This window comes from Cornus florida, unplaced genomic scaffold, assembly GCF_030987335.1.
Source record: "Cornus florida cultivar Cherokee Brave unplaced genomic scaffold, ASM3098733v1 CherokeeBrave_3.0.0_Hap2_Chr02, whole genome shotgun sequence".
Classification (NCBI taxonomy): domain Eukaryota; kingdom Viridiplantae; phylum Streptophyta; class Magnoliopsida; order Cornales; family Cornaceae; genus Cornus; species Cornus florida.
This window is the reverse complement of record NW_026775572.1, coordinates 75,103,796-75,175,884: the sequence shown is the minus strand read 5'-3', so window position 1 is coordinate 75,175,884 and position 72,089 is coordinate 75,103,796. Positions and strand designations below refer to the sequence as shown.

The 72,089-nt window shown below is 36.0% G+C and overlaps 2 protein-coding genes, 1 long non-coding RNA gene and 3 pseudogenes across 5 annotated transcripts; 2 read left to right on the top strand and 4 right to left on the bottom strand.

The window, feature by feature from the left end:
* Nucleotides 1–32,597: 32,597 nt before the first annotated feature.
* LOC132296433 (putative late blight resistance protein homolog R1A-3) lies at nt 32,598–34,431 on the bottom strand. The gene is made up of 5 exons (XM_059794637.1): nt 34,239–34,431; nt 33,933–34,142; nt 33,694–33,884; nt 33,289–33,588; nt 32,598–33,002 (listed from the first exon to the last, which is right to left on the bottom strand). Exons 1-5 carry the CDS (start codon nt 34,429–34,431, stop codon nt 32,598–32,600), a joined length of 1,299 nt encoding a protein of 432 aa, XP_059650620.1.
* Nucleotides 34,432–36,286: 1,855 nt separating this feature from the next.
* On the bottom strand, nt 36,287–37,705 carry LOC132296432 (LEAF RUST 10 DISEASE-RESISTANCE LOCUS RECEPTOR-LIKE PROTEIN KINASE-like 2.4; annotated as a pseudogene).
* A 4,257-nt stretch (nt 37,706–41,962) lies between these two features.
* Nucleotides 41,963–46,625, bottom strand: LOC132295324 (PR5-like receptor kinase). Of its 3 annotated transcripts, none has more exons than XM_059793536.1 (3): nt 45,614–46,625; nt 43,418–43,456; nt 41,963–43,230 (listed from the first exon to the last, which is right to left on the bottom strand). In XM_059793536.1, exon 3 carries the CDS (start codon nt 43,151–43,153, stop codon nt 42,122–42,124), a length of 1,032 nt encoding a protein of 343 aa, XP_059649519.1. In that variant the 5' UTR covers nt 43,154–43,230; nt 43,418–43,456; nt 45,614–46,625; the 3' UTR covers nt 41,963–42,121. The 3 variants fall into 3 exon arrangements, with proteins under 3 accessions (XP_059649519.1, XP_059649520.1, XP_059649521.1); XM_059793537.1 differs by having other exon boundaries at nt 41,963–43,221; XM_059793538.1 differs by having other exon boundaries at nt 46,401–46,625.
* On the bottom strand, nt 46,594–49,601 carry LOC132296431 (DNA-directed RNA polymerase subunit beta'-like; annotated as a pseudogene).
* Nucleotides 49,602–57,008: 7,407 nt separating this feature from the next.
* On the top strand, nt 57,009–59,208 carry LOC132287718 (uncharacterized). Its single transcript, XR_009473121.1, has 3 exons — nt 57,009–57,411; nt 57,479–57,603; nt 57,675–59,208. It is a non-coding gene; the product is annotated as an uncharacterized LOC132287718 (long non-coding RNA).
* A 9,517-nt stretch (nt 59,209–68,725) lies between these two features.
* On the top strand, nt 68,726–68,823 carry LOC132298088 (small nucleolar RNA R71; annotated as a pseudogene).
* Nucleotides 68,824–72,089: the final 3,266 nt, after the last annotated feature.

Genomic DNA, 72,089 nt, shown 5'->3' with positions numbered 1-72,089 from the left:
CGATTAATCAATCTCCTCTCTAAGTTGATTTCATGTTTTAGCAGATATGTATTAGTGTTTATGCATAACTTTATCTTTCAGGTTTTGTAAAAAGGTTGTATTATTGTTTATCTATCTGTTGTTCTAAGTTTCTTGTTTTCTATTAAACCCCTTGTCATACATAACTAGTTAACTACACACATACACATATATTCATGTGCAAGATCCACAAAACATATATTAGTTGGATTAATAACACTTGGTATTTTGTAATGAAATTTAACCACTTTCTCATCGTCATCAATATCATTCTTATTGAGAAATAGTTTAGCGACAACAAAGTAAACAATGGGCTTTTGTGATGACCTTGGATTTTTTAACCCAGTGTGTCCTGTGATGACCCGAACTGGATCTAAGATGCGGAAGCAAAAGATCAAAAATATGACAAATAAGCCCCCAGGGGCAAAATAGTTATTTTTGAAAAATATGGATTCGGGTGCCACCGAGCATACCGCTAGAAAGACAACAAAAAAATAATTAGGATGGACTTAAGAATCGCATGATTCGGAGTCTGAACGAAGGAGAAACGGCCTGACGAAGAAAAAACGAGCACTTAAGGCTAAAAGGGTAAAATGGTAATTATCTAAAAAGATCCGGGTGCAACCGAGCACACCGTTGGAAAGACAGCGAAAAGTTAGTCAAGTTCAAAAAAAAGTTCACTCGATTTGGAGTCTGGACGAGGGAGAAACGAGAGTTTGAAATTGAGATGTTGTGGTGGCCCGACGAAGGTCATGGCGCACACGGTGCCCATGCACGAGCCCACTGGCGCCCAATGGCATGCATATGCTGACAGCAAGGGTCCAAAGCAGATTTCCAGAACTGAGGCTTGAAACGGAGGTCGAAACGAGTTTTTCTGGAAAAACACGAAGAAGAAACCCCCCCTAAAATCGAGTTTTCTACCTAACTTCATGAACGGAAACGAAAAAACTCACTGTAAAATGCCCCTCCAAGAAATCTGGTCATGAGAGTCATAAAGCTGCTAAATGAAAACTGGAAGCTGAAACTTCACGAGGGATTTCCGGTACCAAAACGACATTTTCTGGAAAAACACGAAAAAGAAACCCCCACTAAAATTACATTTTCTAAGCGACTATGTTGAAATAAGAAAATAAAACTGAAGTGAAAGGTCTAGAATGCCCCTAGATCAGATTATGCAATAAAATTTCAAAATGAATCCCTAGGAGGCTCAATTCATAAAGGAAGAGGTTTTTCTTGAAAACGATCTTGCACGTAAACGTAACTTACCTATTAGGACGTGCTACAATAGTCCACGACTTAAAAATACCACCGATGCAAAATTTGACCCCCTAACGGCCGAAAAGGCAAAAATGGACTTGAAATGGAAAATATGGAAACCAAAATTAGGAAATGGTTTCAAATGACCGTTTGGCCCTTGGCCACACTTCATACAAGATAAATGAGACCTAGTGGAAGTGCCGAAACACACTTTGCACCACCTGATTTGAAAATGAACCATTAAATGCTAGAATTCTACTATTTTAACCCAAAATGCAATATGTGAACTAAAATACAAAAATGAAAACTAAATGGTGTTTGGCCCTTGGCCACACCTCACATATGGAAAATGAATGCTAAAGGATGAATTACATGCACAATGCACACACCGGTGCGAAAATCACATAACAAAACCTTAATTTTCATACTTTACTCATTAAAGGCAAAATTCAACATTCATGAATATTCATGGATTTCAAATAAAGTTTGGCCCTTGGCCACAAATTATATAAATAGAATGAATACCAAAAAATGTGCTTAAGCACATAATACAAGTCAAAGGCGAAAAATGACATTTTGGCCTAATTACACAATACAATTTAAAAACTGAACTCAAGCATGCTAACACTTGCATGTGATCACGAATGCATTTAAAAGGACTTCAAGTCTCCAAACCACCCAAGGAATGCTAAACATCACAAACCAAGTCTTCGCACCTGAAATATGCCCCAGCAACTTTAGGGTGAGCAACATAAAGCTACTCGTAGGAAATGAGCATGCATCGACCTAACATTTTACAAATTTATCACCTTAAGGTGAAATATGTTAAAGGGGCTCATGCCACCTAACGTCTATGTCAAAGTGAGACTCAGGGAGCATCCTAAGCTACCTTAGAGTCTAAGCAACAAGAATCATGATATACATACGTATATGAAATGAATCGTGGTTGGGATAATCCAAAGAACACGACAAGAAAACAATGGAATATAAGGATCATATTATCAATGCAATTTACATGATTGGAATTAAACCAATTAACACGATGAGAATTATACACAGAATCAAGAACAAGGCATAATATCTATGCAAGTATACAAGGATGGAACATTCCATATAACATGACAATAAGAATGCTCGGACATATGTTAACAAGAATTACATTATCGATGCGATTAACATAACAAGGAGTATACTTGAAATCACGAATGAGGCATACTATCTATGCAATGAAACCAGATTGGAGCATTTCACATAACACGACAAGTTTAAATCTTCAAGGAATAGCAACTTGAAATTTAAAGAGTGAAATCAACCAATGTGGAAACTCGGTTATCGCCCGGATTAAAACCGTACTCTTGAGATCACTTTAGGGCTACTAACCCATGGGTACCTTTCCCCTAGTGCGCACTATAGTTGTAGGAGGACATTCCCCCATACTAGAACCAAGTCCTAGCCATGTCAATTCTTGATTGATATCCTAAGTCCTAAAATCAACAAGTTGTGCAAGTCAAGATTGTATCAAATACAATAAATACATTAACCACGTTTCATACACAACCAAGATTTTGGAACATACAAGTCATGCCCTAAGTTCATCAACTATAATGGCATGTGAAATGTTAAGAAATCATAGTATGCATCTATATACATTATAACCAAGGTGCATAGTATAAGGATTCCATTGAAGTAGATATGCCACAAGTATAAGATACATGATTCAAGTAATTACTAAGCAACACATACGTAATTAAAATCATTTTAAGACAAACGTACTAGTTCATTAAATATATTAATGAAGTCATGATACTAGGGGTTATGATTAAACTGATAGGAGTATAAAAAGGGAACTTAATCTACTCAAGGGATCAAGTTATCAAGATTACAAGGTAAGTCCAAGTGTTCGACAACAAGGCATGTCAAGGATCATGTCAAGGACAAGTCTAAGATCAAGTTACTAGTTCATTTCATATAAGATTCAACTATGTGAATTAAGTTCCATACAAAGGAATTAATAAAATATAAGTTTTAAAACTTATCCGGTTATTCTCGATTTGACACACGTGAAGGAATTTGTCAAGGAGATCATGAATACCAAGTTAGAAACTTAATCAAGTTCAAAGAATCATTAAGTAGGTTTTAATTAATCCTTTTTAATTAAAAACTCTAGATTTTGGAATTCATCCAATTGCTCTCAAGTTAATATATAATATACAACATGTCAAGACTTGATTTAAAAACAAGATACAAGTGAATTACATGTAAGATATGGCCATGAGTATTAAACTTTAATACTAGAAAATTAATAAATGAAAGGTTTCAAAACCTAATTAAATATTCTGGATTAAATATATGTGAAACTATATGGCATGAACATCATGAATATCAAGTCAGAAATCAAAAGGAGTGAATAGTATACTCGGAATAAATTAATTAATCAATTAATTAAATATTTTCTAGATTTTAAAACATCTCTGATTACTCTCGAATTTACCTATGTTGAAGAGCATGCTAGGGCCTAATATAATATACTAACACACATCAATTTTAAGCTAGTTAAGGCTACATGAATTAATATTTTTTTCTAGTAAAATATTAAATAAAATTTTCATTACTTGTCCAATTTCTCTCAATTTAATATATGTTAATCTACATACCAAGGGGTAATATTCTATCATGCCACATGTTTAAACAAGGCTATGGGCAACCGGGGAAATCAAATCACATGCTAGAAAATAAATAATTAAAATCTCTAGATTTAATATCGAAGCATGTAAACAAGTATCATAAGCATCACAAGCATGCTATATAACAAGAAAACAACCTAGAACACCCTTACCTCAATTTGAGATGAAAACCTCAAATCCCCACTGAAAAAAAAGTGTCCCGAATTCGTCGAAACCGAAGGGTTTTGTCGGGGACAACACGATCTACATGAATCTGAAGGAAGCCCCATGAAAATCACAACTTGACCTCAAACCCAAACTCAAGAAATGGTCAGAAATGAATTCTAATAAGGGGGAATAATAGAACACGTCGAGGGGAACAAAAAACGTGAAAGCCGAAGACTTTTCACTTAGGAAAAGTAAATCAAAGGAGGAGAGAGAAGGTGGCAGTTCCATGGACATCCATAGCTGCTTCAGGTCATGTATGGAGAGTGGGGAAGATGAAAAATGAAATATCTCATCCCCCTTTTATTGAAATCTCAAGAAGTGCCCCGAACGGGCCCCACCGGGTCCGGAAAAGTGGATTTTGAGTAAACGCGCTCGAATGGAAAAACTCCATGAACAAAAAAGATTCAAAATGAAAAAAATATGAACAACGGAAAAAACGGCGTTAAAAACCGAATCCCGAGCAAAAAGTTATGCCCCGAACAAGTTCGGCGGCAACCGGGTCCAGAAACTCTGAAACTGGAGAAAAACGACCAGAACGGAATTCTATGAATTTATGAGTCAACAAAAAGTGAAAATGAATCCTGTACGAGGATCCAGGCTCCAGACGAGATATTTTGCAATAACTTTCGTTAATTGCACAATGGCCCCCACAAAAAGGGTTAACTGCGAAATTGCCCCAGAATGAAAATATCCTCCAAAAGATATTTTCTTAAATACCCCTGAAATAAAATATCTTCAAAAGATATTTATGAAAAACACCCCAAGAAATGAAAAAGATTTTGAAGAATTGTGCATCTATGCCCCTGTGGACACCGGGAGCAACCAGAGTACTTTCTTGCAAAAGTAAAGATACGTATTTCGAGGAAACCACTCAAGATGAAGACACGTGAAGTCAAAAACTAACTTCGAGCATGAAAAGTGAGGTTTTTCCAAACAAGTGATAAATGGGGAAAAGACAGAATAGGAAAAAAGACGAAACAAGGAAAAGGACGAAAGACGCATAGTGTCCAAAAAGTGAAAATGCAGAAATGACTCGGTCCTCAAAGGAAGTTGTCAATCCACAGAAAAGAGTCTCGGAAACCATTTCCGAGCACTCGAGATGACACTAAGCAACAAGAAACAGAGCTCAGAAAAGAAAATTATACGAAAAAAAATTTATCCGTAAAATTTCAGGAAAAAGGAAAGGGAGGTAATTGAACGGGTCGTTACAGCCTTATTCCTTGTAAATTAACCTAGAAACTACTAGCTAGAGGCTCTCTGTGTGTTTAAAAGAGAGAGAGCATTGGCATCCTATATTTCTCTTTGGCTTCCTTGTCAAAATTGTCCTCTCCCAAATATATGTAGATATAGGCCCTGCGCAGTAGTTCACTTTCAACCTTGCTCACTGATGTGTGTCAGTTTATTACCACTCATAATAGCATGAATCTTTATAGGATAGTACTATATAGTAGGTGTAGATCCCATAGGGAGAGGAGTTTTCTTTACTTTGTTTTAAACTAAAATCTTAGTTTATAGGTAACTAGTTGAATTGATTGATTGTTTGGTTTTCACGAGTATAAAATAAAATTAAATTGAAATTAAACTAAAGTGATCAGAGAAAAAGAGGTCTTAGGGATACTATGGTTAACTATTTCAACTCTAGGGATTTAATAAGTTATATTTCAAATGAATTGAACTCAATAATATTTGTTCAATTTGGGTTTTAAAAAAAGACGTTTTATAAATTGCAGTTAGCTATAACCTATATATTTGCGGCTAGCATGGACTATCCACCTACCTACTTTAACTACTTTTGTAAATAATCCATCTTTCATAAGCATATACTATGAAAACATTCATTTATAAAAAAACATTAGAACACCATTACATGATCTCGATTCTTATGTCTGGCAGGGCTCCGCTAGATATCGTCCAATAATAATAGGTTGAATATAGTTAATGAACAGTTATATCTAAGACAAGGTAAAAACAATTCAGAAACTATTAAAACTTTAAAAGATCCAATTGAGTTGTCTTAATTGCTCATAATCATGTAATCAAAAATATAATATATATTAAAATTATCTAAGAGTTAAAACAATCAAACCATAGTAATCAGATGGGTTACATAAGTACCTTATGAGAGGAATTAACTACTTATGATGATGCAAAATATCATTTGTGTTGTTGTCATCTTCATCGTTACGGACGACACTTCTCTTCTCAGGATCTTCACCTTCTAAGGTTATAGAAACCCTAAGAGCTGCCACCATAATAACAACCTTCTGAATAATACGAGAACAAGGAACTCCTTCTATCAAGGTATGTGCCTTCTTTTATAGAAGAAAATAAAGGCCTGGTGGGCTTTTAGGTCTTCTGCCATCTGGAGTGAGATACTGTAATACCCCTAGTGCTCAAAAGGGTATAAATGGGAATTTAAATTTATTTTCGTATGAGTTTTAGTTGTTTACGTGGCTATGTGGTTATGTGGTTTCGTGTTAATTGTTTAAATGAATTAATGGTCTAATTTTGTTTAATTTTAAAGTGTGTGCTTATGTGGTTTTATGTATATGTTTTAAATTTTGTATTTGTTTACTTGGCTGGTGGTTAATTGTTTAATTGATTTATTTATTTTAATTGAAGTATATGCTTATGTGGTAATTAAATGTTAAATTAAGTGTATTCTTTTTAGTTTAAACGGAGTTTGGACTTGGATAGGATTAGTGGACTTTTTGAATCGTATAAATGGGTATAGGCTTACCCATGGATGTATATACATGTATATATGGGTATATGTGTATATGTGGATTAATTTAGTTATTATTAATTATTAATAATTGAATTTGTAATTTTAGTCATCATTTAATGTATAAAATAATTCTAGGATTTTATTTATATTTATAATATCACGGGATTTAGTTTAGCCGACTTAGGATGATTGGGGAATTAGAATTAGGTTTCCATTGAGGCCTATATATATACCTTTATACGTTTGCCATGGGTTTGTTAACCCTATTCATGTATATGGAGAAACAGAGAGCATTAACAGGGAGGTTTGAGAGAGAACAGAGAGAGCAGAGTTAGGGTTTGGTTAGGGTCAAGGGTTGAACCAAGGAGGAATAATTGACGCATGCTCGTGGGTTGAACTAGGAGCAACGGAGGTCAGCAAAAGCAATTAAGGTCGTTGGAGTTGCTAGAGAAGACGGTTTAAGATTTCTAAACTGAAATTGAAGGTAAGTCTTTGTTCTAACTCTTTCTCCTAAACCTGTGTTCTGTGCATGCCTAGGTAGAATCCAAGGGTTTAATTAATGCTAAAACAAATCTTTTATGCATGTTTAAACTATATTTAAACTCGTTGAATTAAACTGGTTTGCAAATTCTTAAAGTTCTATTAACTGGTTTTTTCTGTCTTTGGGTTTAAGTTTTATTTAATTGGGATCGTTGATGCATGTTGATGTCTTATAATTAATCTAGGATGTTGAATGAACACTAGAACAAGTATTAAATATATTACAGAGGCCTTAGGAATCGCTGGAGGCGAGGAAGACGAAGCAGAACTGAGAAACGGCTTCAGGGAGTGAGATAGCAGGCTCCCAAAAGGAGGGAGCCAGTTCCCTCATTGATGGAGCCAGCTCCAAGGAGTATGGAGCTTGCTTCCAACTCCTTAGAGCAGGCTCCCAAGTTAATGGAGCAGGCTCTCAACTTATGAGAGCCTGCTCTAGCTCGAAACGCACAGTTTTGGTCTTTTTAGGGGTTGTTTGGGCTGTCCGAAGTATTTTTAATCCGTTTAAGTTGCACTAATGGATGTAATTAATTGAGATGGACCTATGAAAATATTAGGAAGCATTATCACATTAGTGTATTAAAGAATGAAGCAACATTAAGATAAAGAAAAGCCTACATATTGAGCACTATTTTGTTAAGTTGTTTGCTTGTTGAAACTTACCAAATCTTTCGCATATGATTTAACAATATTTAATCATATTTCAACAATGTTATAAGGGTGACGGAATACCGGTAATTAACTAGGCTTGGTTTGGATTTAATTGATATTTAATTTATTAAAAACGGTATCAATTTTTGGGCTGTTTGGAGGATTTAATTGCTTACTATAATTCTAGCATTTTGTGTATGTATGATTAAATAGTATTAATCATATTTAAGCACTGAAATAAGCATAATCGATTAACTGAAACTGTAGTATGCTTATATGGAGTTAATTGATGTTTTAACGGTTTAGATTGCATCAATTGTTGGATTTATGGATTGTTATGAAATTTATTTTTCAAAATTTCACTATAATGGGTTCAGTAATGATTTTGATTATTATTATATTGTTATGGATTATAATTGATGAACTGCTTGTACTGTTTTGTCAATTGTTGGATTGGTTGTGTGTGTATGCATTGGTATGGGACGGTGGCATACTAGGGATGGATTAGTTCAAACACTAAGTCCTACCTAATTGGAAATAAATTGGATTCACTATAAATGCACCGGTATGGGACGGTGGCATATTAGGGACGACTTAGTTCAAAACACTAAGACTTACCTATTCTAGGGACGGATTAGTTCCAAACACTAAGTCCTACCTATTTGGAAATAAGATGGATTAACTATAAATGTTAAGTCCTACTTATATATATGTTAGGTCAATAAACATTTGAATGACATACCTTAAACGGACTTTATATATATATCTTTATGGTGCCGTGATATGAGCTTGAGTCTCAGGATCATGGTTAGGGTGCGTATATCGCCTAGGATGGATAACTTGACATAGTTGTTATTTCCTGGTAGGTCTAGGTATACATGGCCATGTTACGTGCGATTTGCATGTTACCTTCTATTCAGGCTGGGACTACACTATAGTCTAGTGAACGTCCTATAGTATGTATATATATACATATATGGACTACTTTCGTTATTATTAAGTTATCTAGGATGTATCTGTGTATCGAGTTTCTGTATGGATTATAGTAGGATAGGACTTGCATGTGGGCCTGACCCACTCCCTTATTTTTTAGGTGTTCGCAATTTCTAAGCTTAGAGCTTGGTCATGCCGAGCAGATACATACACTTACTCCTCCGACTATGTAGGACTGTTGTCCATGTTTAGCTTTGTATTTTTATTTTGGTTATATTAATTTTTAGTTTGGGATTGAATAGGGGTCCACTAGATGGATTCCCGAGTTGTATTAGAAATGAAGAAGTTTGATGTATCAGAATAGTTTCTTATTTACAAAATTTTATTCTGAGGATTAAGTTTTGGTTTATCATTTTAGTTTTCATTCAGTAAATTTTATTTATTCCCTTTTATCATAATTGTATTATGTGTTCGTTTATTGCTAATTGGTTTGATATCCTTGGCTAATCGGGCGTAGGCTTGGCCAACCTGTATTCGGGAATCCGGGGGTATCACAGTTGGTATCCGAGCACAGATCCGAGGGATACTAAACAATTAATATGTAAATGAGCAAGAATACAAAAGAATTAAGAAATAAACTTAAAGCTGAAAAGAATTCTGAATATGAATATCCTTAATAAAAATTATAAATTAATATAATTTAACTTTCCAATCCGTACAACTCGGGAATCCATCTAGTAGACCCCTAACAATCCCAAATGAAAAATAAAATACAGAACCAAAATCCAAAACTATAATAAGAACGGAAGTCCTACGTGGTCGGAGGAGTGAGTGACTATATCTGCTCAGCACAATCAAGCTCTAAGCCTAAAACTGACGAACACCTGAAAAAAATAAAAGTGGGTCAGGCCCACATGCAAGTTCTATCCTACTACAATCCATATAGAAACCCGATACGCAGATACATCCTAGATAGCTCAGCAATAACTAATATAATCCATATAGATATAAATACACACTATAGGATGCTCACTAGCCTATTGTGTAGTTCAGTCTGAATAGAAGGTAACATGTAAATCATACATTACGGTGTGCATGTGCACTTAGACCTACCAGGGAACATCAGCTATATCTAGTTACTCATCCCTTGCGATATACGCACCCTAACTATGATCCTGAGACTCAAACTCGTATCACGGTACCATTAATATACATATAAATCCTTCTTAATACAAAAAAATGAAACAAACATCCGATATGTCATTTAACTATTTTAAACTATGTGTAATTGGTATATCTAGATGATTTGGTTTTAAACTAATGCTATGCGTATGATATGTATGCTATGACTATGTATGATTTAGTTTATTGTTAAGTTTAAAAATCGGTACATGGTTGAATGGTAGGCATAGTTTATTTGCCAAAGTATAACTAAATATACTTACAGAGGCGTGGTTGATTTGCCAAAGACATGGTTGAATTGTCGGCATGGTTAATTTGCCAAAGTATGAATAAATATACTTAAGGAGGCATGGTTGAATTGCTCAAGTAAAAAATGAATATATTCTTAACGGCATGGTTGATTTGCTAAAGTATAATTAAAAATTGCTTGGTTAAATTCGTTATTGGCTTTTGGTATTGCATATAGATTAGTGTTACCAAATTTGTTAGCCCTGGATGTATAGGAATTTTGTGTGATAGTTCTATGGAATTTGGAGGAATAGAGATTGTTACCTTAACTACATATTAGGTACGATAGAGTCGTTGTTAGATACAACCTAAGAGTTGTACAATTACGAAGTTTCTTAAATATAGGAACTTTGTTTATTGTTGGATGCATTGGAATTCAGTGGCGCCTATACACAGAGGCTGAGTCCACATGAGAACGGAAATGAATTTTAAAAGCAAATAGTTCATAGTTTCGTGAATTCTGAGAACGGAATTCCTTTTGTTAGGGGGGAAGAATATAATACCCCTAGTGTTCAAAAGGGTATAAAGGGAATTTAAATTTATTTTCGTGTGAGTTTTAGTTGTTTACGTGGCTATGTGGTTATGTGGTTTCGTGTTAATTGTTCAAATGAATTAATGGTCTAATTTTTTTTAATTTTAAAGTGTGTGCTTATGTGGTTTTATGTATATGTTTTAAATTTTGTATTTGTTTACTTGGCTGGTGGTTAATTGTTTAATTGATTTATTTATTTTAATTGAAGTATATGCTTATGTGGTAATTAAATGTTAAATTAAATGTATTCTTTTTAGTGTAAACGGAGTTTGGACTTGGATAGGATCAGTGGACTTTTTAGATCGTATAAATGGGTATAGCTTTACCCATGGATGTATATACATGTATATATGGGTATATGTGTATATGTGGATTAATTTAGTTATTATTAATTTTTAATAATTGAATTTGTAATTTTAGTCATCATTTAATGTATAAAATAATTCTAGGATTTTATTTATATTTATAATATCACGAGATTTAGTTTAGCCGACTTAGGATGATTGGGGAATTAGAATTAGGTTTTCATTGAGGCCTATATATATACCTTTATACGTCTGCCAAGGGTTTGTTAACCCTACTCACGTATACGGAGAAACAGAGAGCATTAACAGGGAGGTTTGAGAGAGAACGGAGAGAGCGAAGTTAGGGTTTGGTTAGGGTCATGGGCTGAACCAAGGAGGAGTAATTAACACATGCTCGTGGGTTAAACTAGGAGTAATGGAGGTCAGTAAAAGCAATTAAGGTCGCCGGAGTTGCTAGAGAAGACGGTTTAAAATTTCTAAACTGAAATCGGAGGCAAGTCTCTGTTCTAACTCTTTCTCCTAAACCTGTGTTATGTGCATGCCTAGGTAGAATCCAGGGGTTTAATTAATGCTAAAACAAATCTTTTATGTATGTTTAAACTATATTTAAACTCGTTGAATTAAATTGGTTTGCAAATTCTTAAAGTTCTGTTAATTGTTTTTTGCTGTCTTTGGGTTTAAGCTTTGTTTAATTAGGATCGTTGATGCATGTTGATGTCTTATAATTAATTTGAGATGTTGAATGAAAACTAGAACAAGTATTAAATATATTACAGAGGCCCTGGGAATCGCTGGAGGCGAGGAAGACGAAGCAGAACCGAGAAACGGCTTTAGGGAATGAGAGAGCAGGCTCCTAAAAGGAGGAAGCCAGCTCCCTCATTGATGGAGCCACTCCAAGGAGTATGGAGCCCGCTCCCAACTCCTTAAAGCAGGCTCCCAAGTTAATAGAGCAGGCTCTCAACTTATGAGAGCCTGCTCTCACCCCGGAACACGCAGTTTTGGTCTTTTTTAGGGCTGTTTGGGCTGTCCGAAGTATTTTTAATCCGTTTAAATTGCACTGAAGGATGTAATTAGTTGTGATGGACCTATGAAAATATTAGGAAGCATTATCACATTAGTGTATTAAAGAATGAAGCAACATGAAGATAAAGAAAAGCCTATATGTTGAGCACTATTTTGTTAAGTTATTTGCTTATTGAAACTTACCAAATATTTCACATGTGATTTAATAATATTTAATCATATTTCAATAGTGTTATAAGGGTGATGGAATACTGGCAATTAACTAGGCTTGGTTTGGATTTAATTAATATTTAATTTATTAAAAACGGTATCAATTTCTGGGCTGTTTGGAGGATTTAATTGCTTACTATAATTCTAGCATTTTGTGTATGTATGATTAATCATTTAAATATCATGTTTAAGCACTAAAATAATTTTAATTGATTAACTGAAACTGTAGTATGCTTATATGGAGTTAATTGATGTTTTAACGGTTTATACTGCATCAATTGTTGGCTTTATGGATTGTTATGAAATTTATGTTTTAGAAATTCACTATAATGGGTTCAGTAACGATTCTGATTATTATTATATTGTTTTGGATTATAATTGATGAACTGCTTATACTGTTTTGTCAATTATTGGATTGGTTGTGTGTGTATGCACTGGTATGGGATGGTGGCATATTAGGAATGAATTAGTTCAAACACTAAATCCTACCTATTTGGAAATAAGTTGGATTAACTATAAAAGTTAAGTCATATTTATATATGTGTAATATGCACCGGTATAGGACGGTGGCATATTAGAGACGGCTTAGTTCAAAACACTAAGACCTATCTATTCTAGGGATGGATTAGTTTGAAACACTAAGTCCTACCTATTCGAAAATAAGATGGATTAACTATAAATGTTAAGTCCTACTTATATATATGTTAGGTCAATAAACATTTGAATGACATAGAACGAACTTTATATACATATCTTTATGGTGCCGTGATATAAGCTTGAGTCTTAGGATCATGGTTAGGGTGCGTATATCGCCTAGGATGGATAACTGGACATAGTTGCTGTTCCCTAGTAGGTCTAGGTATACATGACCACGTTGCGTACGATTTTCATGTTACCTTCTATTAAGGCTGAGACTACACTATAGTCTAGTGAACGTCCTATAGTGTGTATATATATACATATATGGACTACTTTAGTTATTGTTGAGCTATCTAGGATGTATCTGCGTATCGAGTTTCTGTATGGATTGTAGTAGGATAGGACTTGTATGTGGGCTTGACCCACTCCCTTATTTTTCAAGTGTTCGCAAGTTCCAGGCTTTGAGCTTTATCATGTCGAGCGGATACAAACACTCACTCCTCCGACTATGTAGGATTGCTGTCCATGTTTAGCTTTGTATTTTTATTTTAGTTGTATTACTTTTCAGTTTGGGATTGAATAGGGGTCCACTAGATGGATTCCCGAGTTATAGTAGAAATGAAGAAGTTGGATGTATCAGAATAGTTTCTTATTTATAAAATTTTATTCTGAGGATTAAGTTTTGGTTTTTCATTTTAGTTTTCTTTCAGCAAATTTTATTTATTCCTTTTTATCATAATTGTATTCTGTGTTCATTTATTGTTAATTGGTTTGATATCCTCGGGTAATCGGGCGGGGCCTGGCCAACTCGCATTCGGGAATCTGGGGGTATCATAGATACGACTTAGAAAAGAATAATCTCGTAACTTTAAATCTGATTTGCCCTGGAAGGCTCGAGCTTAAGAAGTAAAGCTCGAGTGTTGGAGCTCAGGCTTGAGCTTTAGGAGCAAAGCTCAAGCTTTCTTGAATTATTGTTTAAGCTCCAAAAGATGGTGCTCAATCTTTAATTCTGTATTTAGTCAAATTTCTTTAACTATTTTCTGGAGTGTCTTTTCCTTCAACACTGAGAATATTTTGGGATTCTCTTCTTGTAACATTGTTCGATCTTCATAGGGCTCGAGCTTTTGGTCTTGAGTTCAAGCTTTTGGTGCTCAAAGCTCGAGCTTTGAATGATGGTGCTCGATCCTTGAGGTCTGGCACGAGGCCCTGGGAGCTTGGTTTTTCTTTAAAATCAACTCTTCAAATTTTGATGCCTTAGGCTTGAGCTTGAGGGCCAATGCTCGAGCACCTTGAGGTAAGGCTCGAGCACCATTGAATAGGGCTCGAGCTCTGAAGGTACAAGACTCGAGCTTTAATGCCTTGTTGATTTTCTTCTTTTTCTTGTAAAACTCGAGCCTCAGGACTTAGGCTCGAGCTTTAATACTTGAATTCTTCCAAACTTTACCATTTAAGCTTTTGACTTGCTTTGAATGATCGGCAACGACTTTGTAAGCTTTGATATCAGTCTTTTCATCATAAGGTTCTGGTTTGAACCGGTTATCTGGGAAAGTACCTATAAACATAAATCAGTCTAACAATGGATAGAAGGATCACTTTAGGCCTTAATGTAAGTATATTTAGGGGCTCAAATATGCAACATTCAGCACTCATCACACCCCAAACTTACATATTGCTTATCCTTAAGCAATACAGAACTAAAGAGTCACATTTTAGTGGGAATCATGGTTGTATTTAGCTTATGCAATAAGCCTTTAATCCCCTAGATTACCCTTAGCGGATGAGTTTTCGTCTCGTGAGGGTTTCCAATGATGGTACCCATAAACATCTCAAATAGTGCCTTAATTGCACAATAAGCTCATTTAAACCCGTTTTCAAATCATTATATCCCTACAGTTCATCAATCAATCAAATATAGCAAGTGCGGCTAATTATATTAATCAAAAAGACTTTCAACTTTCAATTTCAATTTACAGCCATGGTCCCCATATGTTAGTGTAATCATTTATTCATTAATCTTAATCTTCAAAAAAGTTTTAAAAGTGAACTTATAATCGAACATGTGGCTTACTATCCATACTCCATTTATTCCTTGCTATCCCTCAACTCATAGACAAACTTCTCAAATTCCAACTCCCATGGTATTATTATTTTTTGTACTGGTATACATTTTTTTAAAAGGATACTGTGCAATGGTCAGGTCTATTAAGCTTTCTAAATCACCCATGTAATGAATTTTCGGCCAATGACTCCCAAACCAGACGGTTTTAGGGCATTAAGTGATAAAGTACCCCTTCAGACCTAATTGTTCAAGTAATCTAGGCAACCTAAACCCCTTATGTAACAAGCTTTCAGCCAATGACTCCCAAACCAGATGGTCTTAGGGCATTAGGTGTTAGAACATACCCTTAAGGACTTAATTGCTCAAGCAATCTAGGTACAGACCTGAACTTGACCCTTTCCTACTTATTTTCTTCACTTATTTATTTATTTAGTTTTACTTTTTTTTTTTTCCCACATTGGTGACGAATTATTTCATTTATTGCTTGCATGCATACATTTTCAATGCTTTTTTATTTACTTATTTATATATATATTTTTTATGTCTTGGTTATCAAAATCATCAAATTCACCTATTCATCTCAGTTTAATGCAAAACAAAACATGACTTCTAGTTTATACCCAACAGAATTCATGCAAGTGTGAATATGTGCAAAGTGGAATATTTCAAAGATCAATTTCATCAAACAATAATCATCCTAACAAAGTGGAACACAGGCCACCAACTAATTTCAAAAAATTTCAAGAATCCCTTTTCAACATTATTTTGGCATATAGACCATTTCTAACGAACATCAGACTACAAAAAGAATACCTGACAATCAACAGACTCAAAATCATGCTTGTAATATCAAATTTTAGAACTTTGTGTTATTCCATCAAAAATTTTGAATTTCTCTTACCCCCAAACTTAGTGTGCACATTGTCCTCAATGTGTAAAAATAATGAAAGTTAGAAAGATATTACTATATAAGTAGACCAACAAAGATATACTAAAATGAAGCTCAAAAGGGAAAAATAGATAAATCACCCCCAAACATTTGTATGTAGTACCTGGCAAAATCAATAAATTCCAACACACATCAGAGTATCAAGTATATGGAGTAATAGCAGAGAAATATCATATAGAGCTCACACATCAACACAAGTATAAGATAGGCAAAAAGTATGTATACAAATGATTTGAATCAGTACAATGCTTTTGAAATAACAGACTTAGAGCATAAATACAACACAGAGAATGAAATACATCAAAAATACTGCCTTAGTCAACAAAAGTGCCTATCTAGCAAAAGAAAATGCAGAAAAGCCCTAGACAACTAATCTATATGAGGTGGAGGAGTATTTGTAGAAGTAGAAGGGGCAGGCGGAGTGCGATGTAATAGCTCCTCAAGAATACTCTGTTGTGCAGTCAGCATCTGTCTCAGCACCGTCTATCCATCTTGCAGCTCAGCCACCCTGGCTTGTAGCTCTCTAATCTCAACCTGAGAAGAACTCTCAGGCTGAGCTGCAGGAATTGGCCTCATCTTAGGTGGTGCCTGGTCATCAGAGGTAGCCATCTCATCCTCTGTAGCCTCATGGTCATCCTCATCCACTACTTTAGTAGTAACTTCTATATAACCCTTATCTCCAAACTCCACTGCATTGCGGATACTTGCCGGCATATGTGTCCATACTTTATATTCCATTCCTTCATCCCAAACATAGGAGATTTATCACAATACTCCTTTTTCTTATCTACCACAAAACCCTGTAACTCTAATAACTTGCTAATCATATATAGAAAAGGTAGCTTATGGGTGGGAACATTCTTATATAGTCCAATTTCTAACTAGAACTCCAGTAGTTGGCAGAAAATCATCGTAGGAAACGAATACCAATGCTCAAACTGAATAGCATAGAGTGCCTGAAGAAAGTCAGTGTTTTGAATATTCTTATGCCCAAGAGGATGAACATTAGTAGAGATAATAGAATTTAAAATCCATAACCTCTTTGGAATCTTAGCTTTGGTAGTACTATTACGCTTTCTCCTGGCAAACCTTCCATCACGCAACTTTTGAATCAAAATTTCTACAATTGTTACCCAAGGGAAAGATGTGAAATTAGGATAACTACGTCTCTTATTAACCACCGGAGGAAGTTTATAATAACATTCTAAAGCTACAACAATAGGACAAGGGTTAACAATGAACTCATGCCCATCTATCATAATTCTAAGCTCCCATCGGTCATCCTCACTATAAACAAGATTGACATAAAACAAATGAACTAGGCAAGGATAAGCAATCTTAGTAACAGGAACCATAAAATGTAGAAGATGCCTATAACTAAAAGACTTTATAGCCCATTTAGTGCGAGGATCAGTGATGAACGCCTGATAATCAAAGGTCGTTCCATAGGAAATTGGAATTGTCTTCCAAGCACTTGGCAAAACATCTTTAGTCACCCTAGCACGCTTAGAAGGAGTAGGATGAACCATCTCAACTGTTAATTAACAATATCTTCCAAGAAATTGCTTAAAATCACCAAAAATCTCTAATTTCAGCAATCTGGTAACCAAAGCTCGAGCTTAACCTTCTGAGCTCAAGCTTGACTTAATGCTCAAGCTTAAAGTTGTAGAGCTTGAGTACCTGAAACTACACCAAAACAAATGTCAGTAAACAATACAGAGATCAACCAAAGAGTCCTTTAGACAATCAGTATATGTAATTAACTCATAAAAACCCAAATAATCATTCATCCAAATGAAATCTCATACTTTCCCAATTCAGATCAAGAAATTTAAACAACTAAGAAGGAAGCAATGGGAAGAAGATGAGGATTAAGATTTTTACCTGATTAGTATCTGCAAATCTGGAAAGAGAACGTCAAGCATCATGGTAGAGTAATATAGAAAAAAAAACCTTGGAGAGAAACGAGAGAGATGTATGAGAGAATAGGAGAAGAAAAGAAGGAGAACGCAGGCTTTTAAAAACTTCTAAAACCCAGAGCTTGAGCTTTAGAATCTAAAAGCTTGAGCCGCTGCTAAAAACCCTTAAGTTAGTGATGATGGATGGCTCGAGCATAGTGTGTGCAAGCTCGAGCTTTTGGCAGCTGATGCTTGAGCTTCAGAATGAAAGCTCGAGCTTTGAGATATAGTTTTTAGATTTTTGTATTTTTTAATTTTTTAATTTCTTTTTCTTATTTAACCCAAACCTAAACTAAAGTAGAAATAAAATAACAATAAAAGTAACTCATTCCTAAAAATTAAAGCAAAAATAAATAAATAATAAAGTAAATAAATAAATAAAAATGAAAATAAACTACAGTACAACATCCAAATGTTAAGTTTAACGTCGATAGCTCGATGAAAACTGACCTCTCTAGTTCAAGTGAATGGGATCATGAAGTTCTACTGCTTCCACTGTACCTCTTTGCACACTACCCTCAATGTAGGGTTTAAGTTTCTGTCCATTGACTTTGGACATTTGTCCAGACTTGTAATCTTGTATTTCTATTGCACCAAAAGGTGTAACAGAAATAACCATGTGTGGACCATCCCAACGTGACTTAAGCTTTCTAAGAAAAAGTTTCAGTCATGTATTAAACAACCAAACCTCATAAGCATCATTACGTAATTCTTCGAGCTCAGTTAGTTGAAGCTTCCTATTAGAACTAGCATAGTTCATATCAAAATTGAGCTTTTTTATGGCCAGAGAGCTCGATGCTCTAATTCCACAGGAAGATGACACCCTTTACCATGGACGAGATAGTAAGGTAACATACCAATCGGAGTCTTAAAAGCTATACGATAAGCCCACAAAGAATCATTTAGTTTGAAAGAACAATCCTTACGATCTGGCTTAACTGTTTTTTCAAGAATTCTCTTAATCTCATGATTGGATATTTCAACTTGACCACTTGTTTAGGGATGATAAGGAGTGGCAACTTTATGAGTGATGGTGTATTTTTGTACCGAAGTACGGAAATACCTATCATAGAAGTGAGCACCACCATCACTAATAATAGCTCATGGTATACCAAACCGACTGAATATGTTCGTTTGAATGAACTCAACCATAACTTCGTGGTCGGCGGTTGTAGTAGCCATTACCTCTAGACACATAATCAACAACAATAAGAATATACTCCTTTTTATTTGATTGGACAAAAGGACCCATGAAATCAATACCCCATACATCAAAAACCTCAATGACTAAGATTGGAGTTAAGGGCATTATGTTTCTTCTGGAAATTGATCCTAACTGCTGACAACTAAGGCATAACCTGCAAAACAAATATGCATCCTGAAAGAGTGAAGGCCAAAGGAAACCATACTGAAGAATTTTAGCTGTAGTTTTCTTTGCACTGAAATGACCTCCACATGCTAAGGTATGACAAAAGGTCAAAATACTATGAAACTCACTCTCAGGAACACATTTATGAATAATTTGGCTAGCACAATACTTGAAGAGCTGGGAATCTTCCTAATAGTATATCTTAATCTGAGAGAAGAATCGATTTTTTTCCTATTGTTACCAAGACAAAGGAATTTTGCCTATTGCGAGATAATTCACACTATCCGCAAACTAAGGTAAATCCCTATGAGAAACCCCAAACAGTTGTTCATTAGGAAAGGAATCACAAACTAGAAGTGAAGTTGAGGTATCTTCAATCAGAATTCTAGAAAGATGGTCAGCTACCACATTCTCTGACCCTTTCTTATCTCGGATCTCATAATCAAACTCTTGAAGTAAGAGGATCCATCGAATCAAACAGGGTTTGGTTTCCTTTTTGGAGAAAAGATGTTTCAAAGTAGAATGATTAGAATAGACCACTACTTTGTAACCCAACAAATATGATTTGAATTTGTCCAAAGCAAAGACAACTGCAAGCAACTCTTTTTAAGTAGTGGTATAATTCAATTGTACATCTGAGAGAGTTTTACTTGCATAGTAGATAACATGAGGAAGTTTATCTACTCATTGTCCCAACAACCATAGCATAATCAGATGCGTCACATATGATCTCAAATGGAAGAGCCCAATTTGGAGGATTTATGATAGGAGCTAAAGAAAGAAGAGAGCGAAGCTTATGGAAAGCTTCTAGGCATGATTCATCAAAGACAAAAGGAGCATCCTTTGCAAGTAGATTACACAAAGGACGAGAAATTTTGCTAAAATCTTTAATGAAACGTTGATAAAACGCGTGTCCAAGAAATGATCGCAGTCCCTTTACGGAGGTATGGAGAAGTAATTTAGAGATCAAATCTACTTTGGCCCTATCAATTTCAATACCTCTCTCTGAAATGATATGTCCTAAAACAATCCCCTTTTGAACCATAAAATGGCTCTTCTCCCAACTAAGAATAAGATTTGTTTCTCTACAACGCTGAAGCACTAGGGACAGATATTGGAGATAGTTCTCGAATATGGATCCAAAAACAGAGAAGTCATCTATAAAGACCTCGAGAAAATTTTCAACCATGTCCTAAAAGATAGACATTATACACCTCTGGAAAGTTACTGGCACATTACATAATTCGAATGGCATCCGTCTATATGCAAATGTACCGAATGAACAGGTGAAAGTAGTTTTTTCTTGATCCTTATAATCAATGGCCACCTGATTGTAGCCAGAATATCTGTCTAAGAAGCAATAATAGCTGTGGCCAGCCAACAGCTCTAGGATCTGATCAATGACTGGTAGTGGAAAATGATCCTTTCTAGTAGTGGAGTTGAGTTTTTGGTAATCAATTCACACACGTCATCTAGTGGAATGGTGGTATGCTGTGGAACTAATTTTCCCTCGGAATTCTCAACTACTATAATACCTAACTTTTTAGGTACTACCTGAGTAGGACTCACCCACTTGCTATCTGAGATGGGGTAGATTATTCTTGCATCGAGCAACTTCGCAACTTCCTTCATAACCACCTCCTTCATATTGGGATTCAATCTTCTTTGGAGTTCCTGAGATGTTCGGGAATCCTCCTCTAAATGAATTTGACGCATGCAAATTATGAGACTAATTCCTTTCAAATCAGCTACACTCCACCCAATAGCCTTTTTATTTTGTTCAAGAACTTTTAAGAGACTATTTTCTTGGGAACTTGTAAGATTGGAAGCAATGATCACCGGGAGGGTGCCATTTAAACCTAAGAAAGCATACTTGAGCTTGTCTGGGAGTGGCTTAAGCTTAAGCTTAGGTGGAGACTATAAGAAAGGAATAGGCGGAGTATAAGAAAGTGGAGGAAGAGGCTCAATTCTAGACTTCCATAGAGGAAAATCTATGATAGGAGTGGAGTTGAGCAATGAATTCACTTCAGCTATTGAAGATTCGATATCAAAGACTTCATAATTAAAGTGATTCAGACAAGCTTCTAAAGGATCCTTGGATAGAATAGTTGGGAGTGATTCCTCAACCAACTCATCAATAATATAAGGAAGGAGCATTCACAATCATCATGGGGATGATGAATAGTATTGAAGATGTTAAGCTTGACTTTCATATTCCAAAAGATAAATCCATGGCTCCAGTCTTATAGTTAATACAAACATTCACTATGGCTAGAAAAGGACGCCCAAGAATGACTGGACTATACTTTTTAGAATCGTGGACTGGTTCTGTATCAAGAACTAAGAAATCGACCAGAAAATAGAACTTATCCACTTTTATGAGTACATCTTCAACAATTCCTCGTGGTTGTCTGATAGAACCGTCAGCAAGCTGTAAAACAATCGACATAGGTTTTAACTCTCCCAAACCTAAATTCTCATACACTGAGTAAGGAATAAGATTCACACTTGCTCCAAGATTAAGAAGTGCTCGCTCTATCACATTGTTTCCAATGATGCAAGAAATTGTAGGAGCACGAGGCTCTTTAACCTTTACAAGAATGTTGTACTTAAGAATAACACCGACTTACTCGGTGAGACAAATTTTCTTAGGAACTTGGCTTTTAGATTTTCTCTTAAGAGTGCACAAGTCCTTTAGAAATTTAGAGTAGGCTAGAATTTGCTTTATAGTATCATGCAAAGGAAGATTGATTTTGACCTGTGATGAGCGCTGAAAAGTGCGTATTTAAACCCCTTAAGCTTAAGTATTCTAGTACCTTTATCTATCTTACTTTACCGTTTTAGATTGATTTCGTATTATTTTCATTTTCAGGCACTTATCCCGAAAATAAGCTAACTCAGCCAAATAAGAGCAGAAATGAAGCAATTCTGGGATAAATCAAAGAAAGGAGCCAAGTGGAAGCAAAAGGAAGAAAAAAGTGGAAATCAACATCTTTGATCGATCGATCCAACATCGATCTCAACACTTCAAGATGGATCAAAGCCATGATGACATTTTTAGAGATCTCAAAAGTTCGATCGATCCAACATCATTCTTCGATCGATCGAATTGCTTTGTCCTTATCCAAGTGATTGATCTTATCTAGTTGTACCACCCTACCAACCACTTTTGTCCTTTTCCCAAAAATATCTTCAAAATATCTCAGATTTGTCTTTATCCAAAAAGTGCCACCAATGAAGATCGATCCAGCCTAAGTTCGATGGATCTCAGCCATGTTCGATTGATCCAAGTCCAAGGTTCGATCAATCGAACTTCCTCCAGTGCGAAAAAGTTAAATTTCCAGCTCATTGAAAGTTGTCCTTTATCCAATCATTAGGGAATATTGTGTGCACGACCCCAGCTCATTTTGGGTGTCATTTGACCTACCTATATAAGGATAAGGATTGCTTTTTACAAAGAGAGCCAATATCATATCATATCATCTCTTGGAGAGCAAGCTTAAAGGAGGAGGAAGCTAGAGACACCATTGGAGATTCTTTATCAACCAAGGAGCAAATCTCTACCATGGAGTTAGCCCTTGAGGGTTAGAGAAGCATTACCATGAGTGGCTAGACATCCTCTTGGGGCTAGAGTTAGCCCCAAGTACATGTTTTGGCCCTTTATATATATAGATCTTATTTATTCAATGATTTATGTGGTTTAATGCTTCCAATTGATCATTTCATTCTATCCATATGTCTATGTATGTTAGAATTGATGTTCATGCATTCGTCTCTATTTCTTGTGATATTGATGCATGTATATGTGTATTAATGCTATAAATCTAGAGATTGTCAAAACATTGTGCTTAAAAGAATGCTCTTATGATTTTCTAGATGGTTCATACTCATTTCTTGATGGATTATGCATCTCCCTTAGCTTAATTAGTTTAATTTCATGTCATTAGCTTAATTGTAGTGTAGTGGTAGCATAGTTGTTAGATGGGAGGAGAATCCATGTTTGTTGTTTGATGTTCCATACTTTTGAATGCAAGTAGCATATGTCTCTAACCTTGTGGTGTATTTGGCTTGTGAGCTTAATGAAAGGATTAATGACTTACTAGATATGTTGTGCTTTTCACATGCTATTTAGACAATATATACTTAATTGCTAGATATATTGTGCTTTTCACATGTTGATTAAACAATGTATGCTTAATTGGTCACCCTTGCTAATTGAATCAACTAAACACACACACACATCCATATTGCAACACACTTTTCCCTCATTAGTCACTAGTTAAGGGTGTAGAAAAGCGTAGCTTGGTGGTGACCTCTAAACCCCAAGATCTCTCTCTCTCTCTCTCTTACTTACTCTTTATTGCATTCAATTATTTAGTTTAATTTGCTCTCTAGTTTAATCAACCAACCAACCATTTGTTTGATCACTCGACCTACTAACCCTAATTGCGATTCCGTAAACTACTACGACTCCAATCCCTTGGGACGATCCCTACTCACCCTCGCTACGTTAGTAGTAGTGGTGGTAGTGATTTTTATAAATTTAAACTTGACCAAAAAGGCTTTTCTTGAACTGCACATTCACTACATTAATTTGGTGTGTAGGAATGGCCCTCTGACTAACCTATTTAAAGACCTTCATCATATCTTGAATTTTCTCCTCTTGCTCACCAAAGTAGGAGGGTTCTTCAAGACGTTCAGGATAAGGCGCTCTTGGCTCATAAGTTGTCTTAAGGTTGGGAGCAAGTGAAGAAGTGACTCCACCTTCAACTCCTGTTGTGGTTTGTGGAATAGAGTTTGAGGAAACATCCTTGGGATGTGGATTATGAATGATAGAAACAATGGGAACCCTAAGCCTCTTTTTTTCTTCCTGTCCTTTTTTAACTTGGCTATCAACCACTTTACCACTCCTTAATGTAGTGATAACCTGAACTTGCTCATGATGAATACCCAAGAAATTGGTTTCATCAATCATGTAAGTTTGCCCTTTTGGGTTGGCTACTGGCTAACTAGGCAGCTTTCCATCATCTCTTCTAGATAAAGTACTCGCTATTTGCCTAACTTGTGCCTCTAGCTTTGCTATGGCTTGTGAATGAGAATTAAGAAATTGGGTATTGGCTTTAAGATCAACAAAAACACTCAGTACTTTATCCTCAAAAGAAGAATTTCTAAGAGGAGTTGGAAGATTAGGAGTTTGAGTGGGTTGATTCCTAAACTGAGGTGGATGATAAATAGCAGATTGATTGAAAGAATTATTTTATGGCAGAGGGTTGGATAAATTTTAGTACTATCCCTGTGATTGTGAAACAGTGACTCCTTGACTTTAATTACGCTATGATAGATTATGATGATCTTTCCAGCTAGGATTATATATAGAAGAGTATGGATTTTAAGCTGGTTTGGAGAATGCAGCATTCACTTGCTCCTGTGGGATCTTAGATGATTGTCCCATCAAAAGGCAAGTGTCAGCAGAATGTGAAGGATTAGCACAGATTGAATAAACTTCCTTTGGCAAGGCAGTTTGTGGATTAGCAACAGGAACATAGCTAGATGATAAGACTTGATGAAACTTACGGTTCAAAGCTTCTATTTGAGCAGCTAACTCACTAGATTTTTCTACCTCATTGAGTTTTTTAACCTTATACATTCCAGGTGAAGACCTAGACCGAAAATAAGAAACATGTTGCATTGAATTTTCACTTAGGGCCTTAAACAGTTCCCAAGCGTCAGTCGGACTCTTTCAAAGAAAAGCTCCATTACTGGATGCATTAACCATGTTCTTATGAGAATCAGAAAGACCATCGTAGAAAATTTGTACTAAGTGCCATTTAGCAATATCATGGTGTGGACACATTCTTAGAAGATATGTTATATCTTTCCCATGAATCATGGAATTGTTCTCCCGAGATTTGGGAAAACGCCATGATATCCCTTCTCATTTGTGAGGTTTTACCTACTGTGTAGTACTTTTTCAAGAACTTTTGTTGCAAATGTCCAATGTAGATATGGAATTTTTTGGAAGGGATTACAACCAAGTTGTTGCTTTGTCCTTAAGATAGAATTAAAAAAGTCGCATCCTAAATAAATCATTGGTAAGAGTGGTCAACTTGGTAGTCGAACACAATTCCAAAAATACATCCAGATGCATATAAGGATCCTTTATTGTAAACCCATGGAAATTAGGAAGCATTTGGATTATAGCGGGTTTGATCTCATAATGGGTTGCATCAGCATCAGGGAATACAAAGCATGAAGGGGAATTATATGTGGTTGGAATAAAATGATCCCTCAATTGTGGTTGTGGAGGAATAGGTGGAATTCTTTCTCCATTACCATTACCATTACCCGGTGCATCACGATTATCAACCATGTTATTGGAGAAACTTCCTATTGAATTTAAATGCTTTTTAAGTTTTATTAATTGACTAAGAGTTCTCTCTATTTCAGGTTCATGCACTAAAGGTTTTGACTGAGTATGGTGAGTTAATATGCACTAATTCCACTAACCTTAATTGTAACAAAAATAAAATTTTCAAGTAAAAGAAAACAGCAAAAACTCACAGAAGGTTTTATAAACCAAAGCTTTTTATCCCTTAAACGTCTTTGTCCTCACTGCTAATTTCCTATACTTGAAAGAAAAAGAATTAAGGTGAGATATCAGAAAGTTCGAAGATTGGTAAACCAAAAATAAACTAATTAAAAAGCAAATAAACCAATTTCACCGGTAATGGTACCAAAAATTGATGTGTGTCAGTTTATTACCACTCGTAATAGCACGAATCTTTATAGGATAGTACTATATAGAGGGTGTCGATCCCATAGGGGAAAGAGTTTCATTTGCTTTGTTTTTAACTAATATCTTGGTTTACAGGTAACTGGTTGAATTGATTGATTGTTTGGTTGTCACGAGCATAAAATAAAATTAAATTGAAATTAAACTAAAGTGATCAAAGAAAGAGAAGTCTTAGGGCTTTGACTTCACCACAATCTTCATACTATGGTTAACTATTTCAACTCTGGGGATTTAATAAATTATATTTCAAATGAATTGAACTCAATAACATTCGTTCAATTCATGTTTTAAAGAAAGATGTTTTATAAATTTCAGTTAACTATAACCTAACTGCGGTTAGTATGGACTATCCACCTACCTACTTTAATTACTTTTGTAAATAATCCATCTCTCCTGAGCATAGACTATGAAAACATTCATTTATAAAAAACATTGAAACACCATTACATGATCTCCATTCTTATGTCCGGCAGGGCTCCGCCAGATACCGTTTAATAAGAATAGGTGGAGTATAGTTAATGAACAGTTAGATCTAAGACAAGGTAATAACAATTCAGAAACTATTAAAACTTTAAAAGATCCAATTGAGCTGTCTCAATTGCTCATAATCATGTAATAAAAAATATAATATATATTAAAATTATCTCAGAGTTAAAACAATCAAACCATAGTAATCAAATGGGTTACATCAATGCCTTAAGAGAGGAATTAGCTACTCATGACGATGCAAAATATCATCTGTGTTGTTGCCGTTTTCATCGTCACGGACGACACTTCTCTTCTCAGAATCTTCACCTTCTAAGGTTATGGAAACCCTAAAAGGCCCCACCACAATAACAACTTTTTGAATAATATAAGAATAAGGAACTCCTTCTATTAAGGCATGTGCCTTCTTTTATAGAAGAAAATAAAAGTCTGGTGGGCTTTTAGATTTTTTGGCCCATCTAGAATGAGATACGACTTAGAAAAAAATAATCCTGTAACTTTAAATCTGATCTGTCCTGGAAGACTCGAGCTTAAGAAGTGGAGCTCGAGCTTTGGGGCTCAGGCGCGAGCTTTAGGAGCAAAGCTCGAGCTTTCTTGAATTATTGCTCGAGCTCTAAAAGATGGTGCTCGATCTTTAATTTTGTACTTAGTCAAATTTCTTCAACTATTTTCCGAAACGTCTTTTCTTTCAACACTTAGAATATTTTGGGATTATCTTCTTGTAACATTGCTTGATCCAAGCTTCATAAGGCTTGAGCTTTTGGTGCTAAAGGTTCGAGCTTTAAATGATGGTGCTCGATCCTTAAGGTCTGGCACGAGGCCCTGGGAGCTTGGTTTTTCTCTAAAGTCAACTCTTCAAATTCTGACGCCTCAGGCCCGAGCTTGAGGCCAAGGCTCGAGTACCCTGAGGTAAGGCTTGAGCACCATTGAATAAGGCTCGAGCTCTGAAGGTACAAGGCTCGAGCTTTAATGCCTTGTTGATTTTCTTCTTTTTCTTACAGGGCTCAAGCCTCAGGACTTAGGTTCGAGCTCTAGTACTGGAATTCTTCCAAACTTCACCATTTAAGCTTTCAACTTGCTTTGAATGACCGACAACGACTGTGCAAGCTTTGATAGTAGTTTTTTCATTATAAGGTCCCGGTTTTAACCGTTTCTCTTAGTACCTATAAACACAAAATAAATATAAATTAGTCTTACAATGGATAGAAGTATCACTTTAGGCTTTAACGTACGTATATTTAGAGGCTCAAGTATGCAATATTCAGCGCTCATCACTCACCACCTCACCTATAATTGCACACACAAACAACAATGTTTTTTTGGTTAAGTTGCCAAGTGCATAGCATATAAATTCTCACTTTTGATATATAAATATATACTTTTCAATTTACACAACAAATACAGAACACCTATTTGGTATAAATACACTATTTTAGTTTTTTTTTTTTTTTTTTAGTTGTAACAGTGGTGTGATTCTTAAATTGTTACATTTTCATTTATGAATGATAGAAGTTTATCTTCAAATTGGTGCACATAATGGAGGAGTATAATGATGATTCTGTTGAACAAATTGTGGAGCAAGATTCTAGTAATAATTCAAACCGTGTTAAGAGGTATACTTCTCAAGTGTGGGAGCATTTCATGAAAAAGCCCGTTAAAGCTATTGATGAAAGTGCCAAAGCAACATGTAACTGGTATGATAAGGAGTATACTGTGAATTCATCAAGTGGCACTAGTAATATGATATGCCATGTTAACTGGTGTCCTAAACGTAATGCATGTGAGCCTCGACCTATTTCTGTATTTCAGTAAGGCACATACCAGGATATGGTGTCTTTTGCAATTATTAGGCATCACTATTAATTCAACTTTGTGGAACATGAAGGTACTAGAAAGCTTCATTGCTATTTAAACCTAGAAGTAAAATGCATTTCAAGGAATACCGCTAAATCTGATATATTGAAAATGCATGAGAGAGAGAAAGAGAAACTCAAGATTGATACATGATTATCACGGCTCATTATATAGATCAAAATTGGGTATCGAGGAAGAGGATTTTAAGTTTTCATCATTTGCCCCCTCCACATCATGGTCTAAACTTGGTAGAAAAAATTATTCATCTTTTAAAAGAATGGGGAGTTGAGAAAATAGTATTTTCAATTACTTTGGACAACGCATCGTACAATGATGGTTTGGTGGATTTCTTGATGAATCAATTTTCTATGACTATTAGCTTGTTATGTAAAGGAGGGTTTTTCCATGTGCGTTGTGGTACTCACATATTGAATCTAATTGTACAAGCTGGATTAAAAGTGATAGATGAGTCTATCCTTAAGATTCGTGAAAGTGTGAAATATGTAAGAGGGTTCGAGGGAAGAAAAATCAAATTTGCAGAATGCATTGTTTAGCTCTCACTGAAAGGTAGCAAGAAAGTGCGTCAAGATATGGTAACAAGATGGAATTACACTTATCTTATGATTGAGAGCGCATTAAGGTTTCGTCAAGCATTTTATTTACTAAAGTTGATTGACACAAATTTCAAAACTAGTCCATTAGATGAGGAGTAAAATAGCTAAGTTTTTGGAACATTTTTATGATCTCACAACCCTTTTTTCAGAAAGTAAGTATTTTACAGCTAATTTGTATTTTCATGGGGTTTGGAAAATAGAACTCCTCATAAATGAGCAGTTGAGTAGTACAGACACTGCTATACGTTCTATGGCAACGCAGATGAAAAAAAAGTTTGATAAGTATTGGGAGTGTTAAAGCATGGTGTTATCTTTTGCAATAATATTGGATCCCCGATATAAGTTGGAATATGTGGGATATTGTTTTTCAAAGCTTGATGAGGAGACATTTGAGGCAAGGGCTAAAATAGTCCTTGAGAATTTATATATGCTTTTTAAAGAGTATGTGCGTATCTTCTCTTTTGCAACCCCCTCTTCATTAAGAGCCGACATTACTAGTGATGTAGATAAAATAGATGTAAGTAAGCTCGTGCCATTGTGAATTATATTTATTTTCATCTTTAATATTCTATAATTTGTATTATACTAAATAAAAAATTTATTTGTAGGAGTTTGATACTTTTAGAAGTCGGCGCTATGGCTTAAATAGAAACAAGACACAATTGGATTTGTATATAAAAATTTAATGGGTCTATGGGTTAGAGCGGGTTGACCCAGTTTATTTTTGACCCACTTATTTTTAGCCCGTGTAGAACGGATTGAATATAAGTCTTGACCCATATTCGATCCGTCCATTTTCAATTCGATCTTTGGCCGACCATTTGCCACTCCTAATTATTGTAATCCACACCTTCAAACAACCACACCGTACAAGTGAAACATAACAACCAACTAATTGTAATTACGAAAGCACAAAAAAATGGGGTGAGGCCCGAAGGCCAGTTACAAGTGAAACACAACTACTGCCTAATGGTTACAAAGAGGAAGCAGTATTTAGGAATTCAAAAGATGGAAGAGATCTCAACATCTCCGGTGTTGAAGCCATGGTGTGATTCCAGTGAAATCATGTTCCATCTTAACTGACCATGCTGGGACTCTCTGGAATCTCTCATTGATAGAAAGTGTGTAGCTTTCCTGAGATGGTATCCATAATTAAGTTGACGATGCACGATTGCGAAGAGGATTTTCCTTTAAACAATCTTGCATTTTGGGTCGAGCCTATCGATCCAGTTTGAGACTTCCAGTGGTTGGAGCACCAAATTAACCAGAGAGATTCAATTGGGCATGGCTATATGGAACCCACAATGTGTTTGTATAAATGTCCAAATCGGTGCAGAGAATGGGCAGCTAAAAAAAACATAGATGGGAATGGGATTGCCAGTAGAACATATAAGGCGGGGAGCTGTTGCTGGACTGCTAGCCATAGAATGAAAGATTGGCGGGGAATATTGTAGGAGCTCCACACCAGAGAAGTCCAGTTGACTGGGGGATATGGTCCAGAGCACAGAGTCTGCGCGGTCAATAGAGGGAAGTGATGGAAGTTGGAAATCTCCAAGAATTGTGTGAAATGAATTCTCTTCGAGTGGCATCGGGGTCAACAGGAGAGTTTCTGAATGGATAAATGAGGGAATTGCAGAAGCTTTCCCCACATCTAACTGCATTGCTGAGGTATTTTTAGCTCCCAAACATATCCATGCTTCATTAATTATTGCTCTAATACCCATTTTGTGTGAGGACTATAAGTAAGTATTATAAAGAGTTCTTGCTGGTTTTCCAGATATGGTCACATTTGAAGCATATATATTTTTAATGCTACACTTTCGAGATGTGCATCACAAATCATAAGTGGCTTCTTCATAGTCCAAGTTTTCCACATGAATACACACAATATTTTCATATATGGGGTAATATGGAGTGATTTTAGGCTATTTTGCCACAGATAAAATTAGTGGATGCCATATAATGTTTTCCCAAAGTTCAAAACAGAGTGATTGCACAATAAAATCCTCAACCTGATCCAATTGTTACACAATGGGATGATTCAATTACAATTTTTCCTTTTCTTAATATAATCTAATTTAGTGGTTTTTTCCATGAGATCAAATCTGAATTACCGGTAATAAAATTAAAGTTTTTTTATTTTTTAATTTTTTTAATTTTTTTTAATTTTTATTAACATCATCGTTGACAGAAATGATAAGTCAAGTTTGTTGCATAGAGGTGACTGCAACTGATTTTCATTGAAAAAAAAATTGATAGTGAGAAAGAGATACGCATGGTTACAATATTTTCTCTCACTAAAAACCAATCTTCAAAATCAGACCTCTCCCTTCATATACATTTGCAGTAATATTCTCTTCCATATACACTCCATGTATAAGTCTCTCCCCTTTTAGCGTTTCTTCAGAGTAGAAAAGCAATACTGCTGCCATTTCGTGATGTTCATCATTTTCCTACACTTTCCGGTTGAGAAAATGAAGGAAAACACAAGTACTTAAAATATTGAACTTCCTTATTTGAGACATAAGATTCTCATTCAATTGAGCCAAATGAGATCAAACGATTTGATTGAGTTGGTTAAATCACTTGATAAAAACCAATACAAAGTAAGATAAAAAATGATGATGCACTTAAGATTACATAATTTAAAGCACAATATTACAATATTTGTATGGTTGAAGAATCCGCAGGCGGTCTTGGGGGAGAAGACAAGAATGGCTTGGGTGGGATTTGCAAGGACTCTAAGCTCCCTTCTAACATTTCCATCACCTTATTTATGGATGGCCTATTTGAGGGGTCAGTTTGTATGCACCATAAGCCAACTATTATCATCTTCCTTGCTCTTTCATTTTGTTCTACATTCATTATACCATACAATTCCAAATCGTCATCAAGCTCCACATGCTTGTATATCCAGTGTAGAAAATATATTTCATTGGTATGATCAACTCCAACATCAATATTCTCTCTTTCTCCATCCATCTCTAAAACCATCATTCCATAAGAACCTTCTTGAAAATACTTTGGGAGCAATATTCCTAACCGTCCCTCTTGCACCTAACTTTGATATGATACTCTCTTTCTTTGGGCATAGTTTAGAAAGAGACCGAAATCAGCGATCTTTGGGCACAAGTCTCCATCTAGAAGAATGTTACGAGGCTTAATGGAAAAGTGCAAGATTCTTGTGTTGCCAACTGAATATAACAAACAAAGGTTGAAATATAAAGGTGAAGAAGGAGTTGAATTCACAGCCAAAAAATTGCTCCCAAGTCCCAACGTAGACCAACATATGATAAAGTTAGACTTTTTAGACTAAGGGGGAACTTATCTGGAGTTGAAACCTTTTGCACTCACATTCAAGGTTTCAAGGTGAATCAGAAAGTCCAATTTTGTAAAATGATCATCCCCATTCAATCCTTTCCTTATACAACATTTTAGTTTGTTAAGGTTGGGCATCCATTTCAAGGCTTCTTCGTCTCCACTATAAAGATGCAGTTTGCCCAAGGTTTGTAGGTCATCCAAAACAAAGCAGAAGCCATCATCGGGTACTCTCTGGATCATAGTGTAGAGATGCCTCAACTTTTCCAACTTCCATACATTATGTGATAAAACTAACAAACCTTTTAGTCCTTCAACAATAAGGATTTTTAGGTTCAAGTGGTTGGATATTGATGGAGGGAAATATGCATCTTGTCTAATGTGAAGCGCTAAATACCTCAGAAGAACTAACTGTGAAATTTCCCATGGAAATGAAGGAAATTGGAAGGATGATAAATTCAAAACCTTAAGACATATGAATTCTTGATAAATGAATGGCGGATTCATTAGATATAAGTTATTGCACTAATCTGAAGGGCTAAAGGACAAGATAGAGCAGACTCTGGACGTATTGGCACATTGGCATAAGATAAATTCTCTGAAGAGGTAAGCTCAACAACATAGAATGAACACATATGTGATGTTCTGTATTTGCAATAATTGAAGGATGAGATCTATCAATCCACCAAAAATATACCTTTAGAATAACCTCCACTAATAAACTCTTTACGTAAGCTTCTTTGGAAATCGCATGAAGGAAGTTCTCTTCCTGACCTTTTCTCAAGCACAAGTGATGTAAGAGATCATGGAAACGACATGCTTTGATTGCACCATTAAATCTTTTCTTGGAAACAGTTACAAGACTTCTATCAATCGGATCCATCAAGTAATCTTCTGCCACTTCCTCCAAGCTTTTCTCGTCATTTTTCCATATGAATCCCTCAGTGTTCCACAACCATATCAATTGTCGCACAGGAATTTCAGTCTTCTGGGAATGCTCCAAAATAGAGAAAACATGGTCTCAAGTGCAGAGCAAGTGGTTGTAACTTAGTGCTAATGTGTCCATGTATTTCTCAGGGTCACGAACAATGTATGAACTTACACTTTCAGCAACATGCTTCCACCATTCAAGTGTCTTGTCTTTTTTGGCAAGAAGCCCAGATATTACAATAATTGCAAGGGGAAGTCCTTGACATTTTCTGGCAATTTGCTTTCCAGTTTCCATCAACTCTTGAGGGCAACTATCTTCCTGAAATGTCTTTAGTCGTAATAGATCCCAACTTTCATTTTCATCTAGAAAAAGCAATCAGTGAAATTTAGCATGCAAAGCTAAAGCCACACCTTCATGCTGACTAGTGAATATATTTCTACTTCCGTTTCTGTCATTTAGAAAATATCTTTTCAAATCATCCCAGGCGTGCACATTCCATATATCATCCACAACAAGAAGATATCTCCTCCCTTTCAAGCGTTTGTGCAAGTCTTCACCTAACTTCTCATCGCTGATCTGGCAAATATCATATCTAAATTGGAAAGCAACAAATCCCTTTTCTGATATACTTGAGACACATAAGTCCAAGCACGAATATGAAAGTAATATTGGATGAGAGGATGATTGTACACTTTTCTGGCTAGAGTTGTCTTAACCGAGTCCAGGCATTCCAACAATTGACACAACTTTTAATTGCTTTTCATGTTCTTCAGTAAACAGCTCCATTATTGTCGTTGCTTCATCATTGAAACCCACTATTGTTTCTTCCTGTAATGTTGGACTGATGGGTCTTGATGAAGCTCCATTAGAAAGCTTCCCAATTTGCTGGACCCCTATATATGATGCCATTGCCACACATCTTTAGGGTTCAAGGAAAGTGAGCTTTAGGGTAAGACAAGTCAAAGTCCATGTTCAAACAAAGTGAGCTTTAGGCTAAGACAAGAAAAAAAATATAAGAAATTTATGAAATAGTACTATTATTATTATTATTATTTTCTTATTCATGCAAGTAGCACAATCACTCATTTTGCCATTACAAGGATTGAATCTAGTCCAAATAGTATGGTTTCTCCTCTTCAAAGAGGGGGATTGAGTGTTCGAGCCTTATTAAGAGCAATATTGTGGGATCAAAATCTTCTCCTGTAATTTATCGAAAATAAATAAATAAATAAATAAAAATTTCTATCGTATTCTTTGATCCTAACACAATATTTTTATAAGGTACTTCTCTGGATTGTACAAGTTATACAGGAGAGAGAGAATCTTTTCTATTAGTATAGATGCCAAGATTCCCATTGTATATAACATATTCAGAGTTGTAATATTCTCAAATGGTAATGCCTTAACTACCAAGCAAATGGCATCCATAGAAGCTGGTTGCCGGCCTCTGAAGTCGAAAAACACCGATGTAATAGTTAATAAACAAGTATATTAAAATAATCAAGTATATTCCATGGTCAAAAGTTCAAAACTAATATTTCAATTTATACTATTGAAAAAACATATATATTTCTAAAACGGCAGCCGATTGTAGCTGTATATTAAAGTCCTTAAATTATATCAATATATTAGAAATTGTAATCTACCTCCCTAGATTGAGCACCCACAAATCGCAAGGTAGGAAGGTGGGAAATTGTGGACAGACTTTCAATAGTTTCTGTGTATGAACATTTACCCAAATTCACTTAGAACAATGGTAATCAAACAGTGTTCACGATTGCAAGCCATGTCTAGTACAGATGGGCAGATTATTTCTGAAGATTCTGTTGTTTCTCTCCATCCAAATATGATACACTTCCATTGTTAAAACTCTACCAGCTTTCAATTTTTGTTTCCAATTGGATGATGCCATATAAGGAAGTCATTCCATGAATATGGGAGTGTGTGGTATCCACATTTTTTTTATGAATCTTTTGCCAAATGAACTTTGAATATGGGCAGTGAATGAAAATGTGGTCATGACTTTCAGCAACATTGGCAAATAAAAACTGTGAGAATGAAAGATTGGTGGGGAATAATGGGGGAGCTCCACACCGGAGAAGCCCAGTTGACTGAGGGATATGGTCCTTAGCACAGACTTTGGGCGGTCAATAGAGGGTGGTGGAATGGTTTGAAGCTCAGGAACTAGGGAAGTGATGTAAGGTGGAAAGCACAAAGACTTGCCTAAAATGAATTCTCTTAAAGATGCATTGGGATCAACAGGAGAGTTCTGAATGGATAAATGACTGAGAAAGACTGGGTGGTCCTGTTGATAGCCAATTATTCAGTGCCGATTATATCCTTGATTAGTGGTCTAACTACAGCTCTGAGTTGAAGAAGTTTTCTCCACAATCAACTGCATTGCTGAGGTATGTTTAGCTCGCAAACACATCTATGCTTGAATTAACTGCTATGTGATCTTTTTATGTGAGGATTATGAGTAAGTATTATAAGGATTTCTTCTTATTTTTTCTGATATGGTAAAATTTAAAGCATGTGAATTCTTATTGCTACACTTTATGGTTGAGAAAATGAGGGAAAACACTAGTACTTCAAATATTGAACGTGAGACTACTTTTCCTTATTTGAGACATAAGATTCTCATTCAATTGAGCAAATGAAATCAAATGATTTGATTGAGCGGGTTAAATCACTTGATGAAAACCAATACAAAGTAAGATAAAAAATGATGATGCACTTAAGATTACATAATTAAAGCACAATATTACAATATTTGTATGGTTGAAGAATCAGCAGGCGGTCTTGTGGGAGAAGAAAAGAATGGCTTGGGTGGGATTTGTAAGGACTCTAGGCCCCCTTCTAACATTTCCATCACCTTATTTATAGATGGCCGATTTGATGGGTCAGTTTGTATGCACCATAAGCCCACTATTATCATCTTTTTGGCTCTTTCATTTTCCTCTTCATTCATAATTCAATGAAGTCCCAATTCCTCATCCAGTTCCACACGATTGTATATCCAATGTGGAAAATATATTTCACTGGTATGATCAACTCCAGCATCAATATTCTTTCTCCCTCCAACCATCTCTAAAACCATCATTCCATAACTATAGACATCTGACTTGTGAGATATCCCTCCGAAGCATCTTGAAACTACTTCTGGAGCAATATATCCAATCGTCCCTCTTGCGCCCAACATTGATATGATACTGTCTTTGTTCGGGCATAGTTTAGAAAGACCGAAATCAGCGATCTTTAGGAAGAAGTCTTCATCTAGAAGAATGTTATGAGGCTTAATGTCAAAGTGCAAAATTCTTGTGTTGCAACCCCGGTGTAAGTACTCTAATCCTCGAGCAATGCCAACTGCAATTTGATATAATGTTTCCCACCCTAATTGACGTTTTATTGAGGAACTTTCATCATAAATGAACTTCTCAAGAGATCCATTAGACATGAACTCATAGATGAGAGCTCTTTTGGTGCCCTCAAAACAAAAACCTAGAAGGGTGACAACATTAACATGGGAAGTCCTACTAGTGCTTGCTACCTCATTAGTAAATTCTTCCCCGTTACCTTTTGAATCGGTCAAAACCTTCACTGCCACCAAACGTCCATTTTGTAGCTTTCCCTTGTATAGACCTCCACATCCTCCTTGACCAAGATTGTACGCAAAAGAATTGGTCATTTTCTTCACATCTGAATAACTGTATCTTTTTCGGGCAAGGGACTCGTAGTTCTTCAGAACGATCTCAAGCTGTTGATGGTTCTCTCTTTCCTTCTTCCAAAAGATCATGGATATAACTAATGAGCATTTTCTCCTGAAGCGACAGAGTAGGATTACTGCTACTAGCAGTACAGCTGCTGAAATGCCTGTGATCCATAAAATGAGGTAAAGCCAACTGGCGCATGAATCTTATATGTAAAGAGAGAGTTGTATGAAATGCCTGTGATCCATAAAATGAGGTAAAGCCAACTGGCGCATGAATCTTATATGTAAAGAGAGAGTTGTATGAACACAAATAATAGGTTTGCTGATTTTAGTTTAGTGAATGGATTACCTAATGAAACTTTCTTCACCAAGTTATATAAATCATGCATGATCTATTAGAAATATCAATTAATTGAGGTATATTACCTGATCCTAGTGTTATTAGCAATGTGTACTTTCTTTTTCCTGCAATCAATGTCATACAGAACCATGTTAGATGTCACAAACTCACAATTATCATATCATTAAAGTGGAAAATAAATAAAGAATAGAAGGAAGAATAATGATTTTTGGATAAAGAAGTCGAATCCTTGGGAATTTCAACTTTTTCATAGGCCTTTGGAATTTCTGGACTATCTTTCAGATTTTTGGATGAAGAAGTCGAATCTTTGGGAACAAGAATTTCAACTTTTTCATCAACCTTATTGTCCACAACTCATCCACTCCGAAGTGTGGTGATTGCTTGAACTTGCTCAAGATTTGATCCACTTGGATGAGTGATCTCATCAATCATATACTGCCCTTTCGGGTTCACCACAGGTTGAGCTGGAAGTTTTCCAGTGTCCTTTTTGTGAAGCTGATTTATTGAATTAGCCAATTGTTCCAATTGAGTTTCAATATTAGCTATTGATTGAGAATAAGTACTAACCAATTGCATAGTTGATTGCATACCACTAATGGCAGCTATTATCTGCTTGTTTGAATTTACTAGCTTATCCAACTGGGATTGTTGTGATGGAACATGATTCTGACTGGAAAAATTCGCATTATATGAAGGAGGACGATAGCTTGAAGAAGCTTGAAATGGCCAGTTCATGGACTGAGAATTAGATTAATTTGATTACTCATAACCTTGGAATGATGAATTTTGTGGCGCTTGTTGCCATCACAATAATTTGGATGATCTTTCCAACCTGGATTGTATGTATTAGAATAAGAATTATTTCTAAGGCGAGAGAACATGGCATTAACCTATTCTGGCATACCTTCAGAAAATTGCTCCGGTGTGGGGCAATCTTCTGCATTATGAAAAGTACTTGTGCAATGTGTACACATAGCACTTGATGAAGAATTCTGAGAAGATGAGAGATGTGGTACCACAAACTGAAAAACTTTGTGGGCTATGGCATCCATTTGAGAAGATTCTTCCCTAAGAGTCCATGGTTGACACGGATTTGAGGGTTTAACCACATTCGATGTAGAAGATCTACGAGAACTATGTTGCATAAAATTTTCACTTATGTTCTCAAGTAGAGTCCATGCATCATCTGGATTTTTGGACATAAACATGCCCCCACATGAAGAATCGATTAATTGCCTATGTGGTTCTGTTAAACCATCATAGAAGGCTTGCACCAATTGCCACTTTGGAATTTGGTGGTGCGGACACTTCCTCAGAAAATCTTGAAATCTCTCCCACGTCTCATATAATATTTTCCCATCATTTTGGGAAAAACTAAGAATGGAACAATGCATTTGATTGGTCTTACTCACATGATAGTACTTTTTAAGAAATTCTTGTTGCAATTGGACCCATGAAGTGATGGAATTAGCAACAAGAGAGTTCAACCAATATTTTGTTCTATCTTTTAAAAAGAATGGGAAGAGAAACATATGAAGTGCATCTTGGGGGAAATCCCTCATCTTGATGGTGGAGCAGATTTCCAAAAACTAATCAAGATGTTTAGAATGATCCTCATTATCAAACCCATGATATGTTGGAAGCATTTGAATTATGATAGATTTGATCTCATAATGACGAGCCTCAACATTGGGCATGACAATGCATGATGGAGATATGTATGTAGAGGGTACAAAATGGTCTCTAAGAGTCATTGGTGCTAAATTTTCATTCTCAGCATTAGGATTTCTAAGATTCTCATGTTTAGTAGCCATTTTATTCACTTCAATTTCAAGTTCTCTTAAAATTTCAAGATCACTAAAGTTCCTTCTTTGCTGCCTAAGAGTTCTTTCAAGTAAAGCAATATCAATTGGTTCCTCAAGATGTGGTAAAGATGATGATCTACGACCTACTATCAACTATCAAACACAACAATCACAACAACCCTTCACCAATACATTCACATATATTGATCTCTTTCTTCTCAATTCAACAATAATGAAAACAAATTAAATTGGCCATGACAAGGACCTATGCTCTGAATAAAACAATAAATTTGCAATAGCCTTGACAAGGGCCAAACAAAGAAATAAATAAGAACTTAAAAAACTCACCCAAAGTCCTTAAGACTTCAAATTTCGCAATTAAATCTCCTGAAAAGTCTTTAGTCCCTACCAACACAAAAACATCAAAAACATGAAAATATATATACAATTAAACAATGAAGTAATTTTTTAAATTCTAATTACAAAACCGTATGCAATCACCGGCAATGGCGCGAAAAAGTTGATGCGCACAAATGTGTATCACTTAAAAATACCACTTATAATAATAGCACATTCATCATTGCAGATTAATCCTATAGTAGGGGGTTGTCGAACCACAAGGATTGCTAGTTTATTGCAAACAGAATTATAAAACTTCTTCTTCAATTTGATAATAGAGATGAAAAATCGATTGGTTTGTCACTTAACCTACGAATTTAACTTTTCATAAACATGGTAAACTTACACTCAACTTGGGGATTGACAATTATACATAGAAAATGATGTGTAGAAGCATAAAACTACCACAACATTGTCAAGAAGATCATACATTCAGGACTAAGCATAACCCATCTTTGGTTAGCATGGTTCATCCACCTAAACTAGATTGTGGTATGAACTATCTTCTCTAAGCATGGCTTATCAAGGTCAATCAATAGTATGTTGCAGCACATGAAATAAATTAAATATTATAGATTATCTTCAGTTGGTGTGGACCATCTACCTGAATACATTAATCTAAGGGTGTAGCATGGTCCATCTTCCTTAGGTATAACCTATATAAATGCTCAATTTCATGCCAATATAACCATTCCTTAAACTCTTTCCCATTGTCACTATAAGAAATCAAGTGTAATATTTGTATCAAAATGATTTCTAAGATAAGATAACAAATCAACACAAATATATATTCATATGATAAACACATGCATCAATTCAATGTAAAGTACATCAAGTCAATGTAAATACTTCTAATTTATGAAACTAAATATATATAATACAAATCCCAAAAATGAAATACAAATCAAAACATGTTTACTTGGTCTAGGTTACATCAACTCTCTAGAAAAGGGATTTAGCCTCTCATGAGTATGGCAGCAACCTCCAGGATTGAAGAAGAGAAGAGAATCCCCTGTCTCACCATTGTTGCAAGCTTAGCCTCTAAGAACCCTAAAAATCCTCCCTCTTTCTGTATCTTTTCAAAACCAAAACTAAGACTCTCCTCTTTCAGCCATTCCCCCTTTTTTTTATCCTTACGTGAGTTCAAAATACAAAATTCTAGTTTAAAATTCGAATCCCCCACTCAAAATAGAACAAAATCGGACTAAAATAACATGGGGGCCCGTGGTCTTGCGTCCGGACGCGAATACTTGCGTCCAGACGCCACAGCATGTGTCCGGACACGAGCTTCTGGAAGGTGGCGTCCGAACACCAGTTCTTGCGTCCGGACGCTAGGCATGCTACTCTGGCACATAATTCTTTCTTTAGTTCCGGTTGCATCCATCGCCTCTTCATGTCATTTCTTTTAGATGATTACTTGAAATGTAGGCCCGATATGACTTGTGCTTCAAAACCCTTTAAAACCTTATTCTTATTCCTTTTTAGTAATAAGACCTGCAAAAACACAAAAACCTAAAAATGTAGTTAATCTATATAAACAGATCAAATAATGGGCTTAACTAATGCAATTAAGGGCGCTTAAATATGCAATATTTGACGCTTATCAAGTAGCTTGTCAATGAAGGAATTATTCAAGTTGAATATTGCAAGACGGATGAACAAATGATTGATTTATTCACAAAGCCTCTTTGGTGGAATTTTATTCAAAAAGAATCTTGCAAAGTTGGGAATGAAAAGCAAATTTGGTTTACGGGAGGCATTGTTGGAAAAATAAACCAAATACATGAACCAACTCAAGTACTAAATACATGAACCAACTCATGTGTGGAATACATGCACCATCTCATTGGGAAATAAAACACTTGTGTTAAACTTATTGTTTTATTTATTGTCTTATCTTTTATGTCTTTCTAGAGTCATGTAATGATGCCTATAAATACATGTTTTTAAGTTCTTTTATAAGCAAGAAGTGAGAAAGAATATATCAGAATTTGTGAGTTTTATATAAAAGTTGTGTGTGTTCTCCCTCTTGATATTGAGTGCTTCCTACAGAGTTATTGTTGGTTTTTTTGATATGGTCATATTTAAAGCATATGAATTCTTAATGCTACACTTTATGTTCGAGAAAATGAAGGAAAACACAAGTACTTAAAATATTGAACTTGAGACTACTTTTCCTTATTTGAGACAGAAGATTCTCATTCAATTAGCCAAATGAGACCAAATGATTTGATTGAGTTGGTTAAATCACTTGATGAAAACCAATACAAAGTAAGATAAAAAATGATGGTGCACTTAAGATTACATAATTAAAGCACAATATTACAATATTTGTATGGTTGAAGAATTTGCAGGTGGTCTTGGGGGAGAAGAAAAGAATGGCTTGGGTGGGATTTGCAAGGACTCTAGGCTCCCTTCTAACATTTTCAACACCATATTTATAGATGGCTGATTTGATGGGTCAGTTTGTATGCACCATAAGCCCACTATTATCATCTTCTTGGCTCTTTCATTTTCCTCTTCATTCATAATTCCATGAAGTCCCAAATCCTCATCCAGTTCCACACGATTGTATATCCAATGTGGAAAATATATTTCACTGGTATGATCAACTCCAGCATCAATATTCTTTCTCCCTCCAACCATCTCTAAAACCATCATTCCATAACTATAGACATCTGACTTGTGAGATATCCCTCCGAAGCGTCTTGAAACTACTTCTGGAGCAATATATCCAATCGTCCCTCTTGCGCCCAACATTGATATGATACTGTCTTTGTTCGGGCATAGTTTAGAAAGACCGAAATCAGCGATCTTTGGGCATAAGTCTTCATCTAGAAGAATGTTATGAGGCTTAATGTCAAAGTGCAAAATTCTTGTGTTGCAACCCCGGTGTAAGTACTCTAATCCTCGAGCAATGCCAATTGCAATTTGATACAATGTTTCCCACCCTAATTGACGTTTTGTTGAGGAACTTTCATCATATATGAACTTCTCAAGAGATCCATTAGGCATGAACTCATAGATAAGAACTCTTTTGGTGCCCTCAAAACAAAAACCTAGAAGGGTGACAACATTAACATGGGAAGTCCTACTAATGCTTACTACCTCATTAGTAAATTCTTCCCCGTTACCTTTTGAACCGGTCAAAACCTTCACTGCCACCAAACGCCCATTTTGTAGCTTTCCCTTGTATACACCTCCATATCCTCCTTGACCAAGTTTGTACACAAAAGAATTGGTCATTTTCTTAACATCTGAATAACCGTATCTTTTTGGGGCAAGGGACCCGTAGTTCTTCATAAAGATCTCAAGTTGTTGATGGTTCTCTCTTTCCTTCTTCCAAAAGATCATGGATATAACTAATGAGCATTTTCTCCTGAAGCGACAGAGTAGGATTACTGCTACTAGCAGTACAGCTGCTGAAATGCCTGTGATCGATAAAATGAGATAAAGCCAATTGGCGCATGAATCTTACATATAAAGAGAGTTGTATTTAATATGTTTTTCTTCGAAAGAATCAACACAAGTAATGGATTACCTAATGAAACTTTCTTCGCCAAGTTATATAAATCATGCCTAATCTATTACAAATATCAATTAATTGAGGTATATTACCTGATCCTAGTGTTATTAGCAATGTGTACTTTCTTTTTCCTGCAATCAATGTGATACAGAACCATGTTAGTGATGTCACAAACTCACAATTATCATATCATTAAAGTGGAAAATAAATAAAGAATAGAAGGAAGAATAATGATTTGAGTGTCAAATAGATGGCACTTGATTGCATTAAAATATCTGTTTGATTGATTTGAGTTTCATCTTTTGATCTATGTTTTCAGTCATACAATGTATGGTCTCTGCTAAAAAAAATATTATTGTTGATGATGAAGATGAGATTCTTTCATCTGGATGAATTTCTTACATTTCTGGCCTACAAAATAAAAGCTACAGAAGAAGAAAAATAGAAGGAACTCATTGCACCTGAAGAAAATTTTTGTAATCACCCATTGGAGGGGTAAATTGAGGATAGTGGCACTTGAAGAATGTGTGATTGTATGTGATCCTGAAGGAAATGAAAGGAAGCTTGGGAAGAGTTAAATTCTTGACAGTTTTTGTTGGACAAGTGATGGTGAAGCTCTACATCATGAATTTTAACCAACAAAAAAAAAAAAGCTCTTCATCATGAATTTCAATGATTTATTCGTCTAACAAAATACCAGTGTCCCTCCATCAGTTGGACTATTGGAGCTTCATCACACTTATCTACCACGAGTCCAAGTTGGGGATGCGTGCTATTGGTGAAAGGGAAGCCGAAGGAGCCAAGTTTTTTGCATTTGAGAGACGGTGGGCAAGAAAGTTTATAGTCATCTTCAACTGAGTGAAGAACCAGTAGTACTGGATGAGAGAGAAAGAAGAAAGCTAGGAGAGTGGCAATACCCATTCCAAGTTCCCAATTGTACAGTATCAAAATTAACTTAAGAGGAAGAATCAAATTCTATTGTTTAAAAAAAGTTAACATTCAGGGAAAAAAAAACTTAAGATGTTGACTTGGAAACTGATATGGAAGAGTTGCAGAGGCAGAGTCAGAGGAGAACCTATTGTGGTATTGAAGATCTTGATCTAGTTTGTGTGGATTACTTAATGCAGAAACAGTAGCGCATATATATATATGTGTGTGTGTATGTACAAGTGCTCATACCATTTTGACTTATATTTTAAAATGATTCACCCATATTCATTTTAAAGCAGGTGGATGCGGGTGGGTCAGTGAGTCATGAACCATTTTACCACCCCCAAGTGCAATGCCTAAGAAAAAAAAAAAAAAAAGGTTGTCGGAAGGTCGTAGCCCTCTGATTGGAAATTTTATTTTATACTTGGAAAAACTTGATTTTGCTATTAATAGGCACTTTAAATAACGGAAAGAAAGGAAATGAATTAGTTATTGGGCAAAGTTTCAATTGTTCAATGACCAGAATTAAACAAGATTGGAGTTAATTCAAAAGTCTAAAACAGCAAAAGGGTTATGGATTTTGCATGAAATGCGTGTAATTGGATGTACATTGTGTGAAATAATTGAGAGGGAAAAAAGAAAATGGGGCCAAGTTTCAATCTTACCATCTTCGTGAACAACATTAAAGCCCGCGGTAACTTCAGATTTTTATTTCAATGTCATTAATTTAGAAAAAGAGCTTCAAATCTCCAATCTGCTAATGATATTAGTTTTAACAATCTCAAAATATGAGAAGTCTTTTAAGAGCCCATTAGAGTGTATTATTTTCATCCACCTATTATATTTTGACTTTGTGAGGGTAATGAAGATGCTTTAAAAAGGGTGACAAAAAGAGAAGGGATATTGTTACACCCATCCCATAAAGCCTATGAAAAAAAGAGTCAAATGTACCAATGCAAGCACAAGTACAACAAACTGAATTATTAATTTTTTAGTTTTTAGGAGGCCATATTTTTATTTATTATTATTATATTGTTTTTGGGCATTTATAAGTGCGTTAACCTACAAAATATGTAACCACATAACAAGAAAAGATTGAATATAATTTTTAACGGGCCATGTGATTTCAATATCTATCCAAAGTCATTCAATTACTACTTTTTGACAATTACATGGGAGTTCATCTTTCTAATGGGTTTAGGCTATGCACACGGAATTGGGTGTAAAGAACCAATTAAAGGTGTTAAAAGAGAGTCCTATTGTTTGAAGATCTTGAACTAGTTTGTACGGATTACTTAATGCAGAAACAGTAGCATATATATATATATATATATCTATATATATAGAAACACTCATACCTTTTGCCTTCACATGACATTGAAACTCTTGATGGATATTTAGGCATTGGCCTCCACTGCTTTGACATCAAGACAATCATGGGATATATGCAATTCAAGAGGGACAGTTGCAGTCAATATTGAAAATGGGTGTCCGGGGGTTGGAGACCACAATGATATTGGCAGCTGAATAGCTGAACATTCATGGAGAAGACTAGCAGGTGGAGGTTCGTCATAACCTGGATAATTGTAATAAATTGAGTAGCCTATGCATTTGTTGTAACTAGTATACTCTGTTTGAGGAGTATTGTTGCACTTGAAGAAGGTGAGATTGGGTGTTATGGTGAAGGAAACGAAAGGAAACTCGGTAAGAGTTAGATTCCTAAACGTGTCATTACATCTTTATGAGATATGTGATCTTCAAGCAGGGGATCATGAATTTCAAGCAATTTGTCACTTGGATCATAACATCATACCAGTGTTGGCTTCCTACTTGGACCTTTGGAACTGTTTGACCACAATCTATCACAATACCGCAATGGCCATACGTGGTATTTGTGAAAGGGAAGCTGATGGGGCTGTGAATTCCGCATAGGAAGGACTGTGGGCAAGTGGGTAGGCTTTTGGTATCATCTTCAGCTGAGTGAATAAGCGGTAGATGGGAAAGAAAAACGAAAGCAAAAATGGAGGCAATAGCCATTTGAAGTTCTCCATTTACAAAATTAAAAATCCAATTCTATTGCTTAAAACAAGTTAATTGTGTCCCTTCTTGTTTTTCGTTTATAGGAAAATGATATGGAAGACTTACAGAAGCAGACTCAGAGGAGACCCAAGACTTGCATTAGAAATGGGCGGCCTAGAAATGCTCGGCCAATGAAGAAGTTCCTCTCATTGTCTAACACTACAAAGTCCCCAAAAAAAAAAAAAAAAAAATAGAAAAAAAAACAAGAAGACTAACACTACAAAGACTTGACTCACACACACACTCTCTCTCTCGATTCTTAGGCGAAAGTGCCCAGAAGTGTACAGTAGTTATTTAGGTTTGTTTGAAACGTCAAAGCAACAGTACAGCAGAAGAAAAGTCTTGTCCGATGTGAGAAAACAAGTGGTGATAATAATTTTATTAGGGGTTCTTCTTTTTTCGTATACTTATAGTCAATTCTTTCATTTTCATTTTGATAGTCTCTGCGATTACATGGATTATACCTATTTACACAAATACCTCGACGATTCCGGCTCGTTAATACATAGAGTCCAATAAGCATATCTTGGGTTGGTACGGAAATGGGATCCCCAATGGCGGGAGATAAAAGATTCATATGAGAAAACATAAGCAAACGGGCCTCCGCTTGAGTCTCCAAAGATAAGGGTACATGAACAGCCATTTGATTCCCATCAAAGTCGGCATTGAATCCCTTACGAACTAATGGATGTAAACAAATAGCGCGCCCTTCTACCAAAATAGGCTGGAATGCCTGTATGCCTAATCTATGCAGAGTAGGTGCTCTATTCAGCAATACAGGATGCCCCTGCATAACTTCCTGAAGTATTTCCCATACAATCGGTTCTTTTTCCCGAATTTTACTCTTAGCAACCCCTATGTTCGAAGCAAGATGTTGTTTAATTAGACCACGAATTACAAATGTCTGGAAAAGCTCTATTGCTATTTCGCGAGGCAATCCACATCGATGTAATGAAAGTGAAGGGCCTACGACAATGACGGAACGCCTCGAATAATCGACCCGTTTACCAAGCAGAGCGAAATCTTCCCTCTTTGCCTTCAAGTACATCTGAAAATGACTTGTAAACTTTATTATGACCGTCCCTCATTGGTTGTCCGCGAATTCCGTTATCAAGAAGTGTATCCACGGCTTCTTGTACCAATTTCTCCTGACACATTACTAATTCTCCTGGCGTAGATCTACTGGTTGTTAATAGATCGGTAAGAGTATTGTTCCGATAGATAACTCTTCGGTAGAGTTCATTAATATCCGAGCTCATTAGTTTACCCCCATCTATCTGAATGATCGGTCTCAACTCGGGAGGAAGAACTGGTAATAGACACAAGACCATCCATTCTGGTTCTATATTCGTTCGAATAAAATGCTTAGCTAATTCCATGCGTCTAACCAAAAAATCCTTTCTTCTTCCAATTTTTCGATCTTCCCATTCATTCCCTGTGAGCCCTTCTTCCCCTAATTCTTTCCATTCTACCAAGGAATAATCTATAATAATTCGTAAATCTAGATCGGATAATTGTTCTCGGATAGCACCTGCTCCAGTAAAGATCTCTCGATTTCGAAATGTATCAAAGCCTTGGGTAGTAAAAAAAAGCGGGATGCTGTATTTCCAAGATTGGATTTCATATTCGAATGAACCTCGTAATCGTAAGAAAGTGGGTTTTTTAGCTATGGGCCTAGCAAAAGAAAAATTGGGATAGGATCCTATCAAATCTCCCCCTGCAAAATCGGACGTGAAAGTTTCCTTTCATCCGGCTCAAGTAGGTACACTAAATAAAGAATGGAGTTCTCGCTTTCAAATTCTAGAAAACCCCTAAACAAAAGATCTACTCCTTACTCAAGTTCCCAGTGCAGACTAAACAAGATTTGATTGATTCTTTCTTCTGTTTATTTATTTTTTAGATTTTCTGAATTCTTTATTCAATTACGACATAAATGAAATGTGAAATTCTTGAGTAGTCTACTTCCCTTCGAATAATGAATCCCCTTAATTAAAATTAAAGGAGTACTTTGGAATTCATAAATGATTTATTTGTCTATGTATCGTTCCATTCGATCTTTTAGGTCCCGACTTCACCTCGACGGTTATGCCACGATGTCTTTAAAGCCTATATGCGATGGATAGACTCCTGTAACCATGACATATTTGCTATTTGCTTACTTGAACAGAAACATAATTTCTTTTGAAAGAAAGAAAATGGCTAATTCCACAAAAGAAAGAAGTCTTTTTTTACGAGGTACAACTAGAAATTCCTATTTATTTGTTATAAAATCAACCATAGATCAATTTCCCCTTTTATTTTGGAGTATTGAATGCACCCATAATTCTGAGCTTCATGTTACTCCTCCCAAGAGACATGTCAGATCCGGGGCATCCCAATTGGATTGAATGGGATGACAGTTTCTCATTCCGAATCTGTAAAATCAGAATTTCGATCAAATCACACATCACAGTATACTAGGCCTTCTAATTCTTTAAGAGGTTTATCTAAAAGATTTGCAATATAACTAGGAAGACGTTTCAAATACCACACATGGGTTACTGGGCATGCCAGTTTGATGTAGTCCATTTGATATCTGCGTATCCGAGAATCAACAAATTCGACTCCGCATTGTTCACAATTTTGGGTCTTCCTTTTCATCTCCGATTACTCGATAATTTCAGCAAGCACAAATTCCGCTTTTTATAGGCCCAAAAATTATTTCACAAAATAATCCATCTTTTTCCGGTTTATTGGTTTTGTAATGAAAAGTGTAGGGTTTTGTTACCTCTCCAACTATCTCTCCATTAGGTAGGATTTTTTTGGCCCAAGCGCTTATTTGTTGAGGAGAAACTAATCCAATTCGGAGTTGTTGATGTTTATACCGATCGATCATAGAAGAAAAATTCTGATTCATTCCGATTAAGCTTCCTTCCTATTAATCTGTAAGTTCTTCTCAGATACAAGGAAATGATTCAGTTCCAGAGCCAAAGATCGTAGTTCTCGAACGAGCAATCGAAAAGATTCTGGAGCATCCTCAGGATTAGGTATTGTTCCTCCAACGATCGTAGTCCCAAGTACTTCTTGGCGAGCTCTAATATGATCAGATTTATAAGTAAGCATCTCTTGTAAAATATGAGCAACACCAAATCCCTCTAGAGCCCAAACCTCCATTTCTCCTACCCGCTGTCCCCCTTGCTTGGCCCTTCCTCGAAGGGGTTGTTGTGTAACAAGTGCATAATGGCCACTGGAACGTCCATGGATTTTATTATCAACTTGATGAATTAATTTCAAGATATAAGGCTTTCCTATTAGAACAGGTTATTCAAAAGGATCCCCCGTTCTTCCATCAAATATTCTGCTTTTTCCTGGATACTTGGGTTCAAATACTCATGGTTTCGCTATTTGCTTACTAGCTTCATATAATTCAGAAAACACTAGTTTTCTTGAAGCTTCTTGTTCATATCTTGCTTTTCGTTTATTGGAAAATGATATGGAAGACTTACAGAAGCAGACTCAGAGGAGACCCAAGACTTACATTAGAAATGGGCGGCCTAGAAATGCTCGGCCAATGAAGAAGTTGCTCTCATTGACTAACACTACAAAGTCCCAAAAAAAAAAAAAGAAGACTAACACTACAAAGACTTGACTCACACACACTCTCTCTCTCTCTCTATTCTTAGGCGAAAGTGCCCAGGAGTGTACAGTAGATATTTAGGTTTGTTTGAAACGTCAAAGCAACAGTACAGCAGAAGAAAAGTCTTGTCCGATGTGAGAAAACAAGTGGTGATAAAAATTTTATTAGGAGATTTTGTCTTAAAGAAACAAAGGTATTGTTATGAAAGCAGACCATTGGAAACTTTATCTTGTGGGGTCGTCTTAATTCATTGCCACAGGTAAAGCTAAAGATAATAGAATCAATGGTCATGGATGAATACTTGGGACAGGTAAAGTCTCTCATTTTTATTTTTTTATTTTTTCACGTTATGCCCGTATGTGTATGTAACTTTCTATTCTCTTCTTATCCTTTTTATTTTTCTTCTTCTTATTTAAATTGTATGATTTTATATATTACTTTCAAAATAAAAAGACCTACAACTGAATAGAAAGATTACCAATCAATATTCATTTGAAGTTCTCAATTTACAAAATTAAAAATAACCACGAGAAGGAATCCAATTCTATTGTTTAAAACAAGTTAATTGTGTCCCTTCTTGGAAAATGATATGGAAGGCTTACAGAAGCAGACTCAGAGGAGAACCCAAGATGGGTACTGTTACATTAGAAATGGTCGGCCTAGAAATGCTCGGCCAATGAAGAAGTTTCCCACTCATTTCTCCCATTGACCAGCACTACAAAGACTTGTCTAACTTAAGCGAAAGTGCCCAGAAGTATACACTAGATTTTTAGGTTTGTTTGAAACATCAAAGCAACAGTATACAGAAAAGTCTTGTCCGATGTGAGAAACAAGTGGTGAGAATAATTTTATTAGGTCATAAAGGTCTTGCTATGAAAGCAGACATTGGAAACTTCATCTTGTGGGGCTTAATTCATTGCTGTCTCTCTCTCTTTTTTTTTTTTTTTTTTTTTTCTTAAAATTCTTCTTTTTGCACATTGTGCATGTATGTAGTATGTCACTTTTCTATTCTCTTCTTATCCTTTTTATTTTTCTTCTTCTTATTTAAATTTATTATTGTAATTTTATGATCTCAATGAGTATAATTTCATGCATCACTTTTAAAATAAATAGACCTACAACTAAATAGAAATATTACCAATCATTTTTTAGGTTCTTATGTTTGTCAAGTATTTATCGTTCTTATACTATCCATTGATTAGAATATTATTTTGCAATGATGTATTACTTATTTGCCTCTTGATTTGAACAAATTATGCTTGTCAATCTTAGGCATTTTTTTTTTTTTTTTTTTTTTTTTTTTTAAAAAAAAAAACAATGTGCAACCACTGAATTGAAATCCTTAGTGTTGGCTAATTTGATATTGTCATTCTTGATTAGCAAACTGGGAGTCCCAAAGTTCTAATTTGATACTGTCATTCTTGATTCATAGATATATAAATGCATACAAGTTGCAAACATAGACAAACAGAATATATGTACAAATGCAAAATATCTGAACACCCTTTTTTACACAGGTAACAATAAATCTAGTAAAAGAGAAATTTTCATCGTGGAAAAGTATTTTGTCTACTAAATTTATTTATGAGATACCTGACCCCTTTTTAATATTTCATTTATGGTATGCCTGGCCACTCGTTAGTACTTCTAAATTTCATAACTGGCCGTAAACGATGTAAGCTTTTCACAGCTAGCTTTTGTGCGCTTACGGTTTTTCATGTCATCAGTATAATTTTATTTTATTTTATATTTTTTTTTCAAAAGAACCCTCAAATGCCCCCTAAACATCCAAACATGATTCATAGTGCCAACAATTACAACTAAACATTATACAGTGCTAACAAATCCCATTTACAATGTCAATAACTAAAACAATACATTAAAATACACCATCAAATATATCAAAGGACTAAACATATTTTCACCATTCATCAATGTTCAACATGCCAAAAAAAAAAAAAAAAAAAAAAATTCCATTTGTCAGAACACTATCTAGTATTTAATTATCATTGAACTCTAAAACCTAGCACTCCAATACTTTGATCTTCACATTGTTCATTTCCTGGTACATATTGATTTTTTCAAATTTTCAGACATTTTCTCCACCTCATTGTCCATGGCAATCTGCATATCACTGCATTAAGCCATACAAAATCCAAACAAGAAGCTGCATAACAGTACTTGTCTCAATTTCAATATGCTAATAATATGATAATCATGTTGTTTGCTCAAATCATGACTTTAACTGTTGAACATAAGGCATTGTGGAGCGAACAATTTCAATTAAAAAAATATTATTCCGACCAAGAGATGATATTTTTACTCCACTTTTATCTCCTTACACTGATTTATTTTATTTTATTTTATTTTTATTATTATTTTTTTTAATGGGAAATTTACAGTAATATTGGCTTCCCTAAGGATTTACATTCTATTTGCTTTTTTAGAAGGGAAATTTATGGTTGAACCTAGATCCACCTCACGATCTCAGTAAATATAGTCTTGAACAGGATTCTGCAATAATATCCCAAATGAACACTCCCAAACTTATAAAAGCATGTGGCTTCAAGGAAACTTCCCTATGGATTTCAATAAATAGTAATGTTATATACCACGAGGTCGACCTCATGATAGGTATCATGAACTATCTATCTTTTTGTTATGATTATGTATAAATATTGAAACGCGTATCTAACAATTTGAAAGACCATTAAATGAGGACCATACAGTCAAAATTTTGTATCAAAATTCATTTGTAAAAGATCACATGACAACTATCTTTAATTTAGCGTTAGGGGTTGCATTGCGAATCTGGCCTATAATGGCACATGCTTATTGACCCAAGATTGGATTACATCTGGTGGATAGAATGGGGCTTCACATCATTTCTAGATGACATGCTACCTGCAGTGGGACATTTTCTATAAAGGCTAAACTTTCCAGGGTAGATAGAAACTTCGTTGCAATAATCTTTTCCGAGTGAGAAACTGTTGAAGTTGGATTCACAACTTTGAATTGCCAATTCCCCTATCCTTGTCTTTTATGGAAAGAATAAAAAGGAAAGGGGAAAGTAGAATATGAATATAGACTACTTCTTCCTTTCATCTCGACGCCAATGCATTTTTCTTTGAATTTGACTTGAATTGGTATGATAGTGACTAGAATCGAATTAAAAGGGAATAAAGAAATACACAAGTTCTAAGATGTTGAGTTTTTAATTTTTAATTTTTAATTTTTTTTTTTTTTGGTGCAATCCAAAGTCCAGTGCCTACCTGGTTGTTATGGTTAATCCACTGTTTCCACAAAATTGGGATACTTGGAATGTGCAGGTGTGCCAGAATCTCGAAAGATTTAGAGAGGTCAAACAAAAAGGAAGATCCGTTTGGAGTGATTAAGTGATTGTGAGGTTTTGGATTTGCCTTCGATGAAAGGACTTTTAGTTAAAACTATAATGCTATCTATTGAATTAAAATGCAATACTTAAAGTAAGTGCATGAATGTAAATGAATTGAAAAGACTTGTATTGAAATTGCTTGAATTGAAATACAAGGTATTGAATGTTGATTGATGTCGTTGAGAGAGTTTGAAACATAATCTTAAGTAAACTATTTATAGGCATCAAAGCCTTACAAGAAGGACCCATGTCCTTTTAAGCAACTGCCCACTTCTTTCTTAAAAAACACTTGTCTCCTGCTCAGCTGCCGAATTCCAACTTCCAAACCCACGATCTAAGAATTTCTTCCACTGCCGCCATGTGTCCCACGTTCTTTAAGTTGCTCATATGAATATATATATATATATATATATATATATATATATATACACACACACCATGTAATTTAACTACTTAAGTTTCATTCCCTTTTTAAAACATATTCTGTAGATATAGCCCACGATCTCCTTATCCCTAACTTTTAGGGACCACTTTTCTTAGTTGCTTTAAAACTCCTTGAAGATTGGAACCTCTAGACTAAGTTGGGTAACTCTATAACAGTTTCCATATGTGTCTAACTCTTTTATCCAATCCTCTCCTTAATTATAGGAAACCACATAACCCACGATTCCAGTGCCAGCTGTTTTTATCCTGCCATATTTGCCTTTCTTATTCTGCCAGATGTTTCCAGCGTGTTGGAATCTCTTTCCCTTTTAAGTTTGACATGTATCAATTCATCATTTGGACCATGATTTAGTCCACTTGTACGCTTTTATTACATCATGTCATCATTGAAGTGGCCAACTATTGGCCTGCCACTTTTGTGTGCCAACATTATGTTCCCCAAATTTTGAAGCTTTCTATCTTCCAAGATTAGGCCTGTAAAGATTTAAATTTGAAACTTCATAGATATCCGCATAGGCCTTATCCAACAAAGATTCCTTATATGCCGATTACTATTCCCGATTTGACAGCCATCACCTCTTACTTAAATGGCCACAACTTTCCACCTACCATCATTAAATGCCCGTCTTCTTTAATCCCTTTTAAATCAAAAGGTTTCCTTATATTATGTCATCTTCCTCGTTCAAGACAAATCTCCTTTGTCCTTTTGTATCAAACCCTTCTTCTTCTGTTGAAGCTTTCCCTTCAATTTCTCAGATGGCCCCCAAAGGGAAATCCTCCTTTGATCTTCCTTTACCTTTTGATCTTCCAACAAACCATGGGCATCAAGCAGCGAAAGCTATCTCTAGCCTTCCAGCTGATCAAGTTTTTCCAGAATCTTTCATCATCCTACCCAGCGACGTTAAATCCGTAGGTCTAGCTTTTCCTTCCAAAATTCCCTTTTCAATTTCTTCGTTTTACCCTCAAGCAGAAGATTCCCTTCATTTTTTGAAGAAATTTCCAAAAGCATCAAATGGCGACTTACCTATTTTTAACTTAAAAAATTGGGTTACGCCATTTGAAGGTTGGAGCGCTTGGGTTGATAGGATGACTCCATTAAAGGAAGCAAGCTGGAAACAACTTGGGATCTATGATACAATCCAACTCACCAAAGCACCCCCAATTCAAGATAAGTCTCTTTTTTTTGCTACCCCCTTTTTTTTTTTTTTTTTTGGAGTTCTACCACAAATTCACTGCATCTAAATTGTGGCATAATGGCTCTTACTTTGAAAGATATTTGTCACTTTGACTGGTTGAAAACCCATTGGTACTGAAGTAACTTGTATTCTTTATGATCCGGACACTGCCTTTAATTTCCCCACCAAAGAATCTGGAACAAAAAATTACGAGCCCTTTTTCTTCAGGCCTGTATAAAGCATACCCCTCAGGCCGAAGATACAGAGCACATTGCCTTTCTACTTGTATGGCTTAATCAGGTTGTACTATGTGTTCCAGCTTTACAGGTTACCAAGGACTTAGTGGAAGTAGCCATTGCTTTATCTAAAGGTTCCCCTTTAGCATTGGCTCCTCTAGTTTTGGCTCATCTTTAAAGGGGCCTTCATGATCAGACTGTCTCTGATTTTTCCAGAATGAGTGGTCCATTTTGGATCTTCCAACTTTGGCTCTAGATTTACTTCCCAAAGTTGGGGCCGAAAGTTAGACCTTCGGCCAATAATGCTTTAAATTCTTTCAGTTATGCTTCAGTTATGCCTAAACCTCAATCCTTCAGAGATTGCTTCACTTTCTTCTACTAAGGCTGTCAAACCAGAACTCCTCAACAATTCCTTCCATTTTCTTCCGGCATTCAAACTCCATCTTGGCTCTCCCCTGTTCCTATTTCCACCAAGAAATTACCGGAAGAACAAAGGTCAATATAGGCCAACTTTTTAGTGGCCAGAGATCTTCATTACAGTACCGCTCCTTATTCTTCCAAAAATAGTAGAGTTGGGGTAGAGTCTTACAACCTGCCTAACTTGCTCGGCAGTTTGGTTTACGGCAGATGATTTCTCAACCGTCGTGTCCTTCTTTCAACAGCACCTTTCATCTCCGTGTGAAATTTAATGATGAAGACTTTGTCAAAACTATGACCAACAGGTTCAAAGCCTTGAAGAAAATCTTCCAATTTAAGCCTTTTGTTGAAAATCTAACTTCTGATCCTGCCTTTGAGAAATGGTGGTCTACTTAAATTATGAAGACTAGGGAAACAGATTGTTCTTCCCTCATTACCACCCAACTTGTGTCACGACCCCGAATTTTTTTTAATGAATTCCTCAATTTATTCAACTCAAAATACACTAGAATCACAAAAAAATGCCCTCTTTTATACAAAGTCAATTTCCTTAAATATACAAAAAATCTCCGAATAAAAAATTTAAATCTCGCAACGCCAACTCTTCAGTCCTAAACCCGAATCTAGCAATCACCGTTTATCCGCAGTACCTGAAACTGGAGGATGGTGAGACAAAAGTCCCAGTAGAAAAAGCCATAACAAGAATTTTATGGAGGTTTAACAAAACAGCTTCACAAAATAAACATATATATGTGAGTATATAAACAAAATAAATATGCATTTAATCAAAATATTTAATAAAACCATTTGGAACAAACCCACCCCATGCCATTCAAGGTATAGAGAATCCTACACTGTAAAAAAGATTAATTCCCCACGGAATCATCAAAGCTCCAAGCTCCAAGACCACCTCTGCAGACTCTCGAACCTCTCTGTCTTTCCTCAATCTCGGCCCCCCTGCGTTTCCTCTTTCTAAATTTCTATTCTGTCATTGAATGCTCACCAAGTCACAAGAACGTACCCAATATATAGACACAATTTACACTGCACCATACCATTATCAAATCAAATTGTAATAGTCAAAAGATATCATCACAGTGGACCCCACCAACCCATCCTTATTTTACTTTACCATTTCCTTATTATTTCTATCAGACAAACAGTACACTTTCTAGAATATCATCACGTGAACCAAGCCAAACCAAATGAATATTTGCCCTAAAAAAATCTACTAATGGACCCCACATTATCATTTGTACACAACCACTTCAATTTTGCTTTCTCTTTCTTCTTATCTCGGCTCCTTCCACTTCTTTCCATTTTCAATCCTTATCTCCTTCCATCAAACAACACATCAACATAATATATATATATATATATATATATATATATATATATATATATATATATATATCCATGCCTATCTAGCATTCCTGTAACAAGACTTCATCAAAACCCACACTAACTAAATAAATAATTAAAACTAATCAAAACAAACACTTAAAAAAAACAAAATACCAATAACTAAAAAAAATCAATTCTTATAATCTCACACATCATATCCCAATCTTCAATCTTAACTAAAAAACGTAAAATATAATTTAAAAAAAAAACTAAAAAAAATTCAGGTTATCACAACTTGGTTGTTTCAAATTCGTAAATCCTGTTTTCCAAGGAACTGACCTTCTCGAAAGCCCCGAAAGAGGTGGAAAGAAAAGGAAACAACCTGCCAAAACTAAGACAGCCCTTGCTTTTCCATTGAAGAAAACCAAAAGAAGCACAAGTTTCAAACAAGGTAATAACTCTTTATTATAAACTTAATTCTTTCAACTTGGTTCCTTAACTTTTCCTTCTTTTGACAGCTTTTCTTGTTGACTCTGATGATGAACAAGATCCTCCACATCTTCAAAAGAAAGTATAATCTCAGAGTGCTAGTCAAACGGCTGAAACAATGCTTTCTAAAAGAAAGAGTTCTTTGGCCAAAAAGGTAAATACCTTACTGTTTCTTTCCTTTTAACTGAGATAGAAGAAATCCCTTACATTCTCTCTTATATTCAGGCTCCTGCTAAGCCATCTGCTTCAAAAGGTCCTACAAGATCTGAACATCCTCCTATTAAAAGACAGCTTCCTATACCTGAAGAAACTATCGATGAAAGTGAAAAAAGTCCAAGTGTAGACCCAGAAGAAGAGAAAGATGAAATTGAGGAAGTGGGAACAAGTGAGAAAGATAAAACAGAGGAAGAAGAAGAAGAAGAGAAAGAAGAAGAAGAAAAAATAGAAACAGAAGACGAAGAAGGAAAATAAGAAAATGATTCAGAGGATGATGAGGTTGTGGAAAAAGATTGTACTAAAGAAACTGCCCATTTTGAAAGAAAATCTTCCACTGAAGTATAACATGATACTTCATATTTCTTCTTCCTATCTTCTTCTACTATTTATTAATAGAATTCTTTCAGGAAACTGCTTCACATAGCCCTCTTAATCCTATTCTGCCAAGTCCTTAAAGATCTCCATTGAAAGAAGAGACACTTCTTACTGTCGTTCTTTCAAGAGACCCTCCTACTCCTCCAATAGGGAAATCTGCCCAACTAGGAGCTTCTGGTACGAAAGAAGTAGCCGAATCTCCTTTTCCTCAGAAAAAGGTAATTCTCAAGTTTGTCATTTTATTACATTTTCATATTCCCTTAACCTCATCTTTCTTTTGCAGGACACTTTTGCCCATCCTCAAACTTCCATGGTTGTTACTTCCATGGGATCATTTTCAGCTTTTAGTGACTACTTCCAGGCTGTTGAGTCCTTGGTTGAGGAAAATATGACTTCTTCCAGCAGTGCTCTAGCTCTTGTTCCTGGCCCTTCTCAGACTTTTGAAGTAGATAAACAGGCTTTGATGACCCTTCTTCAGCATGACTCTGCCAATCTCCCTTTCATTAAAAATAAACTTTCAATGGCTTTGATTAAACTTAGCCAACATCAAGGTTTCCTAGTGGAGGTTCAATTGGCCATTTCTTCATTCAAAGCTTAGCTTCCCAGCCTATCTAAGTCTATCCAGGATTCCCATTCTGTATTTCACAGGTGGAAGAGAAAAACAAGAAAAAAGATTTTCTTACTGATAAGCTCAAAAGTTGTGCCGTTCCTTTCAAATCTCTCAAACCGGAAATAGATAACCTCTAAACTAGGGAACTTGAGTTAAGGCAAGCCTTAGCTCAAGTTTAACTTAATCAACAAGCTCTTAACTCCAAGCTGGATGGAATGAAGAAAGAGACCAAAGGTTATAAGGTGCAGTTTACCAAAGTCCAAAGTGTTCTTCCCAAGTTGGAAGACTCCAAACTACAGGTTGTGGCTTCTTTGAATCAGTCTAAACTCGTCTGGACTGATTTTAAAAATAAATTTATGGGTCTGTAATTTCTGAACAATATTTCCTTTTGTTCCCTTTTAGGTCAATCTTTTGGTTGTGCTGGACTTATAAAATCCGCTAAATAATTGGAAAGCCACAATTGGGTTTCTAAACTTGTCCTTTGGATTTTTCTTCTTGTTTTCCTTTGTGAGTTTTTTAGGAAAGCCATAATTGGGTTTCTCAAATCATCTTCCTCCACATTGTAAATGTCGACTGCAAATAATTCGGCCATATTGGAATTTCTTACCTTGGTGTTGGAAGACTTCGTCTAGTAATCTTTACTAGCTTTTCTTCCATCCCTTTTGGAACTCTAATTCTAGATGCTAATTAAGTTAAGTTATTAGCATCTTTATTATGTTCTCTTGGCCGAAACTCAAGTTTAACCTCATTGAATTGTGCGGTTAACTGAGTAGCCAAAGAGTGGAATGGTCTCAATTGCCAACTTAGACATCTGAATTCCTCTGACAACTGACTTAACACCAAATTTGAGTCTCCAATGATATGTACATCCCTTACAGCCATTTCAAGTAAAATTTCTAGACCTATAATCAATGCCTCATATTCCGCTTGATTATTGGAGCATTTAAAATCCAAGAAAAATGAGAAAGATACCCTTCTTCCACTTGGGGCTATGATTACAATTCCAGCTACATCTCCTTCACTTGTGATGGAGCCATTAAACATCAAAACCCATGGTACTTCAAATATTGTTGATGCCTCCAGCCCATCACATACGTATAGGTCAATTTCAGTTGATGGGTGGTCGGCCAAAAAATCGGCCAACGATTTACCCTTTACTGATTTTTGTGGAATATAAACAAAATAAAACTCCATTAAGGCCAATGCCCACTTGCTAATTCGGCCAGTGATCATCGGCCTTGACAACATATACTTAATTAAGTCAGTTTGACAAATAACGTACACCACAAATGGCAACATATATACTCTTAACTTCATGGCGGAAAAATACATGGCTAAACAAAGCTTTTTAATCGGTGTATATCTACACTTGACTGATGTCAAATCAAAACAACTCTAGAATCCTTTTTGAGTGAACCGGCGTCAAATATGTTGCTACTTAAGTCAACTAAAGAAATGATCACATCCTTACCCTCAAACTAACACACAAATCTAGTACTGATCATCAAGACAAAGAGTGGACCTTTTATTAAAGCTTTCTTCATCTAGGTACGCTTATTCTATTCACTCAAATATTTTTTTTTTTTTTTTTTTAATCTTAAGGATCAAAGATGGAAGCATGGTGCAATGTGTTAATCTATTAAGCTTTCTAGCGATCCATGAGGTCGAGCATTAGGTCAATGACTCCCAAACCAGATGGTTTTAGGGCATTAGGTGTTCAAACACCCCTAAGGACTTACAAGCTCAAATCAACTAGGCTAGAAATCAAAACAACCTCCATTTAATCATTTTCCATTTCTCACCTTTTGGGAGAATTCCTCACTTTTTTATTACTTTTGCAACTTCTTCTTCTTCTTTTTTTTTTTTTTTTTAAAGTTCAATTATTAACTAACGATGGCCGCTCGTGAACGCCAAAATAATGTAATGAATGTGCGGTTCAAGAAAAGCCTTTTTGGTCAAGTTTAAATATATATAAAAACCACTACCACCACTACTACTAACGTAGCAAGAGTGAGTAGGGATCATCCCAAGAGATTATACGTGTTAGAATTTAACTTCGACTCTAGCGTATCACAAGATTGCAAAGAAGGTTTGGTTGGTTGATTACTCTAGAAAATAATTAAATTAATATGCAATTAAAGTAAACTAGTGAGAGATAGGGATTTAAGAGATATGAAAAGAGGTTTTAGGGTGTTGGAATCACCACTAAGCTCATGTAATTAACCACTTGCTTTCCATTAATGGGGAATACATTGCTGTGAACAAAATGAGACTACTAATTGCAATATTAAGCATGGACCATCAAATTCATGTATAAATTGTCTACCTAACCAATAAATAAACTAAGTATAGAACAACCCATCAAATCTAAGCATGACCCATCAAACTAGTCACAATTATAGCACGTATCAATCTAGAGAATCATGGAATTTGCAATAATAAGCCATGGAATATCAAATCAAGTATAGATTGTCTACCTACCTAGAGACATGAATTAAATTATAGAACAACCCATCAAGCATAAGAATAATCCATCAAATTAGTTGACAAACCCATTCAATGAAAACCTATACTTAGCCATCACTAAATCCTTAATTAATCACACATAGACATGCAACCAACATAGAGATTCTAGTATAGAGATCAATTCCCAAATAATCACACATAAGACAACATGTAATCAAATAGAGAATCAATAGAAAGAATTAATCCATATGAATCATATAAGAAATAATTCCTAATTTAATCACACATAGACATGTTAATAAACTAGAGAATTAATAGGAAGAATTAAATCATAGAAATCATAGAAATACACCAAGATTCATTAAATTTACAAGGTTAGAACACTAATCACAACAATATATATAAATCCCTAAAAATAGAAATATAAGGGTTTAGATTACATAAGACTTAGGGATCATCCAAGCCCTAAGTGTAGATCTAGCCAATCATGGAGGAGGTAGATGTGGTTATGAAACCCTCAAGGGTAAGCTCCAAACATGGCTCCATCTTCTTCTTCTTCTTCTTTGAAGCTCTAGAGAGAGAGAATATGTGGATCTAGAGATGTGTTCTTGAGATGAGCCTCCACTTTTCTCTTTTCTTCTAACCCTAATCTCTAACTTTTCTAGAGAGAAAATATAAAATTACAATGTAATAATAAAATAATAAAAAGCTCGTTTACAAAAATGGGTCACTTCCCTTTAAATAGAAGGTCCTTTTCTTAGCCACTAAGTCAGAAATATAGCCCAAAAATATCTAATCCCGCAACTTTTTGGTAGGTGGAAATCGGCGCACTCGGAAATTAGACAGCTCAGTGCCAGCACAATTTCGATCGATCAGACTTTTCTTCGATCGATCAGAGTTTGTTCGATCGATCCAACTTTTGATCGATCTATGTTCGATCGATCCAACTCTGATCGATCTCACTTTTCTCAGATCTATCAGACTTTTCTCAGATTTATCCAATCTTGGCATTTTTCAGCATTAGCCTCCTTTTGCTCCAAATCAGCCTCCTTTTGCTCCAGATTCTCTCCAAGACTTAGTTTGACTCCAAAAAGGCCTTAAGAAACCATTTTTAGCACGTTTTAACATTATTGACCTAAAAAGGGAAATAACACGAAACTAGTCTAAAACGGAAAAATAAGATAGATAAATGTCCTAGAATATTCGAGCTTAAGGGGTTTAAAAGCGCACTTTTCAGCGCTCATCATTAACCTAGAGTTTGGGCCCTCCACCTTTCGGCGCGACAAATTCAGTGCTTGATAAGGCTAGAATCCCGGCTACTCAATGAAAAGGGTTTGTTATCCACCTTTATCAAAACGAAAGCTTTCAATGCACTACTAGCCCAATTGAGATATAACCAATTCAATAGTCAACAAAGCATGTACCCCACAAATGAATGCTAGTGTGCGCCTGTGTTAGTGTAGAATCCTAGAGTGAATCTCAAAACAATCACAGAATTAGGATAATGTGGACCACAAGTGCAAGCAAGACATCAATATTTCAAAAAATTTACTCCTAAATGGCATCCACAGGGCATATAAGGAGTATTGGACTCTCAAGTCAAGCAATTTTTAAATTTTAAGCAATATAGTCCTCAAAAGATCAAAATTATAGCTAGTTATGGGCTAATCATAGAAAATTCCTTAAATATATAAGTCATGCTTAAAACTTTGAATTGAAAGCAAACACTGTAGTTAACACTATTACCCCCAAACTTAAATGGCACAATGTCCTCAATGTGCAAAGAGAACAAAGGAAAGAGTATACTAGTGCAGCTAAGGCAAAGAATGGCCGGGACGCAAATATCCAAAGTGGGTGGTATAACCCCCCAAAACTTTGAATTAACTGCGGTCCTGAAAAGATGGCACTTGGATAAAACTAATCAGATAACAAAAGGGATAATAATAGTGCACAGTGGGCATGCAAGTGTAAATGGGATAAGAAATGAATTATGGAAAGAGGAATAAGGGTGGTCCTGAAAAATTTGGGTAGCACTCTCTCTCACTGAAGTCACTGGGATGCATTTGATAAATGGAGTCAATCACAGACAGATATATCAATATAAAATCCAGACATCCAAAAATATCATACATAAAAAAGAAATAATGTACAGCGCATCACAATGTCTGGGCCAACAGACTAGCCGCAAAAATATCAAAGCAGTAGCAATATAACAGTAATATCACATAGAGAAATAGAGAGATCAGGTAGAGGAGGTAGGGCGAGCTAGGCGTGATCCCTGGATATTTTTGGATATATCGCGCAGCGCAGCCATGACATTGGAGTGGAGAGATGCCATATCAATGCTGAGGGAGGCCACATCGGACCGAAGAGAGACAACGGCATCCTCTAAGGTCTGTATACGCTCTCCTAGGCCGGGTGTCTATGCTGGAGCGTCAGGTATGATTGGGTCGTGAGAGTGATGCTCATATTGACTAGTCTCGGGGACATGTAATGGCGACCCGATGGGAGAGTGATGAGGTAGCTCTTTTGCTGGAGACTGCTGCTCCAGGTCGATCTCCATATGTACTGCAGTCGCCAGTGCGTCTGCTAGATCGTTTGCTGCTGCTGTCGCTACTGCTACTGCCATCTTCGCCTCCTCAGCCTCTATTGCCTCCTTTGCTGCTAGGATAACGTCCTCCTCCAGGCTCTTGATATGAGCATTGTAGCTCTTGTTTTAGTTCTTCTTGGCGTAGTGGCAAGCCCTAGACTCGGAATGCTCCTGTAGGTGGAAAGTGTAGCACTGGTCTCGTAGAATCTGTGTGATAAGATGAGCAAATGGAAGATACTTAGCCCGCTTGGGCTTTGCCTTGCTAATGTAGTTTGTGTATAGCTTCATCATGACACTCTAGTAGAGTGCTGGAATAGAGAACCACTGCTCGGTGTAGAAAGCATATAGGGCTACCAAGAAGTTAGAACGCCTCTGGATCTTATGCCCCGCTATAAATACATTTTGGTAAAAGATCGAATCGAAGAACCATAGGTCATCGGGCAGATAAGTCCTGGTGGCGAAAGTCTCGCCAACTGCATAATGGCAGTAAGGGCAACGGCCATGTCTGCATCAGAAGGCCTCCTCAGAATAGGATAATCAAGTCCTGGAGGGCAGACATGGGGGCACCTAAAAGATATAGCCAGAGTGTCAATAGTGATGCGGATGGGATATCCATCAACAATAGTCTGTAACTCTGACAGATTACCCAGGGCCGGCCGGAGGTTCTGGAAGAACATTCGGACAAGCCGTGGGAACACTGGATAAGTAACGGGCACCAGAATGGCTAGAATGCTAAGTCGCTCTATGTCATCGATAGCTGCCCGGGTCAAGACTGACCGAGAGAAAAAAGATATATCAAATACTGACTCATGGGATACGATAGGCGTCTGAACTTCCAGACAGGTCCGTCTCGGACCTGGCCAGGCTGTGTTGGTGGTGGAGAAGGAGAAGATATGTACTCATCCTCATCGGGATGGGATGAAGATGCAGAAGCGGTAGAGGTAGAGCGGTCAGACTAAGCCGAAGCTAGCTCCATATACTCCTGTAACTGCTCAGGCTGCTTAGCCTGCTCTGGAGCTGGATCCTGTGCATGTGAGGGCTTTACGGGCTCCTCTACTCGCCGTCGTACCCTCTTCGGATACTATCGACGGGCTACTGTCTTAACCCGTGCCATGCCCTGCAAAAGAATGAAACATTTTGCAAAGTTAGCAATCAGATAAATAAAGAATTAAAGCATAACATATATAAACATGTTTGTCAAGTAAGATAAACAACTCAAAGTAATGGACATAAATCTATGCAAGAGATAATGCAGCCAGGTAAACAGTAACTAAGTGAAGCATGCTAAATAGTGTAAGTATGGAATGCATCCAATATGGAAAACACAAGCATTGGGCATCAAGAAGCTAGCATGAACACTATGGATGGTGTGTGAAGTGTACATATACAAATCTGTGAAGTTCGATCGATCAGGAAAATATGAGATCGATCTCTCTCAGATCAATCAAGAGTAAGTTTAATCGATCAGGAAAATGTGAGATCGATCTCTCTCAGATCAATCAGGAGTAAGTTCGATCAATCTTTCTCAAATCGATTTGAGAAAACTTCGATCGATCAAACTGCTTCGGGAAATTTGAAAAGTCACAGATCTGTGACGTGGATGATAGGGGGGGTACCCAAGCAAGCTTGTGGGCCCCCCTACACGTCAACAACATAATATTGATCACTTGAATAGGCACGTGACCCCCAAAATTGAATCAAACTCAAAATATATACAAAAATATAAACACATATATACACATATATATACACATGCTTTAAAGCATAAATATGGCAAGAAATTAATCATGGGAGCTCAAATCTAACATGGAAATCATCTAAAACATGAAGATTGAAACTCAAAATCCTAAAAATGTAACTCAACTTACCAAATCTCAACGAGAGAAGTGGTCCGAGAGAGAGAGATGAGATCTGAGATGGAAGATGAAGTTTCGAAGCTTGTGAAAGGTCGCCGGAGGTTGGGAAGGTGGGTTACAGCGACGGGAGATGATGAGGGTCAAGATCGATGTGTAAATCGATCAAATGACCCTAGGGTTTCTATTTTAAAAAACTGCCTACGACATATTCGATCGATCTGGAAATATCTTCGATTGATCGAATATAGACCGATCTGAAAAGAACTCAGATCGATCTAACCTTGTAAAACATATTTTTGGAATTTTTTATTTTATTTTATTTTTATTTTATTATATATATTTATATATTTTGAAAATATTTGAAATTAAAATATTTTTGAATTAAAATAAAATAAAATAAAAATAAAATCTTTTGAGGTTTTTTTTTGTTTGAAAATAAAATAAAATAAAATAAAATAAACTTTAAAAATAAAAAAATGTAGTCAAAGTCAAAGTCAACAACGAAATACAGATCGATCTGGAAAATGCTTCGATCGATCGAACAGATAAAAACATTCAGACAAGTTCGAACGATCAGATAGAGAGCTATTTTATGCAGGGTTGAAAAATTTTCTAAGTGTTGGAACTGAAGATCGATCTGAGGGAATTTTTGATTGACCTTGGAGTACTCAGAATGATCTGAACTGAAGTTCACTCGATGCACAGAGAGATGAAATATACAGGTTTGATGTAGGAATGAATGTTTGATCGATCGAACATCCTTTAAGATCGATCGAACAAGTGCAAAATGCCTTCTTTCAGAATGTAAGTGCATGCATTCTCAATCACAGTTCCTAGCAATGTGTATAAACCCAGAATATATCTAGACGATGCAAGAAATGAAAGGTAAAATAAAAATGAGGGAGGAATAGTGTTGTAAACCCTACGGAGTATTTGCTAGTCTTTAACGTCTCTAGCAAGACGTTGGGCTCTTTTAGCCCAGATCAAATATCTTGTTATGCATCCCCTCCTTGACGAGGTGACAAACACTTTGAACCCCATCCAAAAACTGGTTCTTTAAGGAACTTATTGGATTTAGATCAAAAGACATTGATGGTCCTTGGTCAAAACAACTCTTGGGCTTCCATGCCCTTTCAAACTTTGCTTTTGAAGCTATTTTCTTTGAATCCTTTTTGGTAAGCAATCTATAGGAATGTTTAATATCAAGTAAAGACTCAACTTTATTAAATTCATTGGCAATGCATTTTTCAACAACACACACTTCTTCATGCTTGTCTATGGAATTCGGGTTCGGATTAAAAATGTTCAACTTCACCTTCATATACCCAAATGAGATTTTCATTATCCCCGTCCTACAATTTATGTTGGCATTTGCGGTTGCCAAGAATGGATGGCCAAGGATAACAGGAATTTGGCTCTTGGGGTTCGGAACCGGTTCCGTGTCTATGACAATGAAATCAATGGGGAAGAAGAACTTATCAATCTTAATAAAAACATCCTCAATGATACCCTGGGGCTTTTTGATGGATCGGTTGGCAAGTTACAAAACTACCAACGTCGGTTTCAAGTCTCCTAAGCCCAATTTGACATATACTGAATAGGGAAGAAGGTTGACACTTGCTCCTAAGTATAGAAGAGCCCGATTAATGACATAGTCACCAATGATGCAAGAAGTAGTAGGTGAACTGGGGTCCTTAAACTTTAGGAGAGTGTTATGTTGTAAAATGGAGCTCACTTGCTCGGTCAAGACCACTTTTCATGGTGCTTAGCTTTTGTTCTTCCTTTTTTGGGTGCAAAGATCTTTCAAAAATTTGGCATAAGCCGGAATTTGCTTAATTGCATCCAAAAGGGGAAGATTGATCTTCACTTGCCTAAACACACCAATGATTTCATTAGTCTTGGTCTTTTGTTTGTCAAGAGAAATGGATCCTTTCAAGGCATCCGGAAATTGAGCTTTAGGCAAAAAAGCTTTTTCAAAATTTTTCTTTAAAGAATTTTCAACACAGGAATTTTTCAAACTGTCACAAGAAATTTTCAAATAATCTTTCAAAGCTTTATTCAAATCATTTTCCATTACTTTTTCAACAAAGGGGTCATGCATATGCAATGAAGGAGGAATAGGATGTGAAACGGGATGGGTGTCAACTTTTGGTTGCACCGGTTCACTCTCTTCATTGGACATACTTACTTGGTTGTCCATAATTCTCTCACTTCTCAAGGTTGTCCTGGCATTGACATGTTTGGTTGTGTGACCTTCTGATGAGGAATGAGTCTCCACAACACATTGTTGCTTTGGTGGTGCATTCAAAGGCATCTTCCCTTTCTCGTTAGCATTCAAAGTACTAGCTATTTGCCCTACTTGGGTTTCTAGCTTAGCAATGAATTGGGAATAGGAATGAAGCAATTGAGTGTTCGCCTCTAGAGTACTTAAAGCAGTTAACACTTTTTTCCTTAAAAGCGGGACTCTTAGCATTCCCTTAAGAATATGACGATTGGTTAGGAAAATGAGAATTAGAGAATTGATTACCATGCGATTGAAATGATGATGATCTAAAATCTTGGGAACCTTGGCCTTGCATTAGAGGTGGAACATACTTGTTTTGAAAACCACCTTGAGGAGGGTTTGAGCCTTCCCCTTGGCTTTTCTAAGAGATGTTTGGATAGTTCCTCCAACTTGAATTGTAATGAGTGCCATAGGGATTATTCCCTTGGTTGACAAATGTAGCATTGACTTGCTCATGGTTTTCACTTGGCACATATCCATGGGGGCAATTGGAAATAAAATGTAAAACACTTGAACAAGTTATACATGATTCATTGGATGCATGATGATGAACATGATTAGGGGTGGAAGATACTTGATTCGCCCAAGTTTGGTTAATAAAAAAATTGATCAAACCTTTGAGATAAGGATTTCATCTCGGCGGCTATGTCATTGAAATTGTCAACTTGATATAAGCTAACATTCTTCCTTCCACCTAGATTTCTACCATTTTTAGAGGATAAAGATCTATGCATTGAATTTTTACTCATGCTTTCATACAATTGCCACACATGATCCTCATGTTTATCAAGGTAAGAACCACTCATAGATACATCAACCATACCCTTGTGACTATCCGGTAAACTTTCAAAGAAATATTGAACTAATTGCCACTTAGGTATGTCATGATGTGGGCATTTCCTAAGTAAGTCATTAAACCTTTCCCATGCCTCATGAAACATTTCCCTATCCCCTTGAGAAAATTCACGAATGGAAGTCCTCATGGCATTGGTCTTAGAAATCGAATAGTACTTCGTCAAGAACTCTTGTTGCATTTCTGCCCAAGAAGTTATATAAAAAGGCTTAAGATTGTTGAACCAATATTTTGCCTTGTCTTTAAGGGTGAAAGGAAAAATTTTAAGTCTTAAAACCTCTTTCTGGCATATTCGTGTATTTCACGGTGGAACACACTTCAAGAAACTCATCCAAATGCTTATAAGGTTCTTCGCTTGGAAGTCCATGATAGTTGGGAAGTATTTGAATGGTTTGTGGTTTAATCTCATAGTGATGTGCTCTAAATGGGGGCAATTGAATGCAAGTGGCTGCATTATATTCATTAGGCACATAATGGTCTCTTAAAGCAATAGGAGGATTCACAACCAGCGGTGCTACTCGGACACCTTGATTGCCTTGCATAATGGGAGGTTGTGGAGCAAAAATTAGCTGAGGCATTCCCAATGGAACTTGGCCTTGTTGTTGTGGTGGAATGAATGGTCTACGCATGCCTAATGGTACTTGATTATTTTTATGATGCACATTAGGGTGAAGGATGCCTTGTTGGTCTATGTGACCAAGGTCCTCCATATGGTCGTCATGCAATTCATCCATTGGTAAAATGGAGTGATGAGAACTACCTTTTCCCTTAGGATTACAAATAACCGATTCAAGATGCAAATTAAGAGGGACAAGAGTAGGATTCAATGACCTACGACCATGCATACACTAGTAAAGCAAATAAAAAGCAAGTAACAATCACTTCGCCCCCACAACAAATCAATCAACAAACATTCTCCACATACATTGATTCCATACTCCCATGCTTGAACAACATGCAAAGCAAAGTAAATTGCCTCCACGTGGGTTCACGATTTATCTAAGAATTGAAAAACTTGCCACCACGCGAGCCGACGATTTAACTAAAGATTGAGTTAGAAAGATCTCACAAAGGGTCCTTAAACAAATTTCAATTCATTTTTAAGTTTCAAGCCTTGCTATGCTTTGCAAATTTTTAGATTATAGCTCCTATTTGTGTTTTTGCTTAGCTTCACTTGACTTCCTTGTTTCCTTTTCCTTTGCTTAATTTCCTTGCTCAATCCACCTAGCCAAATATGAACAAACATAATAAGTAACAAAAGTAAAATAAAGTAAAAAGACGATCAAAAGTGTACTAATTCCTATTTGTTCCCAAAACACAGCGTTGCCAATTTGAATCCCCGGCAACGGTGCCAAAAACTTGGTGTTTGCCATCGTGTGTGCACCAAATTTGCAATAAAATAGTGTGGCCAAGTTTTAAATTTATAAATGCCACTACTTCCTCTAACTAAAAAGATAGCTAGGGTGAGTAGGGATCGTCCCAAGGGATTTTTAGGTGTACTTGTAATGGAAACAATATATAGGGTTAGTAGATCGAGTAATCAAGAGATAGTGTGTTTGGTTGATTATACTACAAACTAAACTAAACAAGTTCAATGTAAAATAAGCAATTTAAATGAAATTTTGAGAAAACAAGAGAGTGAGGTCTTGGGGTCTAGAGGTCACCACTAAGCATCACCATTCTAGACATTCAATGCATAATTAATGAGGGGAAACATGAGTTGCAATTTGAGAGCGTGTGATTGATTGTTTCAACAAGTATGGATGACCAATTAAGCATATATTGTCTAAGCAACCTAGTGAATAGCATAATACATCAAACTAAGCCATTACTCCTTCCTTTAAGCTCACAATCCAAACACATCACATGATTAGAGAATAATACTACTTGCATTAATAAGCATGGAACATCAAACAACAAGTATGGATTGTCCTCCCATCTAACAACTAAGGCAACTACACTACAACTAAGCTAAGGGCATGAAAATTAAACTAAAAAAACTAAGGGAGATGCACAATCCATCAAGACATGAGTATGAACCATCAAATAAACCATAATAGTATTCCATTAAGCACTATACCTTGACAATCTCTAGATCTATAGCATCAACACACATAGACATGCATCAATAACACAAAAACTAGAGATAAACACATGAACATCTATTCTAGCATACATAGACATATAGATAGAATGAAATGATCAATTGGACGTATTAAACCACATAAATCATTGAATAAACAAGATTTATATATAAAATAAGTGTCAAGACAAGATTACAACACAAATCCTCTCAAAATACAAAGCATTAGAGTTTAGAAGGAATGCTTTGAAGTAGTCATCCAACTCTCAAGGGCTATCTCCATGGTAGGAATGACCTCCTTCTTGATGGAAACCCTAGAAGAATGGAAGAACTCCCAAAGATGTGTCTTTAGCTTCTCATCCTCTCTTTTCTTCCTCTCTAAGAATGTTTCTAAGTCTATGAGATGATATATGAGATATGTATATCATATGTTGTAAAGAGACTCAAAATCCTTATATAGGTTGGTGAAGTGTCACACCCAATGGTCTGGATTCGTGTACTAGGGTCCTTGCAATGATTGCACCATGAGCCAACTTTTAATGAGCTGGACTTATTTTTTTTCGGACTTGAGGAGGTTCGATCAATCGAACTATGTAGAGATCGATCGAACTGAGGTGAGATCCATCGAATGCTGCAGAGATCGATCAATCCTTGGTGGCGCCTTTTTGAATAAAGACAAATCTCTGAGATATTTTGGGATATTTTGGGAAAGAGACAAAAGTGATAAGTAGGGTGGTAGGTGTGGATAAGATCAAATATGTTCAATCGATCAAAGAATGGTTGGATCGATTGAACATTGTGGAATCTTTTGGATAAGGATAAGGGCTTGGATCCATCTTGAAGTGTCCAGATCGATGTTTCTTTGATCGATTGAAGTGATGTTGAGATCGATCGAACTTATTGATTTCCACACTTTGCTTCATTCGGCTTCCACTTTGCTCATTTCTTCCATCCAGCTTAAGTTAGCTTCTTTAATGCTCTTATTTGGCTGAATTAACTTATTTTTGGGATAAACACTTGAAAAGGGCAATAACATGAAATTAGTCTAAAATGGAAAAGTAAGATAGATAAAGGTCCTAGAATACGTAGGCTTAAGGGATTTAATTGCGCACTTATCAGCGCTCATCATGGCTAGTTATGATTTTTTCCTTATCAGGAAAGGACACGTGTCATCATCCTATTAATCCAAGAAGCCTATAAATAGAGGCCTGGAGGAAGGAGGAAGGGGTACACCAATTCAGAGTCTAGAAATTAAGAGAATCAGAAATCCAAAGGGCCAGAAATCCCGAGGGCAAACCTGAAGGTGA

What these genes read in the sequence shown, in the direction of transcription:
- LOC132296433 (XM_059794637.1), bottom strand. Translation starts at nt 34,431, where the DNA reads ATGGCATCATATATAGGGGTCCAGCAAATTGGGAAGCTTTCTAATGGA. An exon ending in TGTTGGAATGCCTGGACTCG is followed by an intron (nt 34,143 to 34,238) that starts GTTAAGACAACT and finishes CAAGTATATCAG; the next exon opens with AAAAGGGATTTGTTGCTTTC. An exon ending in ATTCACTAGTCAGCATGAAG is followed by an intron (nt 33,885 to 33,932) that starts GTGTGGCTTTAG and finishes TGCTTTTTCTAG; the next exon opens with ATGAAAATGAAAGTTGGGAT.
- LOC132295324 (XM_059793536.1), bottom strand. Translation starts at nt 43,153, where the DNA reads ATGATCTTTTGGAAGAAGGAAAGAGAGAACCATCAACAACTTGAGATC.